The 61618-nt window shown below is 37.4% G+C and overlaps 3 protein-coding genes and 2 pseudogenes across 4 annotated transcripts; 3 read left to right on the top strand and 2 right to left on the bottom strand.

The window, feature by feature from the left end:
• Positions 1 to 22018: 22018 nt before the first annotated feature.
• Positions 22019 to 30964, bottom strand: LOC143559530 (uncharacterized; annotated as a pseudogene).
• A 3749-nt stretch (positions 30965 to 34713) lies between these two features.
• LOC143559539 (thioredoxin-like protein CDSP32, chloroplastic) lies at positions 34714 to 40004 on the top strand. The gene is made up of 3 exons (XM_077048077.1): positions 34714 to 34964; positions 38196 to 38534; positions 39521 to 40004. The coding sequence occupies exons 1-3, from the start codon at positions 34734 to 34736 to the stop codon at positions 39863 to 39865; spliced, it is 915 nt and encodes a 304-aa protein (XP_076904192.1). The 5' UTR covers positions 34714 to 34733; the 3' UTR covers positions 39866 to 40004.
• A 702-nt stretch (positions 40005 to 40706) lies between these two features.
• LOC143559538 (protein MOS2 pseudogene) lies at positions 40707 to 44043 on the bottom strand (annotated as a pseudogene). Its single transcript, XR_013139956.1, has 2 exons — positions 42739 to 44043; positions 40707 to 40984 (listed from the first exon to the last, which is right to left on the bottom strand). The product of XR_013139956.1 is annotated as a protein MOS2 pseudogene (transcript).
• A 3774-nt stretch (positions 44044 to 47817) lies between these two features.
• On the top strand, positions 47818 to 51353 carry LOC143559529 (HVA22-like protein i). Its single transcript, XM_077048069.1, has 4 exons — positions 47818 to 48251; positions 50831 to 50894; positions 50972 to 51181; positions 51327 to 51353. Exons 1-4 carry the CDS (start codon positions 48211 to 48213, stop codon positions 51351 to 51353), a joined length of 342 nt encoding a protein of 113 aa, XP_076904184.1. The 5' UTR covers positions 47818 to 48210.
• Positions 51354 to 52780: 1427 nt separating this feature from the next.
• Positions 52781 to 60548, top strand: LOC143559537 (serine/threonine protein phosphatase 2A regulatory subunit B''beta-like). Its single transcript, XM_077048075.1, has 13 exons — positions 52781 to 53564; positions 55919 to 56131; positions 56792 to 56897; positions 57000 to 57099; positions 57180 to 57285; positions 57454 to 57544; positions 57643 to 57784; positions 58251 to 58398; positions 58503 to 58612; positions 58698 to 58854; positions 59886 to 60011; positions 60083 to 60238; positions 60321 to 60548. Exons 1-12 carry the CDS (start codon positions 53400 to 53402, stop codon positions 60221 to 60223), a joined length of 1605 nt encoding a protein of 534 aa, XP_076904190.1. The 5' UTR covers positions 52781 to 53399; the 3' UTR covers positions 60224 to 60238; positions 60321 to 60548.
• The last annotated feature ends 1070 nt before the right edge of the window (positions 60549 to 61618 follow it).

Genomic DNA, 61618 nt, shown 5'->3' with positions numbered 1-61618 from the left:
TTTGAACTATCTTCCTTTTGGTACGCCCCGTCTTTTGTGTTGATTTAGGGTTTTCCTTCTAACATTCTTATCGTTTTTATTTCAGAAGGGAACAACTTACATTCGCTCTTGCACCCGCGGGAGACTGGTGGTCCCGCACGATTGGGTACTCGTGATCTCGATGAGAACGAGTTGTCCATTTTGGAGCAGACTGCGGATAGATTCGTAGAGGTCTACCCGCCAGGCCACGAGATTTTAAGCGCCACTCGGCCAGGTAAGGAGTTCTTTAATCCTCGTCCTCTTCATGCTCAAACTTCTGCTGGAATTCCTCTGATCTTGTCATCTTCTGATGAGGGATCCGCAGATGGGCCTTTTATTGTGAGGAAGATGAAGGAGGCCGGCGTGAAGGGCAAAACGAAGGTTGCTACCTTCGTTGACCTGGGGAATCAGTCTGATTCCGAGACTGAAAGTGAGGAGGCGGCGGGGAACCTTGGTGGTGGTGGCGAGGCCATTGTCTCAGAGGTTGAGACAACGGCTGTCACTTCCGAGCCACCAAGCGCTGCGAAGGTGACTGGCGTGAATATGCCAGTTTCATCGGGTCCATCTCCGCCTGTCAGGGCTTTCAAGATCAAGAAAACCAGTAAGTATACTTTTTGTGTACCTTTTCCGCATTTCCTTCCGCCTTTGTTTTTTATATCTTTTTTTCTTTATGCAGGAGTAGACTTATCTGCTTTCGAGAGCGGTGCGGGAGGAAGCGGTTCAGGACCCACGACGATAGGTTTGGTCAACCTATCCGAGGCGATGACCCAAGCGGCTGCGCCTGTTTCTGGTACTGGTTCAGTTGCTCATACTGTTGAAGCAACTGTTCCGGTTATGACGTCATCTGTCATGGCTCCTGTGCCGACGATGGCGTCCAGTTTCGTTGCTGCGTTCAGCAGTTCAACTTCTCCGCCGGCCGTCTGTGCCATCTTTACTACATCCTTCACCGGACCGGCGGTGACTTTTTCTGTGAGCTCATCCGCAGCGGCTACCAAGGTTGTGAGTTCATCTCAAATGAGTTCATCTCCGATGGTTTCTACCTCAGTGGCTTCTACAGTGTCACATTCGGCGTCAACGACTACCTCGTCTTTGGCCGGTTCTTCAGGTATGTTTAGAGTTGGGGCCTCTAGACTTACCTCTGTTGATGAGGGGGTCCGATCTTTGCCTCCTTCCCATCTCCTTGACCTCTTGGATGGGTATCCTTTAGGTTCGGGTGATGGGTTCAGCGACTATCGGCCTGTCATCGACCCTACAGGTGCGTAGGGTTACTTTTGCCTGTTATCCATCCTTGTCATTTTTTCCTAACTGTTTTTTGTTTTTGCAGTTTCGGATTCCAATGAGGTTTATGCTCCAAGGTGGAATATCCGCCGGGGAACAACCCTCCGGACGGCTGCAGACTGCGTCGATTGGACGCGCCATGCCGCTCCAAGCGGTGCATTGGGGGAGGCAATGGCTAGTACCAGGAGGGCAGGTTGTCCAACGGGCTCCGAATTCTACTCACCCGGATGCAGCCGCGTGTCGAATTACTTTGTCGTGAAAACGACAAGTTAAGGACTGCGCGTAGCTTGGAGGGGGCTCAGGTGCGATCGCTGCGGGAGGAGAACAAGAAGCTTGCCGCCACCGCTGCTGAGAAAGAGAAGGCCTTCAAGGACCTTGAGGCCGAAATCCAGGCCAGGCATGAGGCCCGTTCCAAGGCTACCCAAGCTGTTAACGAACAGCTTAGGTTGGCCAAGGAAACTACGCGTAATGCAACCGAAAGGGCCACCAAAGCTGAAGCTGTTGCTGAGCCTCTACGCGCTCGGAATGAAGAATTAAAAGCTAAACTGGAGAAGCTTCAGCAGGCTCATGAGGCTTTGGCTTTGGAGGATGCCAAGAAGCTACAGGAGCTTTTGGATCAGAAAGGTGTGCTTGATCGCACTGAGCGCAAGCTTAAAAGCGTTGAGGAGGCTGCTGCCAAGGAAGTGCTGCTTGCCAACTTAAACAAGAATGAAGTAGAATGCGCACGCGATCAAGCTCACGCTACCCTTCAAGAGGCTCTGTCCAGTAAGGATTGGCTTCTACGAGAAGTGTTGCCGCAGGTACGCATAGCTCCATTATTCTTTGCTTTTTGCTTTTTTCTTTATACTTAGAATTTTTTTTTTTTTGTAGGTTGTGCATCGGATTTTCGCGAACACATCCTATGATGATGCCATGAGTGCAGCCCTCAACGCTTCTCATGAGGATGGAGAGAAAGCTGGTTTCTTGCTTGGTCTAGGATTTGCAGAGAAAGGCATCCCGCCTTCCAAATTTCCTCTACACGATGTTGACACTGAAGCTGCCTACGACCAAGCTGTGAACCAGTATGCTGCTTTCTCTCATCCGGTTGTGGAGAAGGTGAACGAAGTTGCTGCTGCTGATGACGGGCTAGCTGTTCTCAAATCTTTCCTTGAACAGCCGCAGTCAACTGATGGTGTGGGTTCAAGTGGGTTTGGTGGGAGTGGTCCCGAAGCCTGAATCTTGAGATTCCTCCCAGCCGTTAGGATAGATTTGTATTTTTTGTAGGCGGGTAGATACCCGGCCATTTTGTATTGTTTGAACAGCTTTTAATGTGAATATAAATGTTTTGTTAACGCCTTGCCTTGTAAACATTATATGATTTGTTCATGCATATTTTAGTTTAACTTAGCAATTTTCTAAGTGTTTTGAATAAGTTAACCTTTCGACACGTGTCAGATAATAGGTTAATGTTCTGTTTCCTCTATCATGATTGTGCGGGTAGGACCGTCACTTTCACTTAGTAGGATGACCAAACTTCATCTATGTCCGACCTGCGTGAAGGTTTTCCTCATCTTCCCCTTAGAAATTTTTGCTGTTTTTGTGTTTATGCGGGTTGTGCCGCTTTCCACACGCAACGACTTACTTCCTCCCTCACTTATTTATGCGGTGAATACCGGCATATCAGTGTGGTCAGTTCATAAGTATAAAGGTAAGGCTATCAACATCAATGTGATAAGGAGAATCATTTCCATTATAAGTGGCTCTAGGCCTGTTCGTTACAAGTTTGGAATTGATCTACATGTAGCATCTGCGTAGTTGAGCTCCATTCCATGTTCTTGGGATGGGGGTGCCATCGAGCCTTTCGAGCCGGTATGCGCCCTTTCCCAGAACTTCTTTAATAATGTATGGCCCTTCCCAGACCGGGACCAGCTTTCCTGGGCGCTCTTGGTTCGAAGCCTCGTTGTTACGCAGTATGTAGTCTCCGACATTGTAGTTGCAGAGTTTCACCCGCGTGTTGTATTACTTTTGCATTTGTCGCTTGTAGTTCTCTTCACGCGCTGCGGCTAAGTCTCTGTGCTCTTCGGTTAGCATAAGGTCTAACCGTCTTTCCGCATCATTGTCTTCTAGTTGAGTTATGACTCTTGGTGAGGGTAGACCAATCTCGACTGGAACCATGGCTTCAGTGCCATAGGTGAGGCTGAACGGGGTTTCGCCCGTGCTTGCTTTTTTCATCGTTCTGTTTGCCCAAAGGACATGTGGAACTTCGTCCACCCAGCCGGATCTATGCTCAAAGAGTCTTTTCTTTATGCCGTCGACGATGCTCTTGTTTGCTCTTTTTACACCTCACCATTACCCTGCGGGTGTGCCACTGAGGTAAAGGTGTGGGTGATTTGAAGCTCTTTCAGCCACTTTTGTAGCTTCTGGTCAGCAAAGTTGGTGCCGTTATCGCTCACCAAATTCTGTGGAAGTCCAAAATGACAAATAATAAATTCCCAAATAAATTTTTTGATATGCTTTGCGGTTTTTTGGGCTAGGGGTTTTGTTTCTATCCACTTGGTGAAGTAGTTGATGGCTACCACTAGGAACTGAACGTTCCCTGCTGCTGTGGGAAATGGGCCTGTCACATTGATGGCCCACTTCTGGAATGGCCATGAAGAAGTGACTGGAACAAGTTCGTTATTCGGGCGATGCGTGTTGGGTGCGTAAAGTTGGCAGGACCTACATTTTCTGATGTAGGCCAGCGCATCCGTGTGCATCCCCGGCCAAAAGTATCCCGCGTTGTTTAGCTTAGCTACAACTGCGCGGGACCTGCGTGTACTCCACAGATGCCTTCGTGTACTTCCCTTAGGAGGTAGTCGGCATCATGGTCGTCAACGCATCTGAGGAGTGGGACAAGAAAATTACGCCTGTAAAGTATGTCATCAACAAGTTGATAGTTCAGTGATTTACAGCGTATCTTTCTTGCCTGTGTCTTTGACTCTGGTAGTATACTCGCTGCAAGGTAATTTATGATTGGTGTCATCCATGTTTCCGTGCCGGTTTGGATGACACAAATTTCCTTGTGCGGGACTGATGGTGCTCCAAGAAGTTCAACGCGGATGTCCTTTCCCAAGTGGGTGAAGGCTAACGATGCAAGCTTGCTTAACGCATCCGTAGATTTGTTTTCGCTTCGCTTGATGTGCACAACTTTGCAATCGTTAAAATCGCGCATAAGGGTTTTTGCTTGTGCGAGGTACAGGGCCATTGTGTCGTTCACGGCCGTGTACGTCCCGTTAATCTGGCTGGCTACTAGCATGGAATCCACGTGGGCTTCCAAGTTTTTCACCCCCATCTTACGCGCAATTCTTAATCCGGCCAAGAATGCTTCGTACTCCGCTTCGTTATTCGTACTTGGGAAATCCAGCCGAATAGCGTAAGTGTATTCTTGGTCTGCTAGGTTAGTTAGTTTCAACCCTGCGCCTGAACCTTCATTGTTGGCTGCTCCATCAGTATAGAGTCGCCAGACATCGTCAATGTCTTGTGCTGGAGAGGGTTGAGCCTCTTCCTGACACTCTTTTTCCCGCGATGCGGGGACTTCCTCAATAAAGTCGGCCAAGACCTGGCCTTTTATGGCTGGTCTTGGCTTGTACTTTATCGCGTATTCCCCTAACTCAATTGCCCATTTGGCTAGGCGCCCCGACAATTCGGGTTTGCCTAGAACGTTTGCAAGTTTGAAGTTTGTGAGAATGGTGATTGGGTGACCTTGGAAATATCGTCTTAGCCTGCGTGAAGCCTGTACAAGCGCTAAGACTAATTTTTCCAGGGTAGAGTACCGGGTTTCCACGTCTGTTAAGACGCGGCTTACATAGTAGATGGGCATCTGGATGCCTTTTCGTTCTACTAGTAAGACTGCCCCGGTTGCTCTGTCTTTGGCGGAGAGGTAGAGAATTAATTCCTCCCCCCCTTCTGGTGCTGTGAGCGTTGGGAGTTCGATCAAGCGTGACCGAATCTCTTGAAAAGCTGCTTCCGCTTCTGGTGTCCAGCGGAAGTGCGTTTTCTTCAAGCAATTTCTCAATGTTTACACGAATGGGAACGCCATTCAGTGTCTGAGCCTGTTTGATGGTAGTAGGTGATTCCATTTTCATAATGGCTTCGACCTTTTCAGGGTTCGCTCTGAAGCCATCTTTGGTAACGATGACTCCTAAGAACTTCCCTTCTTCCATCCCAAATGAACACTTGCTCGGGTTGGGCTTCATGTTTATTTTTCTGAGCGTGTTGAAAGTTTCTTCGATGTCTTTCAACATCGCTTCTGGCTCGAGGCTTTTGATGACCAAGTCATCCATGTATACCTCTAAATTCCTCCCGATCTGGGCATGAAACTCTTTGTCCATCAGGCGTTGGTATGTGGATCCGGCATTCTTTAGTCCGAATGGCATCATTTGGTAACAAAATGTGCCATCGGGCGTCCGAAATGCGGTTTTATCCTGATCGTCAACAGCCATGTGGATTTGATGGTATCCTTTATACGCATCAAGGAAGCATTTAAGGCGAAACGGTTCTAATGAATCTATGCACATGCGCCATTGTTTGTTGGATTTTGGTACCATGACGGGATTTGCAACCCATGTTTGATATTTACTAACGCGTACGATGCCTGCATCAAGGAGTTCCTTGACTTGGGTTCTACACGCGTTAGCCTGCTCAGTACCCATTACGCGACGCTTTTGTATGACCGGCGTAAACGCCGGGTCACACTTGAGCTTATGCTCAGCCTTACTTCGAGGTACACCAGTCATGTCAGCTGGTGTCCACGCGAAGATGTCGGCGTTTTTTTGCAACAAGAGTTTGAGTAAGGTGCGTGTGGGATTAGTGATCGTTGGGCCAATGGTAACAGCCTGGTCAGGGTATTTGCCATTGAAGGCCCATTCTTCTGGCTCAGAGGTTGTTGGTTTAGCCATTTTTGGTTTGGGTTTAGATGAGACAGATGCGATGCATACCTGGGGAATACCCGTGATCATCGCGACGCCCTCAGCTGTTGGCCATCCCATCATACCATGGACCGAAGACACCACGGCATTAAATCTTGCCATCACATCTCTCCCGAAGAGAATGTCGTATGTGTGGTGTGGCTTCCTCATTACAACGAAGTCCACGTCTTCTATGCGGGAGTACTTCCCGTCTATGAGAGTGACGGGGAAAGATAGGATACCCAAGGGGGTGTTTGTGCTGCCGTCAAACCCTTCCATCGAGGCGTAAACCGTTTCTAGGCGTTCTTTGTCTTCGTCGTCTAGCTTGTCGAAGAACTGCCTATACATAACCGTTGACGAAGCGCCATTATCAGCAAGAGTGCGGGAGGTGATGTAGTGCCCCAACTGGCTTTTGATGACTATGGGGCCTTCTTTGTTGGGCCCTCCCGGCACACGCGGGAAGCGCATTTCAGCTTCCTTCCACGCACTTGGCTCTGTTGTTCGTCGTTTTCTTCCTCTGACGTTGCCATGAACCATGTGAATGCTGATGTCGACGGGCTTTCGTCCATTGCCCTTGTACCGATTGTCATTCCTCCCTCCGTTCTTGATTGACGCCACGAGGTGTGTGAGTTTTCCATCTTTGACGAATGTTTCGACGATATCCTTCAAAGATTTGCATTCCTCCGTGGTGTGGCCTTTTGTCCCGTGGAAGTCACAGGATTTGCTCTGATCAGCGTTATGACGCTGTCGGATTATTGGAGCCTTTGGCCATGGGAGTTTCTCGGTGGCAAATATCTTGGTGACGCTTTTGGTGAGTGGCGTCCATCTGGGATTCCGGTTTGACTAGTGCGTGTGTCCCTTCCGCCTAAGAGAGGGCGAAAGCTGGATGAGGTGTCAAAGTTTATCCTTGACTGCCAAATACCAAGCTTCCTCTTTTTATTTTGTCGGGCGGTACGGACGTTATTTTCTCTTGTTCTCTGCGTGTAGAGGTTTGTGCTATGGGGAAGATTTCTACCCAGTTGCTTCTCCGTTTCGACAAAGCGTTTAGCTGCTGTCATGATGGCATCCCACGTGGATGGCATGCCATCTTTACCTGTCAACGTGCGGATGAGCTCTGGGTACTCAGCGCCCTGGATGAAAGCGGCGCGAACAAGATCTTCGCTTATAGTGCCCAGACTTAGCTTCTTTGAGTTGAAGCGAGTGATGAAGTCTAGCAAAGATTCGTCTTCCTCTCGGATGCAGTTGAGGATCGTCCATTGCTCTTCGGTATATTTTCTTTGTTTACTGAAGTGCTAGCTGAACTTGTGCTGGAAGTCTGCCCAATCATATATGTGGTGGACCGGTAGACGATCAAACCACGTTCTGGCTGCCCCCACGAGCGTCATCTGGAACATGTAACACCATGTGGGTTCCGTCCAATTACTGACGGTTGCCCCCGCTATAAATCTGTTCAAGTGATCGTCCGGGTTAGATATGCCATGTAAGTGCCTATGTTGGACATCTGTTTGGCACTCTTTGGAGCGATTGCTTCCGCAATGTCCCTTGCAAATTTGGATGTTCCCGCATTCGCAACAGTTGGTCTGAAAGTTTTGGAGAAGTCACGTGGGTTTCCCCCCGTGTTCTTTGGTTTGAAGGTTCCCTCGAAATTTCTTCTCGAGTGGAAGTCTGTTTCTTTACGCTTCCCTTTCGCCTTATGACGAGAGTTTGCGTCACTGTCAGATTCATCCCAATCTTCATTATCCAAATACTCGCAATCATTGCTCATGTTGAGCTGTTGTCGAGTGCTTCCGAATTCGCCATTGGCCTGTTGGAGTGAACGTAAACGTTCGTCCAACTCGGCTTGGAATTCTTTCTGACGTGCTTCCGCCCAAGCTTTAACTTGATCTAGTGTTTGTCGGGGAAGCCTCGTCTGTTGTTTCTCCAACTGGGTATCAATGAATCCAAGGGGAGGATTGTTTACTGCACTTGCCCCGGCTTGGGTAACCGGGGTAGTGTTCATAAAAATCGTGTATTCACCGGTGTTCCGCCCAGTAGCTGGGGTTGTGGTTACCGGAGTTTCTTGGTCACTCGGTGGCTTTGGCATCGAAGTAACCTTAACCATCTTTCCAGAAGTTTGAAAAAACTAAGAAAAAGAAGAATTAGTTCTAGCTTAATGCACGGATGACGCCAATGAAGAAACACTAAGTGACCCCGGCAGATTAAGGATAATCTTAGGGTTAAGTAGATGTTTCCCACGAGGGTTAGGTCCGGCAAAGATGGTTATTCTTCTCAACCTGCAAAACAGACACCGTAAGCTCGTCACTGAGAAGGGGGGGGTTCCTCCTTGTGACCACCCTATGGCGTGAGAATCAGACTAGATTGCTCTGAATATAAGTGTATATTGAGAGAAATAGCTAGAGAGAAGATGATGATACCGTTCCAAGGTGTTGGAGTATTTATAGCCGAAGGTAGGTTTCCAAGCAGGTACGGCCAGCTGTATAATATTCCTTTTCCACCAACTATGGGCTATGTTCGTGCCACGATGGGAGTTGGTGGATAGGCAGCGGCTGATAGTGACATTTTGTACTGGAGCGTGCTCCTCCTCGTACTATTGTCAGTGAGCTGTCACCCTGTGATTGGTTCATGGGTCGCTTTCGTCAGATCTTGTCCATTTGTCCATACCTTGGTAGGTATAGTACAAAAGATCTTGTCACCCTGTGAAGCGTACGGACTGGCTCTTTTGGGCGGGAATATTCCCGCACTGCTCATTCCTTCTTCAGGTGACATTACTGAAGTATTAAGAGTTAGTGCCTTATGCTTGTAGCCTTACTGTTAATGCGGGTAGCCTTCCTTCTTGGCTTGTACCCACAGCTGCGGGGACAGGCAGGGTACTGTACCAAGTGAGGCTTTCCTGCGGGAACAGCTGGCTTACTGCGTGTAAGGTTTTTATCTCTCTGAGCATGGTGGGTTCTGCGGATCCAGTTGGTCTTTGCGCAGACGTACCTCTTCCAGGTGAGTCTTGCGGGTCCAACTGGGCTTTGCGGGGACCTACCTCTTCACTAACTATATTATGTAAAAGTTATTATTTGAAGTCCATATAAAAGAAAATATAATAATAATAATAATAATAATAATAATAATAATAATAATAATAATAATAATAATAATAATAATAATAATAAGTTAATATAGATAATAAAAGATATTGGTAAATCTCCCCAAATATCTGCTGCCTCCAATTAGAGGTGTTCAAAAAAACCGGTTATAGAACCGGTTTGGTCGGTTTAACCGAAAACCGGTTAATAGAAAAACCGGTTATTAAAAAACCGGTTAGACCGGTTATTGAACCGCCGGTTAGTACTTCGGTTACTCATTCGTGGACAAAAACCGGTTATTGAACCGGTTAGTAAAAAAACCGGTTAAATTTAAAAACCGGTTATTAAAAAACCGGTTAACCTAAAAACCGGTTAACCGGTTAACGGTCAAAAACCGGTTAACCTAAACCGGTTTTTAGGTTAACCGGTTTTTGACCGTTATAAAACGGCCATATGACCGTTTGGGTCCTTTTTTGCCCGTTTTTTCTTGATTTCTAGCCGTTTTTTTTTAACATTTTACCCCCACAAACAACTATATATAGTTTAGGTTGGGTAGGTTAGCTCACACTCGATTATACAACTCTACTAGCTCTAAACGTTTATTTCATACGCGATTATTTTGTTATCTCACACTCAATTATACCACATTACCACTCCATACGCTTTTATTTCGTAGTCGTTTATTTCATACTCGTACTCGTTTATTTCATACTCGTACTCGTTTATTTCATACTCGATTATACGCTCTTATTATCATGGCCTCCCAAAGTGTTGCTTCATCCGTCAACATGGGTGCCTCGAACACAGACATAACGGTCGTTCGGATCATCCGCACGAAACGAAACCAAGATGTGTGGCAACATTTCAACCAATGCGAACCGTCTAACGGTCGCCAAAAAGCTCGATGCAAGCACTGTTTGAAGTTCTATGCCAAAGATGCAAACTCCACTTTAAAAGCGCATATACAACAGCACTTTTGCAAGGCCTTGAAGGACGAAGCGGGAAGTAGTTCGCAGCCGGAGATGACGAATCAAGGAGGGGTGTTTACGTACGACGTTGAAGCGGTACGTCAACAGTTTTCAAACTTTGTGATTCAACAAACACTTCCTTTCAACCACTTCGACAACCCTCAATTCACGGAGATGATGCAAAACTATGTTCAACCACGCTACCAACACGTAAGTCGTTCGACCCTTAGAAGAGATTGTCTTAAAGCATGGAAAAACGCTAAATCCGAACTAATTTCATACTTTTCAAACTTACAAACTGGTGTAAACTTAACAACGGATGTTTGGTCGGTACCTCATGGTTCGCCCGACTCATACATTTGTGTGACGGCTCATTGGGTTGACCCCGAGTCGTGGCAAATGATGAAACGAACCGTTGCGTTTCAATTGTTTGATTACCCGCACACGGGTAGAAATATTTTTCAAATCTTGGATAAAGTCATTCGACAATACAAAATTGAAGATAAAATCTTTTCAATTTCGTTTGATAACGCGTCCAACAATACGGCCGCGGTTGGCCATTTAAAATTAAAGTATAAACCTATTTGTGATGGAGCGTTTTTTCATAGCCGATGCATTGCACATATTATCAACTTGGCCGTGCAAGATGGGTTAAACGTGATCGAAACGCAAAGAAACAGTTTTAAAAGAATGTTACGAGATGTTTTTAGCAACAATAAAACATTTTCAAGATACAAAAAATTTTGTGTAGAAGCTAATTGTCAATGGTTGGGGCCAAATTGGGATTGTCCAACAAGATGGAACTCGACTTGTAATATGTTTGAGAAAGCCATCCAACAAAAAGAATCATTAATTGCGTTTCATCAAATTTTGTCAAGTAGGGGTAAATGTGCACCATATGATCCTAGAAACTGGTTATTGATTGAGATCGTTACGGAGGTCCTTCAAATTTTTAAATCTTGCACAACTAGTTTATCCGGGGTTTACTATCCAACAAGCCCCATTGCTTTACCAAAAATTGCTGTCATGTGCACAAAGTTGAGTGAACTTGATTGTAGGGGTGCACCTTATTTTGATATGGGTGTAAAAATGAAAGAAAAATTTAGAAAATATTTTCAACAACTACCCGCTGTTTTGACATGTGCTGCTGCGTTAAACCCTTGCATCAATGTTGGTGGTGTTGAAGCTTTAATAGAAAAAATTTGTGATGAGCTTGGGTTAAACGACGATCAAAACCCCTATTATAGCCAAACTTTAAAGAATGCTTTCAACACCACCTTGTCAAACATGTATGATGTCTACCTTACAAAATACGGGTCGTCTTCCCAAATTCATGACTCGTTAAGATCTGTTGCCCAATCCCAATCCCAAACCGACCTTGAAATGGGGATGTACTACATGATTTGGGAAGACGCCGGTAAACGTCAAAGGGTAAACACCCCAAGCAGTGAACTTGGAAGGTATGGTGGTACCAACTTTATGAAACACATGACTCCGGATGAATTTAGAAGTCTTGATTTGCTAGCTTGGTGGAGAGGTAAGGAGGATGAGTTTCCGATCCTCGCCGCCATGGCCAAAGATTTACTAACGGTCCAAGCTTCCACGGTAGCTTCGGAGTCTGCTTTTTCTGTTTCTGGCAGGGTTATATCGATTATGAGGACTCGACTCATTGCACCAGCTATAGAGATGTCGATTTGCTACAAGGATTACTTGGACTCTTTAGATAGGGCACAACATCAACGCTCACTCGAGGGGGAAATGGAGTATGAAGCGGGCTTGTATGAAGACGAGGTCAATGAAGGACACACTCAACCAATGACCGATGAAGAAGCCGCGTACGACGATTACCTAAGAAATAGCTCGGGATCGGGTAGCGAAGAAAATTAGTTAAAGAAACAGCAAACATGGAGGCAAATCATGAGTAAGAAACAGCAAGTTGTTCATGTAATCGTGTCTAAGCATTCTTTTTCCTAATATGTGCTCTTATTTACTTGTTGATTTAGATTTTTCTAATTTAGTTAAAGAAACAGCAAACATGGAGGCAAATCATGAACAAACTGCGATTGGGAACAACAGGAGCATCTGCTAGTTCACGATTTAATGTTTGTATTTTTGAGTTAAATCATGAACAACAGTTCTTGGCAGAGATTTCTTCAGTGTTAATGATTTAATGTTTGTATTTTTGAGTTACGAATATGCGATAACGATTTAATATTTGTATTTTTAATGTAAAAACTATAAATGAAAGTTATGTGTTTTTAATCTTTTGTTTGTTGAAAACACATTCACCAACACACACTCATACTCATCTTCCAAGCAAAGAACCCTAACAACGAAAGCAAAGAATGGCTTCGGTCAGTCCGTTTTGCCTTGTAGTTACCGGTTTGCCTTGTAGTTACCGGTTTGTTTATACTGTGAAAAAATAATGGTCTTCATTAAGTACAAAATATAAAAAACAAATATTCGTATTTGAAACAGCGAAATTTAAAAAAAAAAAAAAAAAAAAAAAAACCGGTTAATAAAAAAAACCGGTTAATAAAAAAACCGGTTTATTAACCGGTTCTAACCGGTTTCTAAACCGGTCCTAACCGGTAAGACCGGTTAGGGTTTTGACAGAAAAAAACCGGTTATTAACCGGTCCGGTTATTAACCGAACCGGTTTTTTTCCGGGCCAAAAAAAACCGGTCCGGTTAATAACCGAACCGGTTTTTTTGAAAAAACCGGTTTGTGCACCTCTACCTCCAATATCATTGGCAAAGCAGCTGCTGCCCCACTCAGATTTCATGCATATCTCCTTCATCCAAGAAATCTCTGCAACATAATCTTTCAACTCATCTTTTAATCCTACAATTCCAATCTTAATACATATTAATCATTCACAAAAAAAAATATGTTCTCTCATCTCTTTTCCTCTTGAAGAATGGATCCTGAACATGTGATAATATTGTAATATTCCTAATCCATTGTGTTGTATCATCCTGCTGAATGTTGATGTTATTATACAAATTCCCAGCCCTACATTTTCTTTTCTATCTTGCTATGGGATTTCACACGGAACCAGAGCAATCGAACTAGTGGAAATTGTCCAGTAACCGGAATTACTCGTAAGTATGTGTTTGTTCATTATTTTTCTCGTTTAAATTCAAGTGTTTTGAAATCCACGTTTCATTAAATGACCAGCCCCATACATGAGAAATCATGCTCATGTGCAGGTCATTAACACGTTCCAGAACCCTAACTCACTACCAGCAATGAACTGATTTTTACGGGTCTAAAAACCTAACAGAAATCCTGGTTTTCAAATCAAACGAACGGGATATAAAATAAACCATTTAATATTGTTAAACTTCTCAGAACTTATAAAGAATATAACCTATTTATAAACCAAGAATCTGGTCAGAATCAAATCAGTGCTGAAACCATGTCTAAACCGAACAAAAGGTGTTAACGGGCCTAAACCGAACCGGAACCATTGTTTAAGTTCCGGACACCCTAAAATCAATATGAAACTATAGAGAAGTCAATTACAATGCATACGAATAGATTCAAACTTGTTTTGTGGTGAAGAATGGATTTTTGGTCAATAAACATTGTTAAGGCATTTTTGGATTAAAAATAAGACAAATATAAAAAAAACTGATATTGTGAAACATAGAATATTGGTTTCCAACAGAAACTTGTGATCTAAAATAACCATATATGCCTCCTAAACTATTTTGGGATTTGTGGGGTTAAATAGGAAAAATCGTTTTAAGCAAAAGCGATAGTTTTGCCAAGAATCGAATTGTTTAAGAAAAACGGACTGACCTAATACCGGAACTATTTATAAAAAGATATATATATATATATATATATATATATATATATATATATATATTGAAACTATAAAAAAATCATATTGAGAGCAGCCCCAAAACCGTGGCTGGATTTATGACCAATCGGTAACTCGTTTAAGTGTAAACTAGCTTGAAAACGAAACTGACAAGTGACCTATTAACTTCTGGACATTCAACCTAATTTCCAGAAATTAAACACACTTATCTAACTCATTAAACATGGTATAAACCAGCCCCAAGAGATAATACTAAAACCGCATATTAAAAACCCTTTAAACCGTCACTTTTGTAACTCGCTTAACTAAGAAATAAGCCCTGCAACCTAAGTGATATTATAACATTTTGTTATAGCGCTAAAACATAATATTTTGATGGTTTACAATCTGACCTGAAACTATTTTAAGGGAACCATCGCTTTAAAACCGAACTAGAACCCAAACGGGCCAAAACCGGGATCGTTAGCGAAACTGCAGCTACGAACAGTCTTTTAAAACCCACGAGATGTCAAAACAACCTATTTTTATTTATTATAACAGGTCCTAACTCGTTAGGTGACGAAAGTGAGTTTTTGTTAAAAATATAACGAAAGGGCATTTTTGGAAACCGGTTATTTCTCAAAAACTGAAAGTATAAGATTCTGTTTTTCAAACAAAGGCTTATGAGTTCAAATGACTAGATAAAAGCTATAAATGTTTAAAGGGAAAATGTATTTACAAAATGGGCCTGTTTGCATGCTTAAACTCATTGTTTCGTTTGAAACCGAAAATGAGCCGGCTTTAAAAGACTAAAAGACTAGAGAAATATAAAATGGATATTTTTCCAGAAGTTATATAATTAAAATGATTTATTATAATGTTATAAACCATTTTCAATATTCACAACACCCCTTTTTGTTAAGAAATAGCGTTTAAACGCGAGTTATGGTAAAAACGACGTAACCCGAACGAGCATTTGAAAAATATAAAGTTTTCATTTTTCTGAATTTTAACAGTAAGTATAAGTTAATAAAACCATGATTTTAGTGTTACTTATTATTAAAAACTGTCTAAGCCTTTAACTTGATTTTTGCCAAAAGAAACGTTAAACGAAGGTACGAGGACTAAAACCGTACAACCCAAAATTTTATGAAATGTCAAACCTGAAAATAACTCATTTTGTGATATATACAATTTTGGATAATGAGAAGTTTCAATTACAAAAGTATTCGTTTAATTAAACTATTCTTTCTAGACATTTCGTTAAAAACCGACACACCGGTGATAACCGGTATTGTCAATGTTTGTAAACACATGACATGGTTGATTAAATTAGCATAATTAAACTTTTGATATAAATGAAATGTATATAGCTTCTAGGGTCATATGGTAACCCGAAACCTAACCGAAAACCCGAACTTTCCAAAATTGGAAACTTTATCGAAACCCGACAAATGAACCAAGGTAACTAAAACTCCCGGAAGCTGAGTTATATACCAAAACACAAAACATCAATCTTATTAAGTTATTTAAGTACAAACTTCCCATAAAAGGAAACTTTACTCATCAAGAACCAAATGAAACACTTAGAATTAACTAGTACACAATACCAATAGTGAATTTTACATTGTTCTTCGATAACTTATTGTTGATTAATATACATACTAGGCGTACTTGGTGATTTCTAGCATAGTGCAGGCTCATTGATTATCTTTCATATACATATTGCATACGGACTGAGGTGAGTTTCGTGCTGCCCTTTTTACTTAAACTTTTTGGGCTGGATACATGCTGGTTTTACTTATGGTGTGATATTTGTCAAGAAGTGTTTTTCTACTAAATTTTGTCCCAACTTTTACACAATCATTAGCCCGAGGGAATGGGCCGGAGGCTTGTATGGGTAGTACTATTTGGGAGACCCCCACGCACAGTGACCCTATGTTGGGTAAACCACACTAAGATCTGCAGATCGTTGCGGCATATAACCTACGAGTTTTATTATCGCTATTAGCAGGGTGATAGTCTGGGACGGTTTAACTTCTAGTATGAGTTGGGGATACTTATGCTAGTTGCAGGTTTGATTGTGGACTTTATTGATGTGCACCATGCTTTATACTTACATACACGCAAACTTGCGCGCTTTTATAAATGATCTGTTTTATGTGTATGTGAGCTAAACTCACGAACTCACCAACTTTTTAGTTGACACTTTTTAGCATGTATTCAGGTACTATGGGAATTAGCAATTTGGATTAGCTTTGTAATGAGAATGCTTAAGGATAGAGGCGTATGCCAAACATGAATTATGAAGATTAGATGCCAAGAAGATTAATATAACCAACCTCGGGATTGTAGCAGTGTCAGAGAAGAGATAGTTGTGTAGTTGCACCTTGTCATAAATACTTAGTGCAGACATTGTAATTTATTTTTATCAATAATATTCCGCTGCTTACACTTGGTACCAATTTGTCTTTGAAACTCCCAGCCCTCTATTGGTAGGGTGTGACAGTGTAATAGTACCAAACAAGAGGATACAAATTTAGGATGCAGTTTTGAGTCTTGAGTTTGTATTTTTAAAAGAGACAATATCTATTTGCGTCTATGTGGTTTATAGGCAGGAGTACGTTGCATCCCTAAAGATCAAAATGCGACGTATGTGTCCTCGGGTTTCAAAAAGGGTCCAAATGAGTCCATTCGTTATTTAGGATGCAATTTAAGATTTAATACATCATACAAAAATTGTGAAATACGTTACTCACAAACGTAGGGGACAAAGGGTAGACGAGTCAAGTTGCTCATTAGTTTCTTAATATCAACTTGTTGAAAGCTTGAATCGAGTCGAGGTTAACAGAAATCAAGCTCGAGTTTGATCCTAAAATGAGCTATTTTAATAAAAGAGTACGAGTTTCATATACCGAGTTTGATTAGACTTGCAAGTCTAAACAAGAATAAATTTATAAATATATATAAAAATAGTTATATATGTATTTAAATAAAGTAATTATTTAATAATAATATAGCAAGCTCAATTTGAGCGCGTTTTAAGTCGAGCTCGAAAAGAACAAATTCGCTTATACATGTATCTCACCTTCACAAGGTTATTACAAGCATCATAACACATCATGTTGTGATATATAGTTGACTTAAAAAGATTTACAAGATAAATTAATTTATTTTCTCACACCTCTTTCTCTCTCTTTCTCAAAGTCTTAAGCTATTGACTGTTAAATCTTTAACAGGAAGAGTTTATTCAACTAAAATAACCCAAATCCCATTTTCACTTTGTACATTCAAAAAGGAATCATCATCAACTAAAATTTCGAAGAAAATAGTTTGCCCGCCAAGTGTTCGACAAAATGCTTCAATGAAATAATCTTTGTTTTTGGTGTTTTGAGGAGGGGAGGGCAACGGGTGGTTGCTCTCCTCCTTCCTCTTTGGTTCGGGTGTTCATTCCTCAAACTCAACTCGAGTTTTGTTTTATTATTATTTTTCTTGGTATGGTACGTGGCTACCGGGGTGTTTTGTGGGTCGGGGGTGGTATGACCGGGGCTATTGAGGAGGTTGTTTGGCCATGTCCGTTTAGAGGCTTCCACTGTTGCCCGGATGGATTACCGGGGTCCAAGGGGGTTCGATTGGCCGCACATATTAAGCGGCTTCATTTGTCATCGGATGACAAGAAAGAGACTTTACGGGAGGCGATCTCGACAAATTTGGATTTGTTTATTTCGGTTGGTGAGGCTTTAAAGGTCTCGCGTAGGTGGATGTGTGGAGCGTGTATGGAGTCACATGCTCTCCGTCGGGGGTGCCATCATGATGACGGGTCGGCCTGGTACAAGTGTGTCACGGGAGATGTGGAGGAATATATAGTGGGGATTGCGAAGCCACATGTTGGGAGGGAAGTTGTCGCGGTGGGAAGGGTGGAGGTGGATGTAGCTCTCCTTGAGCGTGTCTTCACTCTTCCTATTACGACAGTTAAAAACATTCCTCATAGTTGTCGTATGGCTTTTCCCAAGCCTTAGTGGGTGCTCTGGGTAAGGTGGCGGCAATGCCAGAGTCCGTTGAGGCGTGGGTGAAACTGTTGTTGTTACCACATTGCACCTTACGAGTTTTCAGACCTTCTAATCGTCAGCAACGCAGGTCTGGCAATAGAAAGTCTGAGCAATGCCGAATTATTCAACGGTCGCTATCCGCCTGGGGTGACTATGACGGTTTCTTTGAGCTCTTTATATCGCTTTTTAACCAACCCTTAGGAGATGCCCCGGGTGGTGATGCGTTTGTACCCGAGTCTGACAACGCCGGGTTGGGCGCCAATGTTAAACAATGTTTGCGAAAAGTTTCGGACGGGCATTTCACTGCTGCGGTCAAGGTATTATGCTCTTCAAGGGTTGCACCTTTCGGTAAGGATACTTTGAACGCTTTGTTGTCTAAGCATCCCATCATGGCACCTCCGATTATGCCTGCTTCCTTGCTTTCTGAGTCTCCTCTTGTCGTGGACGTTGATAGTGTGCTTGGGTGCATTAAGTCTTTCCCTAAAGGGACTTTGTGTGGGCGGGACGGTTTGCGAGCCCAACACATTTTAGATTGCGGATGGTTTGCTCAAGGCTATCTCTGCGGTGGTTAATTTATTTTTTGGGGGAAGGTGTCCTAAGGTGTTGGCAGAGTTTGTTGCGTCTACCCCACTTACGCCGTTGCTTAAACCGGACAATGGGATTAGACCTATTGCCGTTGGGGCCATTTGGAGGCGGTTGGTCTCTAAGGTGGCTATGAGGGGTGTCGGGAAGGAGATGGCTAAATACCTCGGTGACTTTCAATTTGGGGTGGGAGTCCCCAGTGGGGCAGAGGCCGTGCTTCATAGCGCGAACAGGTTTCTAAATCAGTTTCATTCGGATGGGTCATTGGCTATGCTTACTGTTGATTTCTCCAATGCCTTTAACTTAGTAGATAGGACGACCCTTCTACATGAGGTCCGGAGTCGATGTCCTTCAATTTCTCTTTGGGTGGATTTTTTATATGGGCAGTCGGCTAGGTTATATGTGGATGATACTTTCATTAAATCCACCACCGGGGTTCAACAGGGGGACCCTCTTGGGCCTCTCCTTTTTGCCTTAGCTTTACACTCACTTGTTCACCAAATCAGAGATCGGTGCAAGCTTCTCTTTCATGCTTGGTACTTGGATGATGGCACGATTATCGGGGATACTAGAGAGGTAGCCAAAGCATTAGATATTATCAGGTCTGAGGGGCCTCGTTTGGGTCTTGAATTAAACGTTCAGAAAACAGAGTTATTTTGGCCAACATGCAATGGGCTGAAGGCACAGGAGGGGTTGTTCCCTTGCGGGATTGGAAGGCCGGTGCTTGGCATGAAACTCCTTGGTGGTGCTGTAAGCCAGGATGCGGGGTTTATCAGCAGTTTGGCTATGAAAAGGGCATCTAGCGCTGTGGAACTGATGAGCTGTCTCCCAAGACTTCGGGATCCTCAATGCGAGCTTCTTTTGCTTCGCTCATGTATGGGAGTCGCCAAGCTTTTGTTCGGTTTAAGAACGTGCCAACCTATGTATGTGGGGGAAGCTGTTTCTATATTTGACAATGGTCTTCGAAGGGCGATTGAGGACATCGTGGTTTGTGGAGGTCCATTCTTTGGGGATCTCCAATGGAGGTTGGCATCACTTCCGACCCGTTATGGGGGGTTGGGTCTCTGTTCGGCCGAGGATGTATCTACATATGCTTTTGTGGCTTCGAGAGCACAGTCGTGGTGTTTGCAAGACCATACTTCGGGGTTGTGATATTTATGGGTTGGACTTTGATTATGGGTGTGCGATGGATCGTTTACGTACTTCACTTCCATATTTTGATCTTAGCGGGTTCTCTAATAAGGACACCGCCCCCCCTAAAGCCCAACATGTTGTGGCGAGTGCCTTATTTAGTGGAATCGTCAAGAGTTTAGAAGTGAAGTTTGATCTATCCCCTCGCCAAAAGGCAGTTTTTGAATGCCTTCGGGCTCCTCGAGCTCAGGATTTTCTAACGGCCATCCCCATTGAAGGATTAGGCCAACGTATGTCGGGTTTAGAGTATCGGGCTATCCTTAAGTACCGGTTAACGATACCTATGTTCCCGACGGATGAACCTTGCCCAATTTGTCGCAATGTATGTTTGGATTCTTTTGGTGACCATGCGGTGCATTGCAAAGAATTGCCTGGCTTTAAATACAGACATGATCTGGTTAGGGATGTTCTGTGTGATGTTCTTAAACGAGCAGGGATTTCTGCTAAAAAGGAGGCCCTTGTTAACTTTCTCATGGATCCTCTTGAAGGGAGGTCTACTTTACGACTAGGTGATATTCTTGTGTTCGGGTGGGCAGGGGAGAAACACGCCTGTGTGGATCTTACAGGAGTGTCTCTTCTTGTTGGGCTCAAGGACCGTGGGTTTGTTGTGGGTCAGGCTGCGTTGAAGGCTGAATTGGGCAAAGTTGTTAAACACAAGAAAGCTTGTTTAGATAATCAACATGTCTTTCTACCATTTGCCTTTGATACATTTGGTTTTCTGGCTCCAGAGGCTGTGAAATTTTTGAGTAGGGTTCAGCGCGTCGTACACGGAACCTCTTCAGCTTCTAGGTCCCAAAGCTTCTTTTTTAGCAGGATTGGCTTTGCTATTCAAAAGGGGGTTGCGGCGCAGCTTGTTGCCCGTTTGCCTGCCACTTTATTGTAATCGTTTTATAGTAAATTATATAAAATTTCGTTATATAAAAAAAATTTACAAGAAATGAAACATTGAACTTTTCATTTATATCTACTTGCATGTATCTATATTTTCCATGCATATCTATATCTATACTATATATAATACACCAAACAATGGCAATTAAGACACTCATTTCTAAGTAATTTACAACACTTAAAGCATGAGTTACATGTGTTAGTAAGGGTAAACATGTCTTTTAAACACAATTCATTCAACTTACAAGTTTGGTCCCTCATCTTTAACCATATTATGTTTTTAATTTAACTTGTAAACCAACTTCCCACCCATGATTTTTAAACGACTATAGGCTTTTCATACGTTAATATTTTTATAAACAAATTGCACCATAAAAACGAGCATTTTATTCTCTTTAATTTGGATATGATATTGTTGTAATTTTTTTTTCATTTTAAATAAATTAATATGTTACGTAGGGGTGTTCGGTGTCGGTTTTGATGGTTTTTAAGTTAAACTTGTGAGTCCAATCGTTAATACTGATTTTTTGTCGTCCAAAACCAAACTCAACCATTGAAAGTTGAAACCGAATCGTTGCTAACGGCTTGGTTCCAGTTTGGTTTCCCAGTTTAAACTTTAATAATAAATTTATTTTAAAATAATTAATCATTTAAATGTACCATCAATTTTAACTAAAAATCAACATAATATGATACTTGAGATGATCATAAATAAAATAATGATAATTTTAGCTACATAAATGGTAAATATTAATAGAAGATTTAGGACGTGAAATAATAACAACAAAGATTACAAAAGGAATCAAATGGCAATTAGGTTAATTTACAGTCTTTTCTGGTTTCATATGACCGGTTGCCGATATAAACCGCGAACCAAACGTTCACTACGTTTTGAAAATTTTGAAACCGACCAACAAACCGCAAGTAAAAAAGAAAAAGAAAAAAGAAGTCAAACCAATGACCGATTTAAACGATTTCAAGGTTTTAACCGAACCATAAACACTTATATTTGTACGTGATTAACAGGTTCAAACTCCCGCTGCATCGCGCGGGCACCCCATCTAGTTTCTACACATATATAAGTGCAACTAAATTTACACATGCTTTTAATTAGGGCCGGCCCAACTCTTTTGGAGGCCTAAAACAAAATGAGAATTCGGGGTCTTTTTTTAAACTTTATTGTTACAACGCAAAACACATAACCACAAATATGTTTGTCTTTTCTAATAACTTAAGGGTGACCTGAATTGTTAGGGCTTTGCACTTCTGTTTCTGCCAACGGATCAAATTCGTCGGTGTTTGAATTTGAAATTGGAGCCTTGATCATGATACTCTGGATAAATGCTGTCAACTGCAAATGAACAAATTTTAAAATCTAATATTTCATGAAGCAATTTCAACTCATTTAGTTATTATTAAGTTGATTTTAATGGAATAGTATTTAGGTTTTTAGTGTCATACTCCCAGCAGGGCTGTCTCCGAGAATCGCTAAAATTTTTGGACTGAAGGCGAGTATAAATTCGGGCCTCAAGTAAATATAAGTTCGATAACTCATATATTGTATATTATTTGGATTTTGGGCCTGACTTATTGGATATTGGTTAATCAAAACTTTTAATTGAGCCTAATACAGTTTTTTTATAAATATATTAGGGGTGCAAACGAGCCGAGCTGCTCGCAAGCTACTTGAGATCGGCTCGCCAAAAAGCTCGAACGAGCCGAGCTGCTCGCAAGCTACTCGAGATCGGCTCGCCAAAAAGCTCGAACGAGCCGAGCTTAATCAAGCCCGAGCCCGAGCTCGAGCCTTAAGTAAGCTCGTTTAATAAACGAGCCTGAGCCCTAGTTTCACTTATCGAGCTCGAGCCTAAATGAGCCTTCCATTTATATAATTTTCTGAAATATATATTTAATAACTATTAATTATATATATATATATATATATATATATATATAAAATAAATAAAAATAGCTAAACAATATATATTATTTTATACATAAAATTATAATAGAAAAAAAAATATAAAAATAATTATATTATTTAAAAAATAACTTAAAAATGGTAAACGAGCCAAGCTCGAGCTTGAAAATCTACTCACGAGCCGAGCTCGAGCTTTGGAAATAGAGCTCGAAACGAGCCGAGCTCGAGCTCTATGTATATATATATAATTTAAAAAATAAAATTTGGGCATATAGGATGATCGGGCCTAAGGCGGTCGACCTCTCTGCCTCCCCATCCCATATGGCCCTGACTCCCATGCCCGTAGGCTTGAGCTCGAGTGCTCGACACTAAAACCCTAAATACTATATTCCAATAGATTTTACTAGTATTTTATGGATAAATAAATAAAAATGAAGTACCACAGTGAAGGCAGCACACATAAGACTAAAACCAGGAAAGTGAAATGGAGCATGATCAGATAGAAATAAAGCTGCAAAAAAAAAAAGAAGAAAAAATATGTTTAGCAGATACAATAAATTTCAAATAATTAATAATGAAAAGTGTATGCTTGAATGTTTAGTAGATACAATAAATTTCAAATAATTAATAATGAAAAGTGTATGCTTGAATGTTTCTTGACCTGGTAGACCACCCGTACTGGGCGCGTTTTGGGTTGCTTTAACATGGAAAACGTGGGGGGTACACCGCCCCCCCCCCCCCCGCGTTATGTTGAAGCTTTTTTTTTGTGCGTTGTATACAAAACGCGGAGAATGGCACACTAATCAAAAATGGACCGTTGCTTTTTGACCGTCGGAAAAAAATTATTTCCTATATATTAAAGGTGAAAGTACCATTTGGAGGTGTTGAAGGAGGTGAAGAAGAGTGATCGAGTGGCTGCTGCTCATTGAGTCTGGCGACCTTCCAATTCGATTTAGCTTTGCTGCTGCTCATGGCTGTGTATCTATGTATCTAACAAAGTGAGTGAGTGAGTGAGTGAGAGAAAATGGGTTTCTTTCTTTATTTTATGGAATGGAAATATGGAATGCGGGAAGAAGAAATTAATAATACTAATAATAATAATAATAACAATAATAAACGAGCTATCCAAAGACGACCGAGAGTTCAATCTCTAAAAGCAATACAACCCGAGAGTCATATTATTATTATTATTGTATTTTTCTTTTTTTAATGTAGTTTTTTAATTTTATATTTAATTATTTAATGAATTATAAAAACAAAAAAAAAATAGTGACTGGGCGCCACGTGGCGCATAACGCCTGGATGTGATGAGTTATGACTACAGTCTGTTTTTGTACAAAACCATAACTCTGACCGGGCGCCACGTGGCGCATAACCCCAGGTAGTGGAGCTTTATGACTACACATGGTCTTAGAGGACTGAAAATGAATGGGGAGACAATACCAGCAAATGAGCATAGGCCCGTGATGCACCCTTGCGCCTTGCCCTACAAGACATAGTTAAAAGAACCCGATAAGAACTTAAAATGTCAAAACAGGTTGGGTCGGGTTGACCCGTAACCCCCCCCCCCCACACACACACACAAAAAAAAAACACGTGACTGTAAGCACTTAATATTACAAGTCACCTGCTCGGTAGGACCAACTTGTTTGGATACAATGCTCCGTAACTGAAACAGAGTAGAAAATATATATAAAAAAAGCAAAATAAATTGTCACGGACATAGGGCGTGCGCAGGTCCAAATGGTTTCATATTAAACAACTAGAAGAATGCCCGCGCGATGCAGCAGGTGTTTGAATATAGACTCTGGTAATCACGTAACAATTATGGGAGCTCATGGTTCGGTTTGAAACCTTACAACCGTTTAAATCGATCATCGGTTAGGTTAACGATTGGTTTTTCTTAAACTTTTGGTTTCAATTTTCTACAGTTTAGTTACTATTTTCGTTGACTAATAATCATTACTAATAGTTAGGCTCGCATGTTTAACTTAAGCCATCAAAACTTGTCTTGAACATTCATACGTAACTTGTTGATTTTTTTAACTGAAAAAAACTCTAACAATATCATACTCAAATTAAAGAGAATAAAATGCTCGTTTTTATGGTGCAACATTTTCTAAAAAAATATTAACGTACGAAAAAGTTATGTCGATTTAAAAATCGTGGGGGAAAGTTGGTTTAAAATTAAAATAATTGGTAATATATGGTTAAAGATGAGGGGACAAAATTGTAAATATTCTTGCATTTAATAAAAGTTTAGGGTAAAGAATTGTAAATATATTAGATGAATTGAAAATTCACGTGTGAATTTATGCTTGAAAGTCTATTTTGCCCTTATTTGTTATGCTTTGTAGTTGTACCATGTGTTGATTATGTTGTAAATTACTTAAAACTTAAGCGTCTATATATATAGTAGAGATTAGACTTAATTTTTCCTAGTAAACATAATAATGTAAACATGAACTCACACTTGGTCCTGCAAAAATAGACAGAATCTGCAACATTGATGCAACATAGACAACCTATTTTCACACAAACTAGTTAGCAAAACCGAGACATGTTATAAAGGATTTTATGCGCACATATCACGTATAGTGTCAATTTAAGTTTAGCTAAAGTGTACGCGTGTACCCACGAGTTCCAAGCTACAGCAAGAAGAGATATCTGCGTTATAAATTTATAATCCAAATAACATATTATATTATAATTTTTGTGCTTAAAAGTTAAGATAAAATATTCAATATGTCATTGGTTGCTTACATGTATACAGTTGAAAGCAAGTCCGATTGCTAATAGTTTTTCTTCATTGATTACCCGAGTCAACACGGGCATGAGAATCATCTGCATGTTAAAAATAAAATGTATGAATACTTATAGACTAGAAAAATTGGTTTTAAATAATCTCAACTATGTCATATTGACAATTAACGGTCTCAACTTCACTCTTAGCTGATGACAGTCCCAATTAAAGATGTCTTTTTGACCAATGGTCCGCGACTAACGCATTTAACCATCTGTTGGTCTAATGCTTACGTGGCACACATAGCTGTTAATAAACATCTATGTGGCAATAATCATCTGTTTCTTCTTGAGAAAATTGGTTTTAAGATAATCCCAACTAAACGTGTATTTTTTATAACGGCCTGCTAGGCATGCCACGTAAGCAACAAACTGACGGAGTTAACTACTCGTTAGTCGCGGACTGTTGGAAAAAAATACACCTTTAATTGGGACTGTTATTTGCCAATAGGGCATAGCTGGGATTATTTAAAACCAATATTACTATAAACTGTGATGTTAAGAAGATTTGATGACATAATGATGAAAGGGGTGCGAAAGGCATACTTGAGATATGATTTCAGCAATCCCATATATAATCATCAGGTCAGAAAACTGGTCTTTGTCAAAATGGAATTCAGCTTTCAAATAGTACTACAATACAAACAAATCCAACAAATGAATGATAAAGATCATAAAAAAATTCAAGGCTGTTTATATAATGTATATATAAGGTACCAATAATGCAGATAACAAGCCAAGATCACCAAGCATGCTGAAGAATGCCACAATAGCTGCTTGTGAAAAAGTCCAGCTGAAAATTATAAGCCCTTTGTATATACAAAATTATGAAATCAATGTGTATCCAGTACTAATAATAAATAAGTAACTCGGGTGTCACATGACGTATTGTTAAGGGTATCCACCGAGGTTTTTTCCACTTGTCACCCCCACGTTCTTTCTCAACTTATTCTTCTAAAATATTCTATATATTCATCTAACATATATATGTAATTACATCAAACTTCCAAATTTAATCATAAACTTTTATTTTTTGATATTTAAGATTCAAATTTTCAAATCTCATAATCAAATATTCATTTAATCCTAATCAACGAAAAACAATTTAAGTATGAGTAGACACCGACATAATCACATAATCGATAAAATTTTACATTTTTAATAATAATTTTCTAAATAAACTTATATATTCAAAAGCTATATTCAAGTCTCCAAAAGTCTGTATATCACCAAGTTCAAAATTATGTTTGTTAAAATATTTAAAATAAAAAAGGAAGAATAATGATAATATATTTTTTTATCAGTGAGTGAAATATAATATTTTAATAATTAACTTAACAGAATTTATAACAATCACATCAAAGCTAATCTTTTTTGAAAACGCATCTTGACTGTTATATGTGTTAACAGATTACATTATATCTTATTTAACCCGTGTAATACAAGATGTTATAAATTGTTTAGTGACTTACCTGCTCTTCAACAAGGAAAATGAATCATGCAATGAAGGAATTGTTCGCAAAGGCGACCGATTATTAACATTCTCCTTTTCAAGAAGGCATTCATTTGTAGTTTCAATTTCCGGTGTAACATTAATCGCATCCAGAGTCATGTTAGATTCCGGCAGAAAAACTCTCATGTATATTACTGAAAACATTGTAGTAGCTGCTGATACCTAAAAAAAATAAAATAGAGGATTCATGAACACATTTTTTGAGTAACTGAAGCGCATATTAACGTTGTGTTCCCCAGTCTTATTTAACGAGAGAAAAGAAAGAACTTGGGAGATGTAGGAAAATTAATTTTATTTCCTTCATTCTGTATCCTTCCATATTGAATATATTTAAAGGAAAGTAATTTAAAATTTTAAAAAATAAAATATTTATTTTTCTTTCCATTTTCTTCAAACTCGGAACACGATAGATAATTAAATCTTTCTCTTCTAGTTCCTTTCTTTTCTTTCGTTTATTAAACTCGGAAAACATAGCGTAAAAGTTATGTGTGATTGTCGAATCATGAAATGAATCTTACCTGATCCATGACGATGTTTCCACGGATTTTGAGATGAACGAACCACGTCTTGATCTTCTTCTTCAGCTGCGCCTGTGACCTGCAATGGTTTTCGGGGGGGTGGAGGTGACTGCTAAGATATCCTGAGGATTTCTTGTTCACAGACACAAAAAGGTGGTGGTGGCTCTTATTGAGCATGACCGATTGATAAGGAGGTGGAGACCTCCTTATATAGAGTCTCATGGCCACCATCATGGTACCCTAATGGGCCTAGCCCAGTTAGGGTTACCTCCACAAAACCCCCTCAGCCCAATAACATTGTATTAGTCCATGTAATGAAATAAGCCAAACATAATAGATTTAGGGTCGTAGAACCGGGTTTTAGTACCATACCCCTACAGTGATTACTTAAAAGACGGAGGCGATGGATGGAAGGAAATGAGTAAGAAGGTTGCCGCTGACGAACGAACATGATGAGATGCCAGATAGGATTCCGAACCTCGACGCCCGTTGTCGCTCCGGCACATTATCAGCCTGACAATTATCATATCAAACTAGGGATGATATCGGTATCATACTGGTACTGTATCAAAAAAAACGAGTACCAAAAAGGAGTAATATAATATACAGAATACCATACCTATTCTTTACTACTAACACTCTATTATTTTTAAGTAAAATGTTCATATAAAGAATTAACCCAAGAAATTAACTCCAAGGAACACACATTGTCACATTGATTGATGTGTTCATCCATTAAAAATTTTAATCTACTAAAAATAATATAATTTGGCAGAGCTAATATATTAATCAATGTATTGCATTTATTTTTATGTTATTTTCTATAAATACTACACTCTTTGATGCTTTTCTTTTGTTTTATGAAAAGTGTGTCACTTTGGACCTAGAGTACTAATTCAATAGCAAGTTTAAAACTTACTAGATAAGCAAGTGCAAGAAAGATGACAGTTCCATCACACATCATGGAGGTGAGAGTTTTGAGAACAAAGTATGCATAGAAGAATCCTTCTTCCCTGCTATATGCCAAGATCACTACTTCCAATCAACATGTTAGTTCAGTGACGGACTTAAGAAAATTCTCATGGGATCGTAGGGGTCATTGTCAAAATTTCATAGGGTCGGTCAGGATATTAAACAATTAACACACACATAAATATCTCTAAAAATAAACTTTTCACATAAATGTAGGTTCGCCCTGTGTTAGCATGTAGATCATGCTTTACCTACTTTCACCTTTGGATATGATATGATGTTTTATCATCATAAGTACAAATGTGCTCAAGTGTACGGGGTCCATGCATACGAGCAAGTACTTTTCAGACCACTGAGTTTTTGAACATATAGAATAATGTTTATAATACGTTATATATATACCTGTTGGGAAAATAACGATTATCATGGGGAAGGTGAGAACTATTTTCCGTCCATATCGGTCGGACAAGTTTCCGATTAGGGGCATCATCACTAGACTTCCCAAGCCGATTACCTGGTGATTAACAGTGAATTTCTTATTAATATCAGTATTGTCATCAAATTAACCTTACATTACAATTTAGGAGAATGCAACTATGAACACCAATAATGCATACCACATTACCACATACTATGTAGAGATAAACTAAATGAATGTTTTTCTAATGCGTGTACCTATGTTAATAGTTTGACACTTTATCATGAGTTTGGTCTTAATTATTACTGGCTATGTTAAAAATGACGACTAAAATAAGATTAAAGTTGCGGGTTTCTTTTGGATTAAGCACATATCGTCTCTCTCTCTATCTTACGTACATAGGAACAATGGTGTAGGTTTGATGTTGGTTAACGTGTGTTTGGTTTGCTTTGGTGTTAATTAATGTTTTCACCAATGGCTTACTATAGAGGTTTTTTTTTTCGTCTTTTAAAAAAATAATAAGATGAAATGACTAGCTTAATTTTGTACCGGATAATTTAATAAAATATTTGTAATGTTGTAATAGATTTGCAATTTTGCTTATGTTTGGTTGTAGACTTGTTCTTTTATAGGAAAAATATAAACGCTTAAATAAATAAAATATGATGAGGGGATAGTAAATTAATTAACTCATAAAGAAGATTTTTAGAAGGAATTGGGGGGAAAATGTAAAAATTTGTTTACCTCTAAATATATGCCATGAAAAAGAATTAACCCACATACAAATCGAAAGTTGAAACCTTAAAGATGTAAAACTTAGTGGTGTTAAATGGGTCGTGTAGGTGGGTTGGCATGTCCAACTGACACAAACCTAAAAATTGTGTACGACACGTGAACCCATACATGACCCATATATTCGTGGGTTGACCTGAACATTTATATCGTGTAAGACACGTGAACCAAAACACAACTAGTATATTCGCCGGTTGACCCATTCGACCCGAAAGTTTTTATATTCTTTTTATTGTTTTTACGCATTAATACTTTAAATTTACATTTTAACAAATTTGTGTAACTCAAGTAGATTTTAATTACAAAATCTTATATGTCATTAATATCACCGAACCCATCAAGTTAACCAGAACCCATTTATACCAAAAACAAAATCCTGAATTCCGTTCCGTGTCATAAATTCACACCCTTAATTTTTAATACTTGAAATTTATATTTTAACATTAAAAAAAATACAATTTTATATAAATCAAGTACATTTTAATTACAAAATCTTGTATGTAATTTATATCTTTTAGTTAAAAAATTTTCAAAACGGTTCAAGCTGCAAACCCATCAAGTTAACCTAAACCCATTTATACCAAAATAAACTCGTACATTTATACCATCAAGTTAACATGAACCCATTTATACCAAAAACAAACTCGTGAATTCCGTTAAGTTAGTGTCATGTCAGAAATTCACACCAAATTATACATCTACGCTCACTAATCAGCAACACATGCACACTACTAGACAAACTAGCATCATTAAACATATACATATAACCACCTTTACTACCTAAGTACATATTTAACCCTTTTTAGTGCTATATATCAAAACCAACATAATAAATATGATAAATAAATTCTAAAAAAAAAATACCGCTTGTTGAACTACGGTGAGGTAAATGGCTAAGGAGCATTCATCTTTTCCGGGACAAATCGCGGTCAAGGTGACGTCGGTTAAAGCCGGAATCACCATTAAATGAGAGAAATTGAACAAGAAAACCGTCACAAAGAGGTGGCTCAAGGTGGTGGTGTTCATCTCCACCGTGATAAATGTGTTGGTGGTGGAGTGGTTTAAAAGACAAAACAAAGATTGAATGTTTTTCTAGGATGTTGGAGGCATATGGATTTATAACTTGCATGAACGTGGGGAGAAAAGGTTGCATCATTATGATGTTTGGTTTTTTAAATACATAAAAATGATATTGGAATGTCGGAACCATATAAAGACAAAATTACTCCTAGCAAAAGCCCTTTTAGAATCAATTTTTATTTATGGTTTTAGATGACAATTCGATCTTTTGGAATTAAGTTATGTTGGCACGAATGATCATAACACGAATACCAATGAATGTCGGGGATTTTTGCAATCGTATATCTTAGGAAAATCTGAGAGTCGTGAAACACTTTCAGATCAAAACTATTTGTTGGTTCCCAAATGTTTTGATCGGATAAAACTCAGATTAAGTGCAATAATCAGTATAGAGATTGAGAGAGTTTTTTTAGAACCAGTAACATATCATATGATCAAACTACGTTATATTAATGTAACTAATAACTGAAAATACGCTCCTTTATTATATTAATTTTTGTAAAGAAAATTAATTAATTAGTTAATTTTCTAATACGTTTTTAACAAAGAAACACATGTTCGAAATAAAAAATTTCTAAGCTGACTTGGCAGCTCAACCCCAACCAGGGGCGCTGCCCCTTGGACCCTGCTAGGGGTTGCCGCCCCTCTCACCCCTCTACCAGAGGCGTCGCCCCCGGACCCCCGCCAAGGGGGCGTTGCCCCCTTGGAACCCCCATGAGGATTATAAATTATAAATTTATAATAAGATCAAATAAGTGTGCACCCCACACTAGACTTATTTAGATTAGTATTACAATTAACTTGATCAAACAAGTTAATCCTTAATTACACTAAAATCACTAACAATGAACAGATGATTTTGGCTTCAGTTTTTTGGATTTATTGAAAAAAGACATTCTAATTGTAATCGTTTTGATTGATTTTCTAGATGAAGTTATTTGACACGAACGATCAAAATATGAATCCAAATGAACAAATGATTCTAGTCAGTTTTTTGGATTTACTGAAAAAAGACATCCAAATTGTGATCGTCTTGATTTTCTCGAATGAATTCTATTTTGGGTTATGAAATTTAAGCATTTTGTGGTGTGGTTTTGATTTTCTAGTATCATTTCGAGGAATGATTTTAGTTTTAGCATGTTATATCGTTTGGAATATTTTGATCACAAGTGATGAATTCCAAATGAATGAAAGAATTTGCAGGATAAAAATTTTCTATCACAGGTATTTTTTTCCGAATTATGAGATGATGTAAGTTTACAATTTATGGTTTTTTCCCGAACTATAAACTTTCATAAACAATCAAATACCGAGAAACAACACAAAAACACCCGAACACTGCCTTCACAAGTTGGAGAGCAGCCCCATAAACAAAGAAAGAAATTACATGAAAACAAAATCACACCAATTCAGCCAATCTATCAACCTATATTATAATTTACAGTCTAAAGCGTATAAGTTTTCTCTTAATACTCTTTGTCTTTTACGTCTAACTAAAATGCCTTTGTTTTCATAAGTTTGTTTTGGGTCAAATGGGGAACTTACTAGTCATTTTGGGCTTGAATAAAACCACATTGAGAGTTTGAGCCCAATCTACAAATGTAATGTATTCACTTTTGTAGTGTATAACTTTTATATAATGTGTTGATTCATTAAGGTGCTGTTTGTTTTTGAAGACAAAAATTATCAGCAATCTGATTTCATCTGATTTAATGCTTGCAACTGAAGATGTGGTCTGAAGGTATGCAATCTGAAAAGATAATACTGTTTGTTTTATAAACTGGAAATCGTCTGCATAAGCTGAAAATTAGTTACGTATCATATATATTATAGTAGATAAAAGTCATTTAACGTTTGTAGACTGCTAAAATAATTGGTAGTAGTGTACGAACTATGGAAGTGGGTGGTGGCAGGCGGTGAACGGTGGGTGGTGGTGATGGACGGTTATGGTGGTGGGTGGTGGTCGGTGATGGTGGCCGACAATGGGTGGTGGTGGGTGGTGGATGGTGGTGGCGGCGGACGGTGGGTGGTGGCGGGTGGTGGTGGCGACGAACGGTGGGTGGTGGTGGTGTTAGTGGACGATGGTTGTGGCCGACGAGGGTGGTGGTGGTGAGTGGTTAACGGTGGTGGTGGTGAGTGGTTGACGGTGGTGGCGGATGGTGGGTGGTTGAAGGTGAAGGTGGTGGTGGTGGTGGACGGTGGGTGGTGGTGGCGGCGGCAGACGGTGGGTGGTGGTGGTGGCGGCGGAAGGTGGTGGTGGTTGGTGGTGGCGGCGGAAGGTGGATGGTGGTGGTGGTGGCGGGCGGTGGGTGGTGGTGGTGGTGGCGTGCGGTGGGTGGTGGTGTTGGACATTGGTTGTTGATACTTGGTATGATGTTAAGAAGTATGAAGATGATAAAAAAAACTTATTTTTTAAGACCATAAAAGTAGTTTTTAGATTTTTTTTTAAAACAAACAGCGTTCAAGAGCTTATGTCTGCGCGACCGCAGACATAGGCTATTTGCAGACCTTATAAGCAAAACAAACACAACTTAAATGCAGGTTGGGTATGAGGTATAGCCGTTAATTATTTTTTTTCACATGATAGGAAAGTGGCTTTTAAGCCGTTGTACACAATTCAAATTAGACTTACGATTACGATAATAACACCATAAACAATAAGAAACCGGAACAACCAAATCAAAAGGCATATCTGTGGTATTGTTTAGAGAACACAAAATAGTCTCGTTCTTAGCTCTCTAAATAATCCATCAAATAGCGAAGATGATGGCCTCGACAACATTCCTTCTTCTTTTTTTTTTTCTGTTTATCTAGCGGAATCCAGCTAATTAAAGTATGGGTAGTGGGCTGGTGACATTCCTTTTTTTGATTAGGTTATTTTATATGCTCTAAAAGTATATTGCAAAAATGTTATAAAATACTTGGTTTATTTTGTCAACTCGTTAAGTGTATATATATGTGTTGGACATATTTAATTCCACACAAGAGTATTAGATATTTTGTTTGACTTAGAAAATATTCTAAATCGTGAGTAAACAGGCCACGTATATCCAATAGGACATTCCCTAAAAATCATTTAGTTTTAGTGATAGTTTTTATATTTCTTAAATTTTAAAAACCATACACGAAATCATACAAATTACAATATCAAAATATTCATAAAAATTTCAAATAACCAATTATTATTGCAAGATATATTTTTTCAGATCGGCGACATTCTTGTGTGTTAGGTCACCGCACTCTTCAATTTAGAGAGTCTCGTTGTTCTACTATGACCAAACTATGTTGTTTTAACTAGAACTACGCTGACTTTCAGATTTTGGCTTAGCCCCCCCCCCCCCCCCCACGAAACCATACCGCTAGTTGCCACTTGACAGTCGTTGTGACACCACACAGGCATGTCTCTCTGACGTAGCACACGCAGGGACGAAAACCTGACTGGGCTCGGGGTTCAAACTGACAACCTTTGCACAAGCTCAAATCATTCATTAATATCCATCCAAAATGACACATCTAAGAATCAAACTTGAGTCTCCACTTAAGAAGCCAAACCTCTTATCGTTAAGCCATAGATGAAGGATCTAAATTAATACAATTTTTTTTCCTAACAAAATAATTGAACCTAACTAAATTAAAATGTAAATTAAAATAAAAATATGCTGTACACATTACACAACCATACAAATTACAAAATAGAAATATTTATAATTTTCCCATAACTAATTATTAACAAAATATCTATTTAAGAAAAAATCAAAGTGTATGGTGGAGACATAATTGGATGAGCTTGAAACTCAACAAGTGGTTCACAATCACTCTTCACTAGATTTCAACCCCTCTCATCCCACCTTAATAATTTCAACCCCTCATCCAATTCTCTCATCACCACCACCATCTCTACCACCGTCACCACTACCATTATCTCCGGCTACCATGGCAACCTTCACAAACCTCATTCTCAAACCACCAACAACCACCACCACGAAACTCCACTTGTTCCCATCCCACAATAATATTAATAATAGTTACAACATTAATAAACTCCAACCCTTGTTTCCCTCCAAATTCAAACATGCACAGCCACTTTTTATAACAAAAGCTAGCGCTGGCGCCGCAACTGGCGCCGCCAAGAAAACTGAGAAAGACAAAAAGGAAGAAGACAAGGTGAGTTTAAATGCTAAGTAGTGTTGTAAGCGGTGGGATAGAGACTAGCGATTAATCTGGACTAATAGGGATTAGTAGCCATTAATCGGATTGGATTTTATATGAAAATTTTCAAATATATATATATATATATATATATATATTCAAAGTTTTATGTATAAAATTCTCAATTTTGACCGATTTTGGACAAACTGGGATTAATCGGCGACAAGTTGGTGGGGTGGCAACCAACGATTACTCAGGGATTAATCGACGCCTAGCCGGGATTTTTACAATATGCTCTTAAGTGTATGTAATGAAAGTGCAATTGTAGATAATTGGAATTGTGTTGTAGAACTCGCTAGTGGGTGGGGTACATACGAACTATTAATAAGGATTAAGTAGGTGTAATCGGATTGGGATTTATATGTTATTTTTTTAATATACATACCAAAATTAATAAATAAAGTTGTAAATTTTGACCGATTTTGACCAAATATCGATTATTGACGACTAGTTGGTGGGGGTGCCGACTAGCAATTAATCAGTGTCATAGTGTGAATTTTACAACCATGATATTAATTAGAGTTTGTACAAGATATAGGCTTAGGGGTCTGCACGATTCGGGTTGGGTTGTTGGGTTATAACCGAGCCAAGAACCAAAAATTTTTATCCAAAATAATGAATTTTGCGCCTAACTAATTTTTTCAATTAGTAACTAATTTATTTTTATACTTTAAAATTAAAATATTTGAGTTACATGTTTATTGTATTTGTTTACATTACTTAAAATAAACAACAAAAAAGTATGAATCTTTAACTTCTGCTTTGGTTTTTACAAAATCATAAAACCAATTGTTGGTTTTGTTTTGGTTGGGTGTAGGACCCCGCGGGGCGTCGCCGATCGATACGAGATCCGCACGAGGTCTAGGAGTGCGGAATCCTCCTAGACTCGTTTATGGTGTAGAAGACGAAGAACACGATTACACACATACAAACACACGAACAAACACACGAACGGGATAAACACATCTGCAGATCTTTTCATATAATAATCAAAACACTTACATACCCAACACGAAAACAAATGACGGCCGACCCGAGGTGAGCTCTACCTAGGGTCGTCTCACACGACTCTCCCTCTCGGTTTCTCTCTAGACAAAATAAACTGAACACAAAACACTCTCAATTTCTGGATTCTCAAACCTAAACAAGACACACATATATATATATAAACTTCGCGGGCTTGGGCCTGTAGGCGAAGTTGTTACAACTTCGCCTATGGCGAAGTTGTTCTAACTTCGTAGTTCCACAACGCTGAACAGAATTGCATAGCGACGGTCACAAAATGCACCAACAGACTCCCCTTTGACCGTTGCTCTCAATTCTAACAAACACAAAAGATCATCTGTTACAAAACATGCACCAACAGACTCCCTCTTAACTGATGATCTTCTGTTTGCTCATCGACCAGCCGTGTCGGAAACTGTCTTGTAGCTTCACAAATCTACCAATCACCCAGCGTCTTCCATATCAGATCTCCCCTTCAGTGTAAGCTTCTCCGACTATAATGATTGAGGTCTTTGAAATGCATGCATCCCTGTGCCTAATTGATCATCTCAACCAATCACGTGAGTCCTTCTGACTTCACCAACACGTGAAGTTGGGCTCCCTCCACAACTTCACCAACACGTCGGCATACGATAAGGTTTAATCTTCAACTACTCAACATCAAGTGATCAATTTCATCACAAAACCACCTTGACAGAATCTAACACACATGACCATTAATTAATCCGAAGCATCTTCAATCACCAGGGATAACGATCAAGAACATAAACACTTTAATTCCCGATTAAATCCAACTTGTTCCAGAATTTTCACTTTAATAAATAAGCATCACGTTTCAGGATCCAATTCTCGAACGCCTTGAAAATAACATAAATAATATGCTCTGACCGCAATCCGGTAATGACGAAAACCTTCAGTTTAATTTGACTTTCTTTAGTTGGTCAACCTCGAACAACAACAATTTCATTGCCCACAAACACCCAAATATGTGTCAATATCCAGTTTCAATCAATATCCCATTCACAACCTCAACTCCAAATCCAGAGTTGACACGTATTTGTTCACACGTAAGACCAAGAGATAACAAGTTTCACTCGTTGACGGAACAACGTCTTCGGTCTCACAATAATCGTGTACACCTGGCCATACAGACGAAAACTCCAAACACTTTTTTTTTTTTTTTTAACTTCGCCTGTCCAAAACTTCGCCTGAGATAAGCGAACTTGTGAGGTAGGCGAAGTTGTGGATAACTTCGCTTAACCTTATATCTTCGCCTAAACCCTAAAATTTAAGCGACAACTTCGCCTGAACCCCATAACTTCGCCTGCGGCGCTGATCGGCCAGAAACGCATTAGAAACATGCCAGAAACACCAAAACGCAGATCTTGAACCATAGCATGAGAGCCTAAGGCTCTGATACCACTTGTAGGACCCCGCGGGGCGTCGCCGATCGATATGAGATCCGCACGAGGTCTAGGAGTGCGGAATCCTCCTAGACTCGTTTATGGTGTAGAATACGAAGAACACGATTACACACATACAAACACACGAACGGGATAAACATATCTGCAGATCTTTTCATATAATAATCAAAACACTTACATACCCAACACGAAAACAAATGACGGCCGACCCCGAGGTGAGCTCTACCTCTGGTCGTCCCACACGACTCTCCCTCTCGGTTTCTCTCTAGACAAAATAAACTGAACACAAAACTCTCTCAATTTCTGGATTCTCAAACCTAAACAAGACACACACATATATATATAAACTTCGAGGGCTTGGGCCTGTAGGCGAAGTTGTTACAACTTCGCCTATGGCAGAAGTTGTTACAACTTCGCCTATGGCAGAAGTTGTTACAACTTCGCCTATGGCGAAGTTGTTACAACTTCGCCTATGACGAAGTTTGTGACCGTCGCTATGCAATTCTGTTCAGCGTTTTGGAAGTACGAAGTTAGAACAACTTCGCCTATGGCGAAGTTGTTACAACTTCGCCTATGACGAAGTTGTTCTAACTTCGTACTTCCAAAACGCTGAACAGAATTGCATAGCGACGGTCACAAAATGCACCAACATTGGGTTTTTTCAATTTAATTTTGGTTTCATGCGCACCCTAGATGGGCTATATACTTAACTCATATTTACATAATAGTACCTCTAAATTTGTCTAATTACATTCAGGTGCAACATGTCCACACGGTGGCGGAATTTGATGCCGCGTTACGTGACGCCAAAGACAAGCTGGTGGTGGTTGAATTCGCGGCAAGTGACAGTAAACAAAGCAGCGAGATATACCCGTTCATGGTAAACTTAAGCCGAACTTGCAATGACGTCGTGTTCTTGCTCGTTTTGGGTGATCAATCGGACGAGATGACCGAGTTTTTCAAACGGGAGAAGATTGAACAAGTGCCTCATTTTAATTTTTATAAGGGTATGGAGAAGATCCATGAAGAGGAAGCGATCGGACCGGATCGCTTGATGGGGGATGTTTTGTACTATGGGGATAATCACTCTGGCGTCGTAAGTTTTCTGACTGTTTTCTTAATTTTATGTTTTAATATCTTGGATGACCATCGCCATTTAGAAATAAATAAACAAACTCTTTTTGTTGCAAAATTGATCGAATCAGTATGTTAGATTGGACATGAGTTTAGTTGCAAATACTGGTGTTTTTAGTAGGAATTGATTGTTTATCTATGGATTGGCTAAGAACAATATTTTGTCAAAAAAAATCAAAATTTTGAAATACTACTATTAGAATTAAATTTATTTTGAAATTCTAGTAAAATTTGCAAGTACATGAGAGATAGGTGAGTAAGCTATTTTTTCTTCTTTCCATTATTAAATTAGGTCATATTCAATGGACCAATCGGGTGCGTCAATAAACCATTAGTGATTCAAGTGACCACTAAAAAAATGAAACATAAATAGAAATATTAATTTTTTTTTTACATAAATAGAAAATACTCAAATAGACTGATTTAGTTCATAAAAAAAATCGACACATAGGGTGATAGTTATGTACTTATCTATCTTATTTTTTACTATTATTGCTTTCCTAGGGTTTGGATCAAATACAAATGAAATTAACGTGCTAAACGTGATAATCAGGTAGAGTAATTATATATACAAGTATGTAATTATGTAATTACTCTATGATGTAACTACATAATTATTTTACTTGTATATATAATTACTCTACTTGATTCTCACATTTAGCAGGTTAATTTCATTTGTATGTTAACATTTCCCTACTTTCCTATGGACAATATATTTGTGTTATTTATATATTATACTTAAAGATAAGTTATTGCTTTGAGTTAAGAGTCTCGTTGTGAGCAATAACATCTCTATCTCCTATGATAGAGGATATATTTGACGTTATCTTACACTTCCCGAACCATACTTTATTAACAAGATTTTATTGAGCATATTTGTTTGTTTGTTTGATAATCCCTATATAAAAGCTCTCTCTTCCGTATTGTTCAATCTTTTTGCACCTTTAGGTACAACTACACAACAGAGAAGACGTTGAGAAGCTAATAGCTGATCACAAGGAGGATCATAAGCTCATCGTGCTCGACGTTGGCCTCAAACATTGTGGCCCTTGCGTGAAGGTATACCCAACGGTGCTAAAACTATCCAAAAAAATGGAAACGGCTGTTTTTGCAAGGATGAATGGTGACGAGAACGCTAGTTGCATGCAATTCTTGAAAGATATGGATGTCGTTGAGGTCCCGACCTTTTTGTTCATAAGAGATGGTGAGATATGTGGGAGGTATGTCGGGTCGGGTAGGGGCGAGCTTATTGGGGAAATTCTTAGATACCAAGGTGTTCGGGTCACTTATTAATTAATTAGTTAAAGTAGATTAAAAGAAAGATATTTGGAGTGTTGATGATTGTTTACACATGTACTAGTAAAAATTGTATGGTGTAACATTTTATGTTACTATGTATTTTTGAACGTTACAAATCTTGTTTGTGCATTCATTTAGGCTGTTTTTTGGAATATTAGAAAAATAAGTAGTGTGAGGGGTAAAATTGGTATTTGAGCTAAGAACCACTCTCCTTATCATGATTGTAAAAATTGCGTTTAGACATCGATTAATCACTGATCAAGGCTAACCGATAGTTGCCAATTAATCACTATTATGTCCATGGCACAATCGCTAGTCCATATTCCAGCACTTGACTAGCACCAAACTACGTAGTCCTTATTATTTTGTGTGACGACCCCGAGCACAACACTCCTATGCCCTATTGTCTAAACTAAAGCTAAGCAATTAACCTATACCCCAAATAATTAACACTACCTATATGTGCACAAATCAGGTATTTTTTAAATCCGGAACCTATGGTCAACAAAAGTCAAACCGGTTCCGCGTAGGAACCAGTTCCAGGTATAATCGGGTATTTGACTGGTTTCTCCGGGTTTTTTTTCGGGTAGGGTCGGGTTTTTTTTAGTAGGGTCACGCATTGTCTCACATACCAACGTATGATACGCTAGTGGACGTACACTACACATCCTACATGTCATGTTACTCATGTTAGGGTATTTTTCAAGTTTTATTATCATTCCAACACATCTCAAGTATAGCATCAATATACTTCAAACACCATACAAGTTATAGTTAGAAGTACTAAATGTAAATAGCTTACGGCTTAATTAGTTGGATGGATAAATCAGTATAAATATGTAGATTATACAAAGTTTATATTCATTTTAAAACAAATTCAAACTTAACACCAACAGCAGGAGCTAAAATCACCTGGTCTGACATGTCGCAAATTCAGATCGCAACGCAACCGTTCTGTCACCCAAAATAGTTCAACTTATCAGGCATCGTTATCAAACGCCGATAAGAACCAAAACTTAGATAAGGTTGGGTTTTCCTTGCCTCCAAACCGGTTCAAGCTCAAACCAGTTTTGACTTTTGTTGAACCAAACCGGAACCGGCTCCAACCCAAACCTGTTTAAAAAGAAAAAAAATGAGCAACTCTACATCTTCAAGCGAGACGATCACAATATGTTTAGTTCAGTCATATTATGCAAGCGAGAAACGTGTCGCATACAAAGTTTGAAAGTGTTTTTTAAGCTCAATGAACTGATGAAGCAACAAACACATATTAGAGTAGATAATTTAAGTTAATTTGAGGATTTTACCAAAGACAATAAAGTATAGTCGAGATCTTTTGTCTCACCTATTATACAGCTATACAACCACACACTATGTTATACAATTACAAATGAGACTATTGCCAGACAAACACATCTGAACTCGATAAACTAACATATATCATGATATAATTTTGATCATCTGCAGCATGAACTCAAGTTTTAACAAGGAGTCACCATTTTAAGAGTAATGTAACTAGAGACTATTCTTTCCATCAAACCTATCCTATCTTTGATTCAACCGATCTTTTACACGGATCATTAAGCAGACTGCAGTAGTGCAGCGTATCTTTACAAAAGTTTTCAAAATATAAAAACCACCTCTTAAACTTGTTTGAAATCTCTATAGTAAAACTATAAGACACCTACGCAGTTAGTGTGGAAAAATATCGGATATTGGTCTAGGAACGCTATTTGAGATATCGGTTATCGCAGTGGGATATCGGTCAGATATAGGTAATTTTAATATCATGCAAAATTTATATACAAATGAAATTAACGTGTTAAATGTGAGAATCAAGTAGAGTAATTATATATACAAGTGGAGTAATTATGTAATTACATCAAAGAGTAATTATGTGTAGTTACTCTATGATGTAATTACATAATTACTCTACTTGTATATATAATTACTCTGCTTGATTCTCACGTTTAGCACGTTATTTCATTTGTATTTGATCCAAACCCTATATATATAGCACTTTAACACATAAGAATTTAGTATACTCTCCTACTATTAACAAATTATCCTTTTACAACTTGCAAAACACTTGTAGCAAGTAGAAACTGATTTAAGACTCAAAACATTGAGATTAAACACTAAAAGTTGAAAATTAAGACTTAAAACAATGATATCGGGAATATTTGTGATATGTCAGTGAAATGTCGGTTAAATATAGGCCAGATATCAGTCAATATCGCCGATATTATCGGTACCAATATTTCACATGAGGGCCCATATCCCACCGGTATCCCACCGATATTTACTGCATAGACACACACACACATACACACTTAATAAAAAAAAAGGACAGTTGTCCTATCCTAATCCGGTCTTTCTAGTTCCTGGCCAAGAACGACACTGCAAAACCGGGCACCAAAAACAAGCTCAACAATAGTAAAAAAAGGCTGCAGCTAAAAAACGAGAAAAAACCATGTGCTAAAAACGCCTTATTGGCCATTTTCATTATTCGTGCAGAGTTTAAGCTAGCATTTACTCGACTCTCAAACACGGGCTTATTTCTGCAAGGTAAACGCTCTAAGCACAAAGCGCAAGCCTTAAGCCTAGAAGCAAAGAACCTAAAATGTACGAGCCCGAGACAAGCAAGACGAAAAATGATCAAAACGAGGTAGTAGAATACGACTCTTAAACAAACACATAAGCTACAACTCCTACAAGTCAACAATATTACAATCGTTACAACGTAAAGTTTAAACAACAATAACCGTATCAAATTAATAACTTCAATAATCAAGTTAACACAACCTCAATAAAAATATAAAATGTCACAAATTCCACAATACCATACGATTTTCAAAAACGAGTACCTGAAACATGAGACGAATCAGTACCCGATATCCTCCGGATCACCAACAAACTCCGCAATCTGCTCCAACTTAACATTCAACAACTCATGCGTATCCGCATCCCTCACAACCGCAGTCTCGTTCTCCACATCCTTCTCCTGCAAACTCCCGTAAACACCCTTATACCTCCCGTACAATACCAGCACCGGCCCACCACGTCTCGGCAGCGCCGTCTCCAAACACTCCTGGTCAACGTTTTGTATAATCTCCCGACTATTATCCATCGACACGTCACAACTCGTCGGTCCCACCACATCCACAACCTCACCCTTTTGTAAATATAACCTCCCACCTTTTAACTCCTTACTTATTATTCTCACCCGTATCCGACTCGCTAACCACGACTTTGTTCTCGTACTCGTTCGCTTATCACTCGTGTTGTCTGTATTGTCTCTTTCCCGACCCCGTTTACTACTCGTTTTCTTATCCTTATCGTAATCTTTACTCCGGCTCGCAACCTTTTCCTTTTCCTTATTAATTTTCACTCCTCGGTTTTCGGTTCTAGTGTCGGTTCGGTTATTGGTCGGTGGGGCGGGTAAATCGTTAACGAACCCCAACCCTTCTTTCCCGGTCCGTAACTTAAACTCGAAAACCTTCACATCCTCTTTCGCGTTCTTCCCGACGCCTTGTCCTTCACGCCACCCGTATCCTTTCAACAACGCCTTCGCGAAATCCTCAACCGGCATCTCGTCGTACTCCTCAAACCCTCTATCTTCCGGCAAGTTATCCAAATCATTCCTCAACTTATTCAACATCAATTCATCAATCGACCCGACCCGACCCGTTTCAGAACCCGGGTCGGGTTTAGTATCCGAATTGGGTTTTTGACGGAGGTTAAGGCCGTATGAGATACTGGTGTCAACCGGGTCGATTGAAGTGTTTACGGTTTCGAATTGGATATTCGGGTCGTCGGATTTATCGGGTAAATCTAGGGTTTTTGACTTTTTATGTGGTCGCCAATTATTGGCGATTGGTACGATTAAACGGGTTTTGGAATTCGGGTCGATTAGGGTTTTTGACGGGTCGAATTCTGTGACGAATTCTTTGTTCAGAGAAGACGAGGTTGGTGATGGTTGTTCGGTTTGAGGTTGAGGTTGTTTTAATTGAGGTTGTTTTGATTGTTTTGAGGATGAGAGTGAGAATGATAGTTTCATCGTACCTGAATTATGTGACGACGGTTGTCGGATGGGTTCACCGGATCTGTGTGTTTTTGGTGGGTTTTGATATTGGAGCAAAGTCAAAGGAGAAGAGAAGGAAGGTGCGAGTGGGTTTTTATATAAGAACTGTTATAGTGCCCGGTAATAACTGAAAGCCGGAACATGATTTTTTCAATGTTCGAAAATCGAAACCAGTTATTTGAAAGACCTGATCTATACTTAAAACTAACCGAAAAATACCTGAAAATACTAAAAAAATAAAAACAAATGCAGCTTTTTAAAAAAACATAATATATACCCGGAAAAAAACCCGAATATAGGGTTTTTTTCAATACCCGAAAATATGGTATCCAAATACTTGGTTCAATACCCGATCTGAACCTGATGTATAGGATATTTTTTATTAGAGATAATACACGGATATGAACATGACCCGTGTATTGTCAATACCCGGTCATACCCGAAACCTGGAACAACCCGAACCCGGTTCTAGGTTATTAGAAAAACTGGATTTGTGCACCTCTATCACTAGATAGAATGATTGTTCGATTTTGGTTCGGTTTGTAAACGAGCCAAGCACGAGCAAAGGTTGTGTTTTGTATACGATTTTTTAAACTCTTAAAATATTTCTCACATTTGTTGATTTTGTAGTTTCATTTGTCCGTTTCAAGTTTTAGGATTTAAATGTGTATATCGTTAGACACATATTCTCATAGTTTGAAATGTGATAAAAACAGGCCGTCTTCGAGGATTTAAATATCTCGGCGGAGCCGAAATAAAAAGGCCCGTAGGCCTTAACAAATAACGAAAAATATAAGCTAATTTTTTATAAGCGACGATTAATGTTATAACAATAAATATAACAAAAATATAATATGAATGTAATACATAGATTTTTGAAACCATAAAACTTAATACTTATACGAGTTATTAATACAAAATTTATTAAAATTAATATATTTATTTTAATATATACTCAATTTTTTAAATTGTTTAAAGGATTTTAAATGTTATGTTAAAATAAGTTAAGAGTGAAATAGAACTAAAACAAAACTAAAAAGGGTGACTGTGTAAATAACATATTTAATTATGAAATGAAGAGCATGAGTTATTTTTGCCATTACTTGAACTTGATTTTGTTGTAAATTTTTTCACAAAGACTTTCCGGCAAAGCTATCTGGTGAACCTATTTTTCCGGTGATTTCGAAACACCAAAATTAACACCGATTCGACCAATTGACAGTGCGTTTGACTAAAGATCTTGTATATATCAAACGTATATATGTATAAAAAAAAATTATGCTCCCGAAACTTACATGCTCGGCCGGGGGTGCGGCTCACACACCCCTCGGGCCGGCTTGGATAAAAATACAATGTTTGCTGGTCCATTGGTTCAATTAATAAGCTTGATATTAAAAACCGGTTAATGGCCGAAAGATTAAGCAAGTACATGCAATTTTCACAAATTTAACCCGTTTGACTCTTTTTATTATATAATAAAATCAAGTACATTAATTACAATAGTCATAACCATATATTTATACTAAACTCTTTATAATTCTAACCAGACTCAAAATCTATTTTAGTAACTAAATAAACTCCTAGATAAACCTTAATAACGACTTAATAAATAATTCAACAATAATTATTTATGATTGATTCGATCTTTATCATTTTAATTCAAGATTAATATCTTCAATCCTAATTAACCTAACATTTTTTTTTAAAACGTGTCAAAGACTGGTCAAAAGTATAATATATTTTCGTCTTTACCAAGATTAGCAGTTATCTGTATGTGACGGGATTGACGTTAATTAGCTAAATCTATTTACTCGATGTGAATCGTGTAGACGAAGACTCGTGTAGCAACACAAAATATTAAAAATGTATATGATTTAAAGAGCTAACGTTTAAACTTTAAACCATCCATGTTTTTAGAGTGTTTCAAGGCTTATAATTTGGATGGTAGAGAGAGATGTGGTTATTCCGTTAAAATAATATTATTATTTTCCAAGTCCTATAAATACTCATTTGACATACAAAAAATAAAAAGCCATAAATAATAAAGAGAGACTTTCCGTTAGCGATCGTTTTCTCCGTTATCTTTCTCCTCGTCGACCGTCGCAACGGTTTGCCGTTGCTTAACGGCCGGCGTTATCTTCTCAACCATCTGTTAAACCGTAAGATTATTATCACCTTTTTATTAATATATTGTATGATTATATACGTATATATGTATATTCATCATTGGTTGCATTAGTGATTTCATGATCATATTTTTTTACATAAATTTATTATTTTTTTGTATTTGGATATCGATGCATTAGCATGCCTACGTCATGAATTTACACAATGTTAATTCATGACATTTTAACCTGCAAACGTGAAACATGATTAGATCACGTTTTACGTAAATTTACGTGGTGATATATAGACATGCAAATTACATGAATTGTTTTCACACAAACTTGCGTCGTGCATGTAGACATGCACACGTGATTTGATCACGGTTTCTCAACCAAATTTATGATTGATTGTCTCTGGATATCGATGCATTTGCAAGTCTACATGTCAGGAATTTACATGTAGACCTGCAAATGAGACATATATGTTTCCTAGGATTTGATCATGCATGTTACGTGATTTCACTATATCATTTAGTTAATTACGATTTCCACCATCGTGTTTGAAAATTCTAGGTTTAAATGAATTGTTCTTCATTTGATGTTTTTGTATGCGAGTTAGTGATCTACAAACGATTTTAGAGACCTCATTCTCCGTAAACTTGAAAACAAGATACGCTTGCTACCTAAGGCGCATTTGCCATTAGCAATAGATTATAGATGTACATATAGGCTGCAAAAAATGTGTTATATATTGCTAGTGATGTTTGCCTTCTATTAACGCTGTGGTATAGTATTTGAAATCTAAGAACATTATTATTTTTGGAACTAGATGTTGTAAAATGGAAGCAATTTAGTTATATAATACTCATTTTAGAAACAATGCATTTCTGCTGACTTATTTCTTTTGGAAAGAAGAAGAAAGGAATAAAGGAAACTGAAGTTTTGGACTAATTTCAAAGAGGGAACTGCGGTTTTCGTCCTCGTGGTTTTTCCAAATACGCGGTTTTAGTCCAATAGTTTCAAATTTGCGATTTTCGTCCCTGTGGTTTCATTTCACTTGCAATTAAACCCGAATTCATTAACCCCGTTAAGTTTGGTCGTTAAACACATCAGCGTGCCCCTCACGCGAGGAGCATTTTTGCCCCTTTTCTCCTCAAATAAACTCAGTCGTAATTCGCAAGCCCCCCCCCCCCCCCCCCCCTCACGTGAGGGGCTCGGGTTTAGTTGGGGGAAAAACGACAAAACTGCCCCTCACGTGAAAGGTACGCTGAAGGGTTTAGCGACCATACTTAACGGGGTTAATGAATTCGGTTTTAATTGCAGGTGAAATGAAACCACAGGGACGAAAATCGCAAGTTTGAAACTATTGGACTAAAACTGCGGATTTGGACAAACCACAGGGACGAAAACCGCAGTTTACTCAATTTCAAACTACAAAATATTCCTTTTCTAGAAGAAAAAAAAAAGAAAATTAAATAATTATAATTCAAACTTTAATTCATTTAGGCAAACATAATTCATATGTACAATTCAAACAATGACATTTCTAACTTGCACAATCATTATATGTAAATCTACAATGATTATGTGATCGAGATTACTCTCGACAATATAAGAGTGTCATTTGGTAGATAACAGTATGAATTATTACCGGGAAATGAGTCATACTTAGTTATAGTTTGCGTTATATTAAACTCCGATTTGCCAAAAGAATTTGGAAATTAATAACAAAAATTTGTAAACAATTTTATTTTAGGTTCCTCATCTACTGAATCATTGAATTACTTGTGACAGGGCAAGATGCTAGGATATATGCTAAACCGACTACTAATGTACGTCTTAAACTCTTAATTACTATTTATCAACATTAATCTTCTTTATATATTTATTAGAAACTTATGAAGCAGTTTGTGTAACTTGGATTAAACACCGATTGTGTCCAGATTGTTGCTTGCATATGCATATCCGGCTTATGAATGCTTCAAATCTATAGAGAAAAACAAACCAGATGTGGATCAACTTCGCTTTTGGTGCCAGTATTGGTATTGTATTTTATCGATGTTACTCGTATTATGACACACGTTATATAATCTTAATTATTAAAAGTTTAAAACCATAATCCTAATTTTTTCAGGATAATAATTGCTGCCATGACCGTATGGGATCCGTTTGGTGATGCCTTAATTGGATGGTAAGTGTGCAACAAAATCTAATAACATTTTGATTGGATATTGTATTAGGTATTCATTTTTATTCATTCATAAAAAAAAAAGAATTTCTACAAATTTTATATTTAATTAAGAATTCCATACAAGTCACTTGGCCAAAATGATTATAGTTATAATATAACTAGTATTCTTCACCCGCCGCGTTGCGGCGGGGTGCGAAACCATTATTGAAGCTCGGATGTTGATGACTGAGAGTCAAACGAATCTTCCCGATTTTGATCATCATAACTTCACAAAATAACACATGTTTACCTAAAAGCATGGGTAACAAAGAGACTCGAACTACGTTATCACCTATAAAAAAACGTTTAGAAAAGGGTTTTGTTTAGTTAAACCGACGGGTTGAACCATTTAACCATATTAGAGTCTTTAAACTATGAAGAGTTCAAACAACATATATCATCATTCAAATAGTTGATACATTGTTGGTCTTTGGAAACACAGAGCCACACGCATGCAAATAAATCCGAAACGTAAAACGTAGATAACAAACGACAGGCCGTTAAACTGGACATAAAATAGATGTAAAATTACAGACAGAAATCGTTAAAACAAATACCGATACCGGTCCAATAATACATACATGTGTATCTACCTAATAACGATAAATACCATCTCTAAACAAAATAATAACAATAAATAGCTTTTTGTTCTCTTTATCTACAATATTTTCCTGATAGGATGGCACTCAGTTTTGATGCATTCTTTTGAGAAGGATTTATCAAAGAGCTTGATTTATTCAAAATGACAGTAAGGGCATTTGAGGTGGTCTTTCAATTCAAAATCCTGCCAACATATGCTATTTCAGACACAAAAGCTATTCTATATACAAATTAAAAACAGAAAAAAAGAATAATGTAAAAACAAAATAGCCAAACCAATTCAATGAATACAACATCACCTCTTTTTTTCATAGTAATGGAACTATATTTTATAACCTCAACATTACAAACGAAGCTGAAATAAATCGCCGCCAAGTTTGTCAAGTTCAAGGATGTAGAGCCTGCCATTTCCAACAAAGAAAGCAATCACATAGATTAATATACAACATTTTATTAGAAACTTCATTTTTATTTTTCTTTAGAAGCTAACATGGCTGTGTACATGAGCATGGCATAGCCATGTCAAAACATTTTACAAAAAAGATTAATTTTTCTAGGAAAACGACTGTTATGCCAAAGAATTAACATACACCTATTTATTGAATGCAACACTACTATGTATATAGAATTGACAGTCATGCTCTTGTTTTAAAACTTTGAGCTAACGTTATGTCAAGAATTCATACTTGTGCCCTACACTTAAACTCCTAAACTAACCCTTTACAAAAATATTAAAAAGGTTATTCGGCTGAAACCAAAAACTGAACTCAAATTACAAAATAGACTCGAGCCAAATAACCCGAAAACCAGATAAACATGTGAATAGGTGATAAAAACATGTGCTAGTGAATTAGTGATATCCAAGTAATAGTTGTAAATGCAAAAACGAAAATTTTAAGTTAAAAACCATATTTGTCTTTTTTTTAGCTTCCTGCAACAATCAACCAAATAAAAGAAATATGTACACCATAGTCATGTTGGTAGATGATTAGCATAATTCGGCAAACTCTTAGCATAGTTAAGGTCAAAGTGATTTGCTAGATGAGGCGAGTTAACACTTAATATTGCCTAAAAAAGTTAATCATGTATCAGGTTAATGAAGTTTTTAGTGATCGAAGAGCCACTACCCGGGTATTCGGTTTAATCAGTAATTTTCTTTTAAGGTCAAAGTGGTGATAGTCCAACAACGAAGTCAAATACTCAAAACGAATTAGTATTAAAATTATTAATCAGTAATCACTCACTGTACAAAGCCCTAATTTCAACAGAAATTATCTAATTGGGAGTTAAAAATTTGAAATTAGAGCAATCAAACCAAACCTGTAGAAGCATATATCAAATAAATCATGGATGAGCATCTTCCTTGGGCGTGCTCATGTTCGTTCATTTAACTTTAACGAACAAACGATTGAACATGAACAATCAATTGAACGTGTTTTTCTTGTTCGTATTCGTTAGTTAATAAAATGAATGTGCTCGTATTCGTATGTTAACATAAACCATTGGTTCACGAACTTAAATGTGTGAACATAATGGAACCTATATGAAGAACATAGACTAGTTAAAAGTAAACATGAACATCAATTTGTTTGCCTTAAAACCTTAATAAAATTAGACTAAATTCTAGTGAATGATTTTACTGAATTTCATTAAACTAGGCTAAATTGTAATAGACTTAAAAAGAATTATATAAATATATAAACTAACAAACGTAAGCTAGCAAACATAAATCAATGAACCCGGACGAAGATAAATATATGTACAAAAACGAATTTAAATGAATTAAGGTGACATGTGTTCATGTTCGTTCCATCGTTCACTTACGAGCTTCCTATCGAACAGTTCACGAATATTTCACTCAACGTTCAACTCATTTACATACCTAATATAATTTTATTCTTTTTAACTATATTTACATTTTGTTTTGTTGTTATTTGTAGGCTGCCTTTGTATAGTGAAGCAAAGTTGGCAATTTGTGTATACTTGTGGTATCCCAAAACAACGGTAAGGTTTCCACAACAAAATAACTATGGTTTAAATTGGATTTAGTCTTCATTTTTGTTTGTTTTTAATTATTCTAGGGAGCAACATATCTTTATGGGACGTTTGTGAAGCCATATTTGTCGAAACATGAATCCGAGATTGACCGTACCATATCACAACTGAAGACTAGGGCCGGAGACTCCGCGTCACTTTACTTCCAAAGGATCTTAGCCTATAGTCAAACAAGGATTGTTGAAGTTGTTCAACTAGTTATGGCACAATCTTTACAAAGGCCCCAACCTGCTCCGGTATGATTCGTTTTTTTTAATATTATAGCATAAATGAGCCAAGCCGAGCTCAAGCTCGACTAGTCATTTTTTTCTAATTTGAGTTCAGCTTGCTTATTATTTATTAATCAATTTATTTATATACGTTATAAACAAAAATACACAGGAAGCTGCAAAGAAAACCGCTAAATGATGAATTTGATACATGAGGGTCATCATCTCCACATGTTAGTCTACAAGCTGTGATTATTTAGGCATTGTGAGATTGATCCATGTAACCTTTTCTCTGTATATCTATATATTTATTTATTAATGAAACTACACCCGATATTTGTGTATTATACGGGTTGTAAAAAAACATTTTCTTATGCATGTTGATGATTAAGATAATAGCCGTGCCGGTCAACAAACACTACTAGAAAAGTGAATATTAAGTAGTAAAGTACCGAGCGAGCAGTACTTGTTTTAACTCGTCTAAAAAGTTTATACGAGCAAACTGCTTAATTGAAATTATTTAATTACCATAAATTTTCACCTAATTGATATCAAGTGGTGAATCTATGATGTATCTAGTGTTGCCGGTCAAAAGAAATATTGTTGACGTGTTTATATTCAAGGGTTGGACTCTTGACAAGTACGAACCAGATCTATTTAGCCTTTCCCAAGCTTTAGATGGACTTGCCACAAAAAGCAACTCCTTAGAAAGAATGAACGGCCTTGTACCACCCTCTGACGCTCAATATATTATACGATGTATGTCTTCACCCTTTCGACATATTTGGTAATGTATATTGTTGTTATGACTCACGATAATTCATTCAGTGTTTCATTACATGCACGTGACCAATAATCATCAATAACGAACAATTGACATAACTCATTAGACATTACAAGTCATAGTTAACTAGATCACTATCAAAATTAAAGATTAATCAAAGATCACTCATTATACCTCTAGTTTATACCACCCTAATATCATACCAAAACATATCTTCGCATAGAGTTGCCCTTTAATCGAGTTTCCATGTTCGAACACAACTTACACAATTTCCTACTGTTAGTCCCCATGAAGGTCACACGCACAACACAAACTATATTGTTTTCGATCTCATCAATAAATAAGGTATTGATCAGGGATGAACTCGGTGCGGATCCCTAATTTCTCAAAAACTTGATAGCAATTCTGAAAATGCTCAGCTCAGTACCGATATAGGACGGTTCGGTATCATAGACAGAAACACAGTAAATTAATACTGGTACCGACTTGTAACGATCCCCCGATTTCTCAAAAAATTAGTACCACTACTAAAAATGCTCGTGCTCGGTTTAGTACCAATATAGGATGATACTAGTATCGTTGGCAAAACCACACAAGAACCAGTCGACCTATACCAAATCCAAAATTTCTCGAAAACTTGGTATCGGTACTAAAATGCTCAGCTCAGTTTAGATACGGGACAGTGCCCGCATCATAGGCAGGCGCGCAATAAGAACTGATAACGAACTTCCCGATCTATAGCTTCTCAAAAACTTGGTATCAGTACCAAAAATGCTCAGCTCAATACAAATATGAGACAGTACCCGTATCATAGGCAGACACGCAATAAGGATTGGTAACGAACTTCCCGATCCTGAATTTTTTAAAAATTTGGTACCGGTACCGAAAGTGCTCAGCTCAGTACACATACGATACGAGGCGGTAACGGTATCGTAGGCAGAGACACAGTGAGAACTAGTAACAAATTTCCCGATTATGATTTTCTTAAAAACTTGGTATCGATACCGAAATCGTTAAAAAAAAGGAAAAAGAAAAACAAAACAAAAAAAAAGAATTAAAAAAGGAAAAAAAATAAAGATTTGTATGAGCCAATAACATTGTCTTCCCCCCATTCTTCCAATACCACCATTTCATTTCATATTATTATTTTCTTCTTCTTCTCACACCGCCATTGATTTTGATTTGTTTCATCCCAAGTTCTTCCTTCTTCAATTTTCATTACGCACTTCACTCCGATTCAAACTCTAACCCTAATCCCCAATTTCTCACAATCAATTATGACCCACTTTCATTCATTCAATCTCAATTTCAAATCAACAACATGTATATCAATCAATTGATTCAATTCATTCGTCAATTGATTGATTAATTCCAAAACCCGTTCTTAAAATTGTTGGTTTCATCGTTAATTATTTATAATTAGGGTTCGATTTGAGATCTGGATGTAATAATAATAACAATATGGATATGGATTATAATAATAATAATAATAACGGAGATGTGATTCGTCTGGAACCTGAATTGTTGCAGCTGAATGAAGTGTCTTCGGTGGCGATTAAGTCCAATTCTTATGTTGCAGATAAGCTGTTCGACCAATGGCTTTCGCTTCCCGATTCCGCTGCTTTGGTAATTATTGTCATTTAATTGTTATTACTGTTTGTTTTGATCGTTTCGATGTGATGTTTGTTAGTAAAGTGATGTTTGTTAGGATCTTGGTAATTAAATATGCGAAAATACACGAACACGAGAAGCAAGGTTTTACGTGCTTCGGTCTAAACTGACATACGTCCACGGACTGCAACTAGGAATTTGTTATGATATGGCTATATATATAGAGGTAGATAGTAATTAATAATATAATGCAAATATGTTTAGACTTTAGACTTTAGAGTTACCTTTTGTACGCAAGTTGACATACGTCCACGGTGGGAATTTATTATTATATATGACTATATATAGAGATAGTAATTAAGGATAATTGCTAGGATCTCGGTTATGCAAAACATTAGGCACAATAATTTACGTGGTTCGGTCTAAGCTGACCTAGGTCCACGTGCTGCAACCAGGGATTTATTATTATATATGACTATATATAGAGATGGATGGTAGTTAATGATATAATGCAAGTATGTTTAGACTTTAGAGTTACCTTTTGTACGTAAGCTGACATACGTCCATCGGCTGCAAGGAGGAATTTATTATTATTTGACTATATATAGAGATAGATAGTAATTAATGACATAATGCAAATATGTTTGGACTTTAGAGTTGCCTTTTGTACGTAAGCTGACCTAAGTCCAGGCTACAACCAGGAATTTATTATTGTCTCTAAAGATGTGTGATGAGAGATTACATGTGCAAGATATGTCTATATATAGATATGTTTAGACTTTAGAGTTATGGCCTTTTGAATATATGTCTAATAATATGTACATACTGATATAAGGCTAGGTGTTTCACTTTGCTTCATACATAATCATAACATTGACATCATTTAGTATTTAGGTTTTCGGCATTATGACGCGAATAAGGGCTAGAATTTGTAGCTAGTAATAAATTCTCATTGCTTGACATAACACTTTATTCTAGTTACTATTATTGTTCATTATGATCTTGATAATTTATTTGATGCAACACGGTTATTAGGAAAGTGATAATAATTGTTACATGTTTGGACTTTAGAGTTACCTTTTGGACATTGGTATAGATGTATGATAAGTGCATGCTGATTACGGCTAGATATTTAACTTTGTATCATAAGGACATGCAGTATACTAGCGTGGAGACCATGCGTGGGTTGATGTGGCAACAGAATGATGAGAATGGAACACCATGCCGCCCCCCTAACCACTCACCTTTGCATGGTGTAAAATGGTTCCAGCCCCACACAGCATTCTCTTTAGGGTTGTGAGGTGTCACAATTCTATTGGTTTCGTTTTTTTACCTTTCTAGTATTAAAATTATAAAAAAGAAAAGAGAATGGAGAATGATAGGTATAACATAGGTTGAGTGCTGGGGATGAATGGTGAAGGAGGTGGTGAGGTGGCGCCATGGTGATGATGTGGCACAAAATGGAGAATGGTATGTATAACACATGGCCTAGATGATCACAACATTGACATGATTTAGCATACAAGTTTTGAATATGTTTGGACTTTAGAGTTACCTTTTGAACATTTATATGATAAGTACAAACTGATATAGGGCTAGGTATTTCACTTTGCTTCATAAATAATCACAGCATTGGCATAATTTAATCTTCAAGTTTTTGACATTATGACGCGAATAAGGGCTAGACATCATTAAGTATTCAGGTTTTTGACATTATGACGCGACTAAGGGCTAGGTTTTGTAGGCAGTAATAAATTGTTATTGCTTGACATAACACATGACGCTTTGATGTAAACAGAGACAAAATATGCTTCTGGACTTCTTAAATTATGTCTTTTTTTTTCTCTTTTATAAGATAGAATACTTTTTTCTAAATTGAAATTATCATCAATATCTTATTCATTTAAGGCTGCTATATTCATTACTTTTATCCTTTTTAGTGACATTTCTTTATTTTTAGCACTTAAATAATGCAAACATTTCTGTTATTTTGCTTTTATAAATATAGTAAAACGTGTTTTGCAGCTCACAAAGTAGCAACAACATATGCCTTAAATTATTGGTTTTTGTTATAAATAGAATACTTTTGTTTTTTAAACTGAAATTAATTATTGGTTTTTGTTATCATCTATATTCATTACTTTTATCCTTTTAGTGACATTTTCCCAATTTTAAGACTTACATAATGCAAATATTTCTATTATTATGCTTTTTGACATATAAGTTCTTTTCACGGGCAATCAATGCTGTTAAATGCAACCTTAAGTATTCATAACTTGTTATTATTCATTCTAGTATCCCTTTTGTGTAGTTTATGGTTATTTTATATATAAATAAAATTGTGTTTTTTTTTATGTTGTTTCATACAGGTGAAGTCTTTGTTATGCAAGGCTAAAACAGGTGTATCGTTGAATGTATCTGGAGCAACTTCCAGCCCGAAATCTGCTAACAATCTTGTGCCTCCACTTTCACCAAGAAGCTCTTCGGGTTCACCTCGTTTTACAAAACAGAGGGCGGGCCCGTCTGCTTTAGGTTCATCTTTGAAAATAGCTAACGAGCCCATAAAAGAGTTAATACCTCAGGTCTGTATAGGCACAAAAATGGGCGGGTTTGGTGGGCCGGGTAAATGGGTAGTTTTTGTTGGGCTAAAAGTTGGGTCGGGTTGGGTTGACATGAACATTATTTATCAATATTTTTTGTACATATTTATTGTGTTATATATGATTAAAGTCTGTTTGGGTACTATATATATATATATATATTGTGACAGGAAATCGGTAGTTTATGTTTGGGCCAAATCAACACACTTTTTGTCCAAGTTCTTTTAAAGATTTTCTATATATGTTAGATATGTTAAACATGTTTACAAAGATAATATTGTTAAATTATTAATCTTCTTCCTCTTTTCTTTGATCTAAGTTTCCCGTTCATAAGTAAACGGGCTGAACTGCACTCCTGGTTGACCCAAAACACTTTTATGCTCATCATGTTCTTTTACTTTTCTAAATATTTAGTGTGTAAAACTAATCTAGTTTTCTTGTTTGACTCGCCATGGATACGATTGGGTTGGCCAAATCACTTTCTCTTCAACGTTTTCAAAACATATTCATAAAATATAATGTAATAAATAATATTACAAAAATATTTTTTTGCAATATTCATCTAGGTTTGATTAATTTGGCTAGGAGGTTGTATTTTGACCCATTTGTGCCATTAAACCCATTTTATTTGTTATTTTGCAGTTTTATTTTCAAAATGGGCGTCCAGCGCCTAATGAACTAAAAGAACGTTGCTTATCTAGAATTAATCAGCTCTTCCATGGTCATGCCAATGGACTATCTTTAGATGGTGAGATTTAAATTTAGTTGCATTTTTTACTTCATATAGACAGTTAAATAATATAACTAAAGTATTGGGATTTTGCTAATTTTGCTTTTGATAACTGAACAGAATTCAAACTTGTTACTAAGGAAATATGCATGCTTCCATCTTTCTTCTCTAGCACTATTTTTAAAAAGATAGGCGTTGGTGATACTGGCCTTGTAACCAGGTGAAATTTATTATTATTATTTCAAAATGTTATGAATCTTTTTACATCTAAAATTCTTAATTTTCTTATACATATTTCAGGGATGCATTTGTGGATTTTTGGGTGAATGGTAATATGCTGACTAAAGATATATCAACCCAGATATTTACACTGCTAAAGCAGCCTGATTTGAGATACTTAACTCAGGTAATTATCTGTATATCTGTTTTTTTTCTTTCAACATAAACCACTTTAGTAAAATAATGTCTACCAAAATTCAGATGTTGTTAGAAGGTTATTAGTATTTTGTATATCTACTTTTAAGTCAGATCTTCCACTAATATTTATTATTCATTTTTGAATTTTTGAAAATAGGAGGATTTCAAACCGATACTTCGTGAACTTTTAATGACTCATCCCGGGTTGGAATTCTTACAGAGCACACCTGAATTTCAAGAGAGATATGGTACGATTTCGTTTTTATTTGTTTATTCTTTTTAAATTTTATTGGGATGGATAGTATTCACCAATTCATCTAAACATATACTTTTTTTTAATGAGCAGCTGAAACGGTAATATACAGAATTTTTTACTACGTGAATAGGACGGGTAATGGTCGTCTTACTCTCAGGGAACTCAAACGTGGAAATTTAATTGCTGCAATGCTTCATGCTGACGAAGAAGAAGACATAAACAAAGTTTTAAGGTAATAATTTATTATTATTATTATTTAAATGGATTACCCTTTTCATTTTCAGATGTATGAATTATGGGTGAGCACGAAACTGAAATAAACGAATGTAACCTGAATAACTGTTGCAACTGAACTTAACAGGAACCAGCGGTTTTGGTTTTGCTATAACCAAAAACTGATAAAGTGGATTAAAGTAGAAATTTTAGTTCCAGATGTGTAATAATCAATTACTTATTACCAAAAGAATTTTGGCCCAAAGTCATTATTTTGGGCCTTTTTTTCTCAAAGTATTCAAAGCCCAAACGGAAAACCGAAAAAATGAACCCGAAACCAAAAACCAAAAAGTTTGAAAACAAACTGTTTTCAAAAAACCAAAATTTTGGTTTATGGCTAGGTTTGAGCCCAAAACGGACATTTATTATATCTTCTTTTTTTTACCCAAACAGACATTTATTATATCTTTTCTTATTTCATGCAGATTCTTCTCGTATGAGCACTTTTATGTAATATATTGCAAGTTCTGGGAGTTGGATACGGACCATGATTTCTTGATTGATAAAGATAATCTTATTAGATACGGAAACCATTCACTTACCTACAGAATTGTTGATCGAATATTCTCCCAGGTTTGTAATTTATTTCAAGAATTATTATTTTTTATATATTTTCTAGTGCTTTTTTTCTGAATGGTATTTTTAGCCAATTTGCTTATCAACGGGTCAAAACGCAGGTTCCAAGAAAGTTTACAAGTGAAGTTGAGGGTAAAATGGGATATGAAGATTTTGTTTACTTCATTTTATCTGAAGAGGACAAATCATCTGAGCCTAGTCTTGAGTACTGGTATAACTGTTAAATAGTTATCTTTTATATTTATACCTTTGGTGTCTTGAATTAAATTATTATTGAAATAATAATTTTATTTCAGGTTTAAGTGCATTGATTTAGATGGAAACGGGGCGCTGACTAGAAATGAGTTACAATTTTTCTATGAAGAACAGTTGCATAGGATGGAATGTATGGCTCAAGAGCCTGTTCTTTTTGAGGACATATTATGTCAAATTGTTGACATGGTCAAACCACAGGTACTTGGGTCCTATTGGTGTAACAGGCTGGGCACAGGTTGGGTATCATGTCAAAACGAGTTCATTTTGAAACAGGTGTTTTTTTTAGTGAAGTCGAATGTTTAATATGCACGCGCGCGCGCACACACACACGCATATTTCAGAACCAAGAATACATTGAGAACTGCATAATGCACTTGTATCACTTGCTTTAAATGTTATAATGTAACTGCCTACCTCATTAAATCATTAATGCACAACGTACAATTGTTTTATGATACCCAAGCTCAGATCGATTAAAAGCTCGAAACGGGTCAAGCTATTTTGAGCTCGAGCCGAGCCTCAAATAAAGCTCGTTTAGTTATTGAGCCCGAGCTCGAACCTTATATGGGAAACTCGTTTAGGCTCGTCGATCCTTGTGTATTTTAAGTCTTACCTTATTTGGACTTATATGTATCAATTTCACCAAACGCAGCCGAGCTCGAGCCGAGCTTTGGCTCGTTTAAGGTACTACACAAAAGAGCCGAGCTCGAGCCAAGCCCGGGCTTGAAAAACAACTCACGAACCAAGCTCGAGCTTTAGAAAAAGAGCTCGAAATGAACCGAGCTCGAACTCTTTCGTTTACACTAATATGATAAAAGAGGTAGGTCCCAAGAGGGGCTATTCTTTTAATTTTTAATTTTTTGTAGTTAAGGTTTTTGGTTTTTTATTATTCAATGGGCCCCACAGTTTAAAAAAAACATGCAAGAGGTGTGTTTTTGTCTTTTTTTTTTAAAATTTAACAGAAAGTTAACCTTCATCTATTTTATTGACCATTTATGTTATGTTTATGGGCCCCACAGTTTTAGTTTAAATCTTCTAGTATAATGGTATTTTTGTCATTATTTTTATAAAATTTAGCAGAAAGGTTAACATGTTTTAGTTGAAAACACAATACAGATGGACCCATTCATAAAATCATAACTAGTCAATAACTCAGTATTGCCAAAGTTTAATTTAATTCGATATTTTTGTCACATATTTTCTTAAATCATGAAAAATTTAATTTACAGGATGAGGAGTATTTCACTTTACAAGATTTAAAAGGAAGCAAACTTTCCGGCAGTTGTTTCAACATCCTATTTAACCTTAACAAGTTCATGGCGTTTGAATCTCGTGACCCCTTTCTCATTCGTCAGGTACATAATTCCTCTATTAATCAGGTATAGAAACGTAAATAACCAGTAAATAACCGTTTTGTCAAAAACAGGAGCGCGAGAATCCGACATTAACCGAGTGGGACCGGTTTGCTCATCGGGAATATATTCGGCTTTCAATGGAGGAAGATGCAGACGATGCTTCTAACGGTAGTGCAGATGTTTGGGATGAGTCTCTTGAGGCCCCATTTTGACCACATTTAATTGAGGTATTTAACAAAACAATATTTAAAATGCTGTTATAATTTTAAATATTGTTTATTTATTTTCTTAAGTGTATTTATTGTGCAGGTGAACTAGGATGCAGTTTTTTTTAAAGTTAAAGCAGGATGGTTACATCATAAATTAACTCATATTTTTGGAACACTTTTTTTAAAGCATTTTTGGTTTATTATTATTATTTTTAATATGCACGTTTTTTAAATGGGTTTGGACGATGAGATGTATGTTGCAATTTGAGTTTATGTATGTAATATCAGTAGATTTGTTGTAACATCACTCGGTACCTTTAAATCGAAAGCGATAGAACACTTTGTTTTACGAGTTTATGTCTACTTTTTACTTTTTTTTTGGAATTTAGTCGCATCTTATCCATTTTCGGGTTTTGATTCACTTTATCTTGAAATAATTGGATTTTAATAATCAGCCGATAATAATCCCAATTGAGTTTATTCCCACCGGTGGTCCCAAATTTTAAAAAATTGGCTCTATGTGATGCTTTGTTAAAATGAATTTTTAGGTTCGAAATGATTATACGAGCTAACTGATGTAAACTTAGTTTGAAACAATGCTCAAACACCCGATTTGAAGTAATAATCAAGTTGTTTGGAGCATCATTTCGAGCTAAGTTTTACATCAGTCAACTCGTATTCTCCTTCCAACCAAATCCTAGCTTTTCAAAATGGCTTTTTGAAAAAGCCAATAAGCTACTAAGCATTTTTCAAACTCGATCCCAAACATTAGTTGGATTATTAAAATGTAAGCATAGCCTGTGAGAATTATGGCTCAATATGAGTCGTCTTTTGTCATTGGGTGAGCTTAATTCGTTGGTTGTTAAAAAAGGAGTTGATACAAGATTTTAATAACAAAATAAAGTATTAAATACATGCTACTATTGTTTTCTATTAAATTTTGATGCTGAGAAAATTTTAATAAATGTTACATATATTGAAAAATGAATGTACAGAAACAATGAGGCAAGTCTTTCACCACAAGCAAGAATTCTGTTTTGGCCCTATTCCTGTTTATTACTTTTAGAGAGCTAAAGACAACAAATTATGTACGAATTTACTTTTACATGATGTACGACAGATTTCTGTTTTGCCTCTTCACTTCTAACGTTTAGTATAACAAATTTATGTTTGGCATGAATCTTGTTTACTTTTAACTTTTAGTGTATATTCTGTACCTAAAAAATATTCTGTTTTTAAGAGTTAAAACATACAAAAGGTGTCTGTTTACCTAGTTTTATTATAGTACAATAATTTCATTCTTGTTATTTATGTAAGTGATGTGGTCTAAATTATATAAATATTCGCTACACTTTAAATAGTTTTTGAATGTGTTTTTATTAAACAATAGTCCTTATT

Source organism: Bidens hawaiensis, unplaced genomic scaffold, assembly GCF_021521415.1.
Source record: "Bidens hawaiensis isolate Kalapana, Puna unplaced genomic scaffold, B.hawaiensis_p1.1 tig00019925_1, whole genome shotgun sequence".
Taxonomy (NCBI): Eukaryota; Viridiplantae; Streptophyta; class Magnoliopsida; order Asterales; family Asteraceae; genus Bidens; species Bidens hawaiensis.
This window is presented reverse-complemented; position numbering and strand designations above follow the sequence as displayed.

Excerpts from the sequence above, each read along its gene's own strand:
- LOC143559537 (XM_077048075.1), top strand. The coding sequence starts at position 53,400 with ATGGATATGGATTATAATAATAATAATAATAACGGAGATGTGATTCGT. Across the intron at positions 57,286-57,453 it reads ATTTGAGATACTTAACTCAG|GAGGATTTCAAACCGATACT; the intron begins GTAATTATCTGT and ends TTTTGAAAATAG. Across the intron at positions 57,545-57,642 it reads TGAATTTCAAGAGAGATATG|CTGAAACGGTAATATACAGA; the intron begins GTACGATTTCGT and ends TTTAATGAGCAG.
- LOC143559539 (XM_077048077.1), top strand. The coding sequence starts at position 34,734 with ATGGCAACCTTCACAAACCTCATTCTCAAACCACCAACAACCACCACC. Across the intron at positions 34,965-38,195 it reads ACAAAAAGGAAGAAGACAAG|GTGCAACATGTCCACACGGT; the intron begins GTGAGTTTAAAT and ends AATTACATTCAG. Across the intron at positions 38,535-39,520 it reads GGGATAATCACTCTGGCGTC|GTACAACTACACAACAGAGA; the intron begins GTAAGTTTTCTG and ends TTGCACCTTTAG.
- LOC143559529 (XM_077048069.1), top strand. The coding sequence starts at position 48,211 with ATGACCGTATGGGATCCGTTTGGTGATGCCTTAATTGGATG. Across the intron at positions 48,252-50,830 it reads GGTGATGCCTTAATTGGATG|GCTGCCTTTGTATAGTGAAG; the intron begins GTAAGTGTGCAA and ends TGTTATTTGTAG. Across the intron at positions 50,895-50,971 it reads TGTGGTATCCCAAAACAACG|GGAGCAACATATCTTTATGG; the intron begins GTAAGGTTTCCA and ends TAATTATTCTAG.